Below are 62256 nucleotides of genomic sequence, written 5' to 3' on the forward strand. Positions count from 1 at the left end.
GAAGAGCACTGAGGCACAGGGTAAGAGTGGTTATGATTTAACTAGATGTATCTCTTCCATTTGTGGGATGAAGCAGACAGTAGAATCAGGGCATAAAGGTGAAGTACTCAGAATTTGCTGGGATGGAAACACGTTGGCTGGAATCTGCGTAAACCTTACTTTTGCCAGGATCTATAAAGACCTGGACTTAAGAAACCACATTGACTCATTTGGCTTGCCAGCTTATTTATAATTCTAGTATTTATAAATGAAAAGCCAGGCCTGGTTAATCAAAGTTTTAAATTAATCAGAGGTAAAACAAAGTTATCCAGAGTTTTAATTTTAGAATGAAATGAAAGCATTTTCCATTCCCCATTAATTCCTTTGTGTCCCACAACTGGTGGACCAATTTCTTTTCTGCCTGTGAGCATGAGCATCAGGAGTGGGAGCCCCTCTCCTGCTGGGGTGCTGTTAGAGAATTTTCTAATATCCCTCACAGTATTTTGTGTACTGGACTCCAATGCAGAGGCAGCAAAATGCATATAGGGTTTCAGAGTAGAAAGTGCAAACCTAAAAGCCAGCAGTGTTGGCTGCATGCTCAGGACACAGGACTTGGCCAGCGCAACCATATTCCTAAAACTGATGTCATCACCAGGATCCAACTCTAAAACACCCTGCTGGAGTGTGCTAATAGGACAACTACTCCATTTCCTATGTGCTGATGGAAAATTGCTGCTTGGCCAGTCCTATGACTGATTCCTTATTTTCACCCCTTTTTCAGTTTGTAAGTCTGTCAAAAAATACGCTGACACTGAATAGCAGTGCTTTATTGGTGAGCTGATGCATAGAAGTCACATCTGATGGTACTAAAGAAGTGTCAAAATTAAGCCTTAGAATTAATGCAGCAAAACATGTTTTCAATATTTCTTCCCTTGATTCCCCAAACACAGTCAGGGGAGTCATATATTGACTGATTAAACAATGAGCAGCATTCAGCATGAGGTAAGCAAGCTGCCAGCAGCTCCCTCAGCTGAGTAGGTTGCTCTCTATTGCTTCATCTGTTTTGCTAAATTACATTGCTCTGTGACTCTGTCAGCCATCTCATGCTCTCACCCCTCTCTATTCCGTTCCATTCCTTTTGACAATTATCTCCCCTCAATTATATATCATATAATATCATAGACATATATATAATATAAATACCTCACCAGCTTTGTTAAACTTAGCCACATACAATGCCTCTGAAATACTAAGGGTTTCTTCCTCTGAAATGGGAGTTCACAGATAGCAGTGTTTCTTTTGCTTCCCTTGAGAGCCAGGACAACAGTGTGCCAGAATAGAACCCAGTGGCCAATGTTGCAGTATGATGCCAATGACTGAAAAAGTCACCAGATAAGATATATAAAATTGAGGTTTTGATTTTAGGGTTGCTTGTTTTTGGATGACTGTTCAGACTGTTATGACCTTTCTCTTGCAGTCAGGTCAGTTTTCCCTGCTCCAGTGGAGATTCCACTCAGCGTGTTCTGAGTGCCAGTCCCATGAATGTCTGTAAGGTGTGTAATCCTCTGGCAGCAGCTGAGGCTGGTGACCTGATGGGCCGTGGTGGAGAGCCCCTTCTCACAGCTGCAGAGCAGGATGAGGCCTGGGATCTGGGCACCCAGATCTCACTCCTGACCCCTCACTCCTGTCAGCAAAGGCAGTACCCAAGTGACCAGAAACAGACCTTCTGGTGGTTGGTTGTTGGTTAAAAAGTTCAGCAGTTTTGTATGACAAAAGTCAGTGTTTTTCGCTCATCTAGGTCCAGCAGCATCCATAAAAGATGTGACATTTTCAGGATCAGTTTTGGAGCCTAACTCCAAATTCAGCTGAAATTCTGTACTTATTTTGGTGTCTTGCTTCATGGACTCTTCTCCGTGATCTGGAGAAAAGTCTTCACTCTGCCTTTCCATTTTGGAAAAACACAAAGAAATTGCCACAGATTGTAAGGGCTTGTGACAAAGCCCTACAGTTAGCTAGAAGGCTTTTTATTGATTGAGTAAACTAAATTAAATTACTTATGCTTCAGTGACTTCTAATAACAATTCAGCTCTTTCCCTTAACAGTTTCCTCATTAACATTACTTGTAAAATTGAGATGTTGCCTTTAGAGCTTACAACAAACCAATGCTTTTCAGCTCCCTGCAATGCACAGACAGCTTCTATGTCCAGATTTCCCTGTTAAGATTCAGTGGAAGCATGTAGGCTTTTTATAGGAAGATGTCCATATTTCATCCTTCTTGTTGGGTTCCCTGGGTAAAGAAGGAAAGAGCATTCAAGGGCTTACAGCAAGTCTCAAAGAAGTTTCTGGAGTCAGACATATTTCCTCCAAACTGCAGATCCTATTCTGGAGAGTTAGAAGTGAGTGGCAGTGATAACAGGAGGAGGAAGCAGGAAACAAGGAGCTCTGATCCTCTCCTTGGGATATATGTCACATTAGCAGTGGATGAGAAACAAGAAACAGTAATGACTTTGGGAGCTCAACCTGTGTCCAAGACTCTGTCTTACTGTCTAAAAGATTTGACCACTAATTCACTGATTCATATTCCTTGCTTGTTTTTCCTCTAAGTCTTAAGTATGCTTTTGAGTCTGGCCCTTAGATATAAGACATACTTAGTAATATAACAGCTATCTGAGGGGCTCAAAATGATAATTGTTTTGACCCATCCCACAGTGATGGTAGTAGTTATTCAGAAATCACTCCAATGAGTGGCTGCAGTAATTTGTACTTTTGATGTATGCCTGCTGAGCACAGCCCTTATCTTTGACCTTGGCATCAATGAAAGCATGGCAGATCCCACAGGTTTTAAGACATAGATTAGCTTGTTTGACCTCTATTTCCAACAATGGAGCATATTTTCTCTATGCTACAACATCAGTGGATGTTCTGCATTGTACTCTTCATCAGTTACAAGCAGCTCTTCTATGCATTTTACTTGGTTGTATTCTGTGGCGTTGGCTACGACATAAAAATTTGCAATTGGATCTTATTTAGTGCCTTTGATCTTATTTTACAATGAGGGGATGAACACAATCAGACCACAGTTTCTGCTACATTTGGTTTACACCATTTTTCTCTCAAAACCAGAATTTACTGCATTTACTTTAATGCATTTGTAATGAAGAAACACTAATCATCCCTCTAATATCAAATTTTATTTGTATAGTTTAAAATTACAGAGAAATCTTAAAGGTATTTTCCATATGTTTAGAGACTAAAACATCCCTCAGAAAACAAAATAAAAATAAATTGTATTTGTTATAGGTACTTTTCTTGGGGGACTTTTGATGCAAATTATCTCAGTCAGACCTTTCATAATCAGAAAAAAAACCCCAGAGCAATTTTACTCTTTGTAAAGAGGTGGTGTCTCTTATGTCATGAGTTATAACTGCTATAACTGATAAGGAGACCAGTTTTCTAGCTGAGGAAAATAAATAATGGTTAATGGCTATCCATTTCAGTTATTACACATTTGTTGGGTATTCTTGTCATATAGTTTTCTGTGTTTTCAGAAATTCAATCTTATGCATAGGGATTTGAACTGTTATTTTTCTAGCATTATTTGGTCAAAAAAAAAATAACACTGTGGATCTAGATTCATAATTTTCTGAAAAAAATAATATTCTCCCTCTCCAGCCCCATATACAACAGAGACTTTCATTAGAACACTTCCAATGGGATTCATGATGTTACACACATGCTTAATAGGCTGCCCTCAATTCCTTTACAGCACTTTTGAGGACGCCTATTTAATTTTTTCTGTGTATTGATCCCAAAACAATAACACATGAAGCAAACATTCAAGTTTGCAAAGACTCCAGGAGGAGGAAGCAAATTGGCAGGGTACTGCTGTGCTGTCAAAATGCCTTCTGTCTCACAGAGGGAGTATCCTCAGACTGTATCCTGGCCCACGTTTCACACAATTTGTCTTCTTTTTTCCTGCCAAGAGAAAATGTCAGGAAGTTCATCTGGTGTGATAAATGTGTCCTATTAAACTGATTGAGTGGGAGAGCTTGAATGATTGTAGGTTAATGAGTTTCAAAGAAGACCAGGAGCTTATCAACATAATGAATATGCAGATCTCTAGTGAAAGGGGAATTGGTTGGATAGGAAAAGGCATCACTATCAGCAAGATTTTAGATGCACCTACACTGAAAAGAGAACTATAGCAAAGTAACTAGAACAAAAATGTGTGTATGTAACACATAGGAATGTAAGCAACATTATTTCAGCACCAAACTATCACTCAGTTGATCATTTCTGTAACACGAATCCTGGTCAATAATGACACTTATTAAGAAGTTTAGGGTAGAATTTTATATATCAAGTTATATGCACTTTCACTGAATCCAAAATGTAATGACATTTAGACTCATTAAATCTCTACACAACTATAAAAGAAAAAAAAGAAACCCAAGAATATTGCCATCAGGTATGGTCTATTGCTGGCTTCTAAATTAACAAGATCAAGTGGAAGAAACCTTTAGGAAAAAAAGGGAAAAATTGTTAGTACCATCATCTGACAGACAGGCTTTGATGTTAATGGAGGGTTCTAACTTCTGATTCACTGAAGGAGAGTAGGACTGTACAACAGGCAAGCAGGACATGTGTTTAGATCCAGGAAGTTAAGACATAGGCAAAGAATAACATTTTCTTCAAAATTATTCGGAAAAATTTTGGAAAACTGGCCATATGGCAGACATTAATCATAACATCATTCAGTGTTTCATTCCTAGAAAAAAAGGGAGACCAAACAACAGGAGAGGCCAAAAAGCTTCTGCAATAATTGTAACTTCAATTTTCAAAGAAATATTAGAAAGAAACAACTTGAAAACATTGTCATCTAGAAGACACCAAACCGATAAGTAATAATCAATATGGGTTTGTTAAAAAGAAATCCTGATGAACCAGTTACATTTTTTGGCATGACAGGAAACCTGAAAAATGGGTGAAAGCAGATATTTTGAATTGAATAGGATTTTTGACCCTGTCCAACAGGATATTCACTTGACTTCCTCCAAAAGCACGCTCTGGATTAGCTTGTCACAAAAATGAATAAGTAATTGGAGGAAAATATTTTAATAGGTCAAAAGTTAAAGGATTTAAGTACTACAGGGGGACTCTATGGTTCCATATTCTCAAACATTCTTATTTATTTAGGAACCTAAACAAAATCCAATGTATTAAATGTGCTAGCCATGTGTGGTTGTGAGCTTACTGTAAGTGGAATGTTAGAATGAAGGACATTGATAAAAGAAATAAAAGCAAACAGCAACAATCGAAACAAAAGCAAAACCAAAACAAATGAACAAAAATATCAAGACAAACAATAGTGAAAAAACCCTCCAAAAAATACCTGTCCTAGACAGGAAATAGTGACAATAAAAATCAAGTTTACATAGCAGTCAATGGCATATCAAATCAGTGCAAATAAGAATTTAAATAATTATTGTTTGCAAAAAGATATTAAATTGTAATGAAATAATGTTACTGAAATACTGAAAGATCGAAATGGAATTGCTTAAAATGAATCACAGGAAGTTATTCTGCTCTTCTCAGCAATGATATGATCTCCCCAGGACTGCCATTTCCAATTTGGATGTTACACAATCAAAAAGGTGAGCCCTTAAGAATTATTACACAATAAATGTGGAAACATAAAAATGTGATTTGGTTTTTCATGAGAAATCTTTGGGAAAACATAATGGCAAGCTTAAAAAGCAGCTGAAAAAGAAAGTAGGGGAAAAGCTTTTTCCATGGTTACTGAGAATGAAACAAGTAGCATGGACTAGAATTGCAGCAGTGGAAGTGTACATCAGAAAGGCGGAAAAATATCTAATGGGAAAGACAGGTAAGTACCAGAGTAAATTGCTTAGCAGTAATGTACTGTATCTTCTTCTGTAGGCTTTAAGAACTTACCAGAGATCTGTCAGGGCTAGTTTAGATACAGCCAGTCTTGCCTCAAACTGGGGAGTAAAAATCAGATGGACTTCCTGATTCCCATCTCATTTCCTGTGATTCTGAGAAAAAATTTTTAAAAAAAGAGCCTATAGGTTTAAAACAGTAGTCCACATTGGATAATTTGTGTCAGTGTCATCAGAGAAAATGCTTGTTAAAATATGAGTGCTTTATTGATATCTTTTGCATATTTTAGAGTTCAGCATCAATTTCTTTGTCTACAGCATGTATTCCAAGCTGCTCAGTTCTGTCCTTTTAGCACAACCCAGTTTGTGGTCCTGAGAGTTTGATAACATATCTCATGCAGTACAGTATAGGGCTTGTACAGTGTCACTGATCAATCACACTGTCATCCCAAATGTTTTCAAAAAGACTATTATTTGAATTAAATATCCTTGAGGTCTAAAGCAATATTCTCTATTACTGTGAGTCCCACTTGAGCTTCTTCCTGTGCTGGACTACAGCCATCTGTGACTTCCTGGGTTTGACATCATATTTTGGGGCTTTTTTACTGGAAGTATACATAGGCTGAAATGAGCTGTAAATTCTGCTTGCCTAATGGATCTCTATTCTACAAAGAATTATGGTCACTCAGCTGGAAACATATTGTTTTGTTATCTCAATAGCATGCTGGCAGTTATTGCTTTTTGACTGTGAATTCTGTTTCTGTACCTCTAATGTGCTTGTCCTCATGGCAATTTCATTACAGAAACAAAGAGCTTCACATTGTTTTGCTTTTTAATTAGGAAGAATAGTGTTCCATATTTGTTCAAAACCTTTAGACTATTATTCATTGACATAATTTTACTCATATTTCATGCTGCAGAAAATGGCATAATCCAAGCCAATGAAATTTTCTCTCTCACATTTTATTCAAAATAATAATCCAGCCTTCATAGGTATAAAAGAAAACAGTGCTCAGGATTAATCGTCTAGCCACAGGAAATGCATAATGGATAATCACTTAGCAATCCCATATGCTTTGTTCCAACATTCTTAATGGATCCCATTGCCTAATGCAGCATCTTGTCTGTCAGGTTTCAGTACAGATACATTAGGGAGAAGCATAAGAAACAGTATATACCCAGTGATTCCTCTTAGTATGCTTTCTTCTCTTATTAATTTTATAAGTTATATTTCTATTCAGAAATATAATTTTCTAATAATTGATTGTCAAATACAGCTTTTATAAAGAAATAATATAGTTGTTACTAAGCAATGAGTGGGGGGAATGCCCCATGAAAGCTTTTACATTTTATATTACTCATTATTGGAATGGAGAGGAATATTGTCTGCATTAAAGTCAAATTTCTCAATGTAAGAAGAGAGAGAAAAAGTTTCCATTGTTTGTGGTTTTAATACGATTAGGGTGTTGCAATTGGAGCCTCAGGAATGAAGGAAGTGCTGCCATCTCCCAGCCAGGTGGATGCCTGTATTTAGTTTTTCAACTACAACCTTATACTTGCCACAAACTGTCTTGCAGGACCCTGATTTTGAGACAATCTAAAGGGAAAGGTTCTGACAGTACCCAGCAGTACTTTTCAGAGCAGCCAAGGTGGGCTAGAATGCTCAGGTTAGCTCAGGAGTACTTTCCAACAGGTGCTATGCAAAAGAGGAGTTTTCTGCTTACTGTCACCAGCCTGGGGAGTTCCTTGGCAAAAGCAGAAGAGGGATAAAACTTGGATATTTGGGATCCTTAGGAAACTTGCAACAGATGCAACAGTACAAGTCAGACATCAATGAACAGGAAGGAAGGAAATGCAGTAGCTACTGATGTCACTTGGTCATGTCTGTGAGAAAAGACAAACATTTCTGAAACACCCTCCAAGTTCCTTCCAGATACAGCCTGGAAGAGATACATCTATACTTTCACACTCAAGATTCAAATCTAACTAATGTTCAGATGCAAGGAAAACTACAAAGAGCTAAATCCAAATAATTTTCAGACCTGAGGCAACTATTAAGGTGTGCACATAGAAACACAGACCAGCCCTACACAATTTGGAAACCTCACACTCACACTTCTGAACAGACTTTATGAATCCCTTCTCTTAGAATAAAGGTGGGAAAACAGCTCAGGGCACAAGGAATGTTCTGGTGTTCTAGAAGCTGCCACATTAGATTAATGGTGCTAACACAGGAATGAACCTTAATAAATACTGTTGCTTACAGGGCAATCAGCAGTTCAGTGCACAGGTGCACTTTCTCACTGCTCAACTGGACACTGGACTTCCCAAGCAGAGAGTGATCAACAGCTATGGAGTGAATTTGGAACTAAAGAGGGCTGGGTAGCAGTGTGCTTAAATTGTTTTAAAAGTATCTGTGAGGTCCAGCAAATACCCAGTGAAAGATCCCAAAGCATTTTTAATAATTTCTCCTCAGTGTGACTTATCCATTGCACAATAAGGGGTTCTTCTACCCTAACAGGAAGTAAAATAAGGTCTACTTCTGCTTGCATCTTTAGAGTAAGTTCCTACATATTTAATGAATTTCTCTGTGGATCTTCTACCATTAAAATAAGCTACAACTGGCAATAACTTATTAAGGAAGGATTTAAGCTCATCACCTAAAAAACCAAGGTAAAATCAGCTACAGGAGAATGGTGTTTTAGATAAGTAAGTACTACTTAAGAAAACACAACCCTAATTTAAATTGAACATTAAAAATTCATTATAAGGTATGACTATTTTTCTTTTAATTGCCAGATGAATTCCAGGGGTGTTCTGCTGATAGTGTACTTGCCCATATCATAACAGCAGAATCATCTATTTTCTACCAAACTGCTGGTGACAGGAAAGTCACTTTTCTTCACTTTTTCCTCCATTTTGAAATAACATTCATGCTTCTGCACCTTATGAAGGTTTAATTATCAAAACTTTTTAATATCTTCAAGATATTTTGAAGATTATGTACTTGACATTTGGCAATTTGATATATTTAATAATCAGAATTACAAACTCCACTTGGGAGTATTGAATACTTAGACATCCAGCTCTACATCGAAAAATATCAATCAATAAATTCTCAAAAATATATAGCTAAAAAAATATAGATAGATGTATATCCCTCCAAGGCACATAATGTTACCTTTATGAGAGACAAAATCCATTTGAACCAGTACAAATGTTCCATATAACATGTTCTCATGTTTCTGGACTTTCTATTTATGTTCCTAACTAAGAATTTTGGAATTTAAAGGAAATACATCTTAATAAGTCAGTCCCTTTTGGCAGTCCCCTGTTTCATTCATTTTGATGAATATTTCATAAGTGTGAATTGCAAGACCTTGATGTAAGATGAAAAAGAAGTGTCAAATGTTTAATATTAAAATGCCTATTGAACAAGAAACACCTCTCTTTCCTATATGTCACAGCTGTTGGATTTATGTTACAGTATTTTTCCTACTTAGTCAAAATAACAATAATGAGAAAAATTATGCTCAGTTGAATGACAGCAGAATCATTCAGACCTATATGACCTCTCTCAAATAAACCCGGACTCATGAGCAGGGATTGTAACCTGGGATGTATCTGTTCACTGTGAGCTATGAGAATATATATTTCTTTCTATATATGGGAAATGAAAGTGCAGAAGAATGCTGAACCTTCTGCAGGATGACACAAAGAGCACTGACATTGTACTATACATTTAGCTTCTAAACTGAAAAGTAACTCACCTTGCCACCTAAAGCCAGCTGTCACAGGATCATTTCATTGCAGTGAGTTGGGATTGAAACTCCCAACTCTAATTGATTATTATATTTTTATGGGAAAGTATTATTAAATTTTGATAGGGAAGACATGATCATGGTGATTAAAAAAACCCTTTTCTATTTTAGTAAGAAGGCTTCCTCTAGGTCCAAGCATATAAAAACTCCAAAAAGTGGTGCATCATCTTTAATTCATCTTGAAGAAAGGGCAATGTAGTACCACCTAATTTGGATTGTACATATATTAAAATAAATTTATTTAAAAATATATTTTTAAAATCCTGTTTATTCTGTCTTTTAATGATAAAATAAATGGAAATGCCAAGAACTATTGACAGAAGTCAACTTGCCACAGCCTACTACATTATTTCCTAAAGATCATACCATGCTCACTTACACTAAGAATACTATCATTACTGAATCTAAGAAATAAATATGTATATAAGAAATGCACACACCTGGAGTGATACCTGGTTTTACATTTTATACTTTGCATCCTGAAGACTTAGCAAGAATTTTATGCTCCTGAAGCGAGGTGACCTTGGGAGGATTTTAGATAATTTTTACCATTTTAAAATTTATTACAAAGCTCACATATCTAGCGAGAAAGGGTTTGAAGTACATGGTATGTATGTAAACCAAAAGTTTTTTAAATGGAAAAAAATCTCCAACTTTTTAAAACTGATGACTCATTTTCATTAATCTCTTGATTCTATGAGATCTGACAAATATTTAGCTGTAGGATTTTGCAAGACACATCTGAGGAAGAATGCAATGGGTGAATATTGCTTTTACTTTGAAACATTGCAGTCATTCTTGTGTTTCCATTGCTGCTATACTGAGTGCAAGCTGCAGTCAAGCTAAATAAAGCCCAACAAACCAGCAGCATTTTAAACCATGAACATGCAAAGAAACAGATGAATGGAATGACTTCATTTGCTCAGCTCCATTTAGCTCAGACAGAATGACAGCCGGACTGGAGAAACTGCTAAAGAAACTTAATGCCATTCTAAAAATAGAAACCCCAGCTTGAAATGTAATGCCTGTGCCTCTTGGAGTCTAAAGGAAATGGAAATGTAGCTACAAGTATGTTTTGGAAAGACATCAATGTATTACAATGTTTTCTGGTATTAAAAAATTCTATAGTAACCATTTTGAAGGACCCTCTATTCATCTCTGCGGTAAGGAGCTTTATCTGTCAGAAAAAAGAAAAGGAAGTTAAATCCGTGTGTCGTCATATCATTGTGGGATTTGCACATGAGGAATTGCAAAGGGAACAAAGTGCTATTCTAGACTCAGAAAATATTTCTGTATCTTTATTTTAGTAATTTATTCCATACAATTCATTTTATGTAAAGTTTCATTTCTCCTGGAAACTGAAATCCTGCATGAGACATTTTTTTTTTCTGAGTGGTTATAATATTAAACAATTTATTTTTGTCAGATTCATGTAGTAAACAATTCCAGCCTCGTGGATCACACTCAGGACCTTGTGAATCACTATGGATTCTGCATGCGTGTCCATCTTCTCTCTTAGCCTCACACAGCCTAGGAGAATGCTCACTACATGTGTGTTGAAATCAATCTCACTCCTTCTCAGGACAAGAATTTCCAAACGACACAGTCATAATTTCCAGAAGTATGTATCTGGCAATTAAAGACCACAAATAAAGAGGTGGGAGAATCTAAGACATGTGGATTTACTATGCCTAGGAATGTCAAAGAAGGAATAAAGAAAAAGTATATGCCTTGTGTGCACCTGGTAACCCACAAGGAATTTTATATGCACAATAATGTTGATATTATGTGGACAAATTTCCTTTATTATCCCTCATTTTAACAGTCCTGCATACCACACAGAAATACAAAATAAATGGTTACCTGCCATTGTGTATAGAAGATGACAATGTTCTGGTGGATCACAGGAGATCTGAGATTTGACTCACCAAGTATGGAACAACCCAATCTAAATTTCCACCACTGGTACAAGAACTTGTATGTAAATTCGTACACAAAATTGTGTACCTCTAAGTTTAGATCAGATGCTTAATTATGAGCTGGAAAATGTTTATCAATTTGTGGATATCAAAAGGAAGGACAATGTAAAGTGAAAAGTAAAGAAAATGAGTGATATCACGTGATAATTCTAGTGGATGAAGGATTGCATGATGTTATCAGCCAAAAGCTCTCAATTCCTTATTCTAAACACTATTTTTGGTGCCTTTTGGAAAGCGAAGGCTCTCTTTAGGATAAATGAAATATTGATTTTAGGTTCTAGCTAGACTAGACTCCATTAAGATGCTTTTTTAAGTTACATTGTGTCTGAAAAGAGTGGAGTTTTATGAACACAAATCAGTTTTCTAATACACATAAGCGAGCTTTTCATAAGCACTCATAAATAATTCACACAACTTTCCTGTGCATCAGTAGAACTTGACTTGAAGCCTGCTTAAGCACTTCCAAAAAACCTTAGCCACATGTCTGGTATTGAATATATCAATAATGACTGTTATACTACAGACAGCCCATTTGTTTCTAAATACAGGAGCAAGAGAAACAGCATTGTGGGGGAATAAAAAGGTAATCAATGACTCACAAAGACTTTCTCTGTGTTGAAAGCAGATGATTCAAAAGTGTACTTGAATAAAAAAAGATGGTCTGACCAATGTGATGATGGTTTGGGATGCCTCTGGGTCTGTTAGCTGTGGCTATACTGCCAGATGCATCACTACCCAGCTTCCAAAAGGTGCCTTAACACAACTGACCTGGAGTGCAACAGGCCTGGTCAGTGCAAAACACAGATGGAAATGGGAGCCCAGCCCTTACAACTCAAAGGGGAACTGCAGCAAAGGTCAAGTTGTCCTGGCTCAGGCTCTGAGCAAAGGCAATGCTTCATCCCATTCAGAGTGAATATGAGCCCTGGAAATCAAATTAACAGAAAGAGCTTGTGCTTCCTTCCTTACCTCACTCCTGGAATGGTCCAAAGTTTTACTGCATCTCTGACAATTCTGTTCAATTACCTAACCCTGAGGGGGGTGGAGAGGATTACAGGAGGGCAGGTCAGCCAAAGAAGGCATACTGACATCCAGAGATGTCTGCTTGATCAGAGAAGGGTCAGGAACAGTTTCATTTTCCAACAATTACAGTTTGACATGACTTGTACCATACTGTTACAGTGTGTCCTGCTTTCAGCTGGGACATATTCTTCCTGGTAGCTGGTATAGTACTGTGTTTTGTATTTATCATGAGAATAATGTTGATAATGCATTAATGTTTTAGCTGTTGCTGAACAGTGCTGGCATAAAGTCAAGGACTTCTCAGTGTGTCGTGTTCTGCCAGTGAGGAGCTGCACAAAAAGCTGATATAGAGCATGACCACAGCACCTGATCCAAACTGGCCAAAGTGTTATTTCATACCATGGAACATCATGTTCAGTTTATTAACTGAGGAGAGTTGTCAGGAGGTACCAGTCACTGCTTGGGCATTGAGTGAAATAGGCATTGGCCAGTGGGCAGAGAGCTGTTGCGTTTTGCATGTGTTCTCTTTTTTTGGATTTTATTCCTCTCTCTCTTTTTGTTATCATCCTTATCATCACTATTATTATTGTTATTATTGTTGCTGTTGTCATTATAATTTTAATAAGTAAACTGTTCTTATCTCAACATGTGGGTTTTGCCTTTTTCTAATTCTCCTTCCTGTCCCACCGAGGTGGGGGACTGGGAGGGGCAGGGTGATCAAATGGCTGCATGGTACCCTAATTTCTGTCTGGGTTTAAAACATGACACAGTGCTGCTGTTTCCTTAGGAGTTTTATAATTCTTCAAAGATGCTGTATATATATGGGAAGTTAGTAAATTCCGCTCTGATGGATGTAAAATTAAGAGATGAAAGTTTGTTTTGTTTTGGTTTTTTTTTTTTTAAATAGACAAAGTTATTAACTGCTCTGATCAGATCCTCATACAAACCTTTAAAGCATTCCCCAAGAGACAGCTTTCACATGTGTGGATGTACACGAACTTTAAAGGGTGTTACAGCTACTTCTGATACAGAGCTCGACTCCTCTGAATAAAGACAAATATTATTGTCCAGACTGGCACTGTCCAGTTCTGATTCACTGTTCTGCGAATCCCTTCAGAACCACATAAGCACTGAGCATCATTAATCAAAAGTGCTTCAGGGGCTTGAAGAAAAAGATGTTTAAAAAAAAGTGAAAGCAATATTTTTTCCCAGTTCAGCTAGGTCTGAAGTCCCATCATCAGTCTTACTGAAGTCTAGTCAGAGAACAATTTTTGTGCATGCTCAGTATGGTGACACTGTTTCTCTGGGTTTCTGCATGCATTTCTGGTCTGGACAAGAAAATAAGCTGGTGAATAAATTATGACACCACAAGAGTTCAGTATTTCTACTTAAGAAGACATATGAAAAAGGAGTGTTTCTTGTCCTATTTTTTTAATATAATTTCACAGGTTTCACATGCATACCCAGCACTCTGCTTTGTTTTAGAAATAAACAATTTCAAGGCATTTCTTACTCCTCAGCAAGCTTTGCAGGTCAAAGGGGGGTGTGATGCTCTCCCTCTGCTTAGTGCTGGTGAGGCCACACCTGGGGTACTCTGGCCAGTGCTGGGCTCCCCAACACAAGGAGACAGGGGCATACTGACAGCCTCCAGCAAAGGTCCACAAAAACAATGAAGGGACTAGAGCAGCTTCTGTGAGGAAGGGCTCAGACTGCTGCATCCAGGCTGGAACTTGCCTCATGGAAGCTGGCCATCCATGAGATCTCCACATCCTAATTTTTTTCCTTTTGGGGGATTTATTAGTGACCGCATAGACAACTAACAAGCTAAAAAAAATATGGATGCTGCAATGAGTGAAAAATCTCTCTAAAATCATTGTCTCTGTTATCTCAGCATGCGTTTGCAGGTGACTATAGTTTTCCCTGTTGGTTGGGAGGTCACAATTTATAATTGTAGCAACTTGCTGCACATCAAATCTGTGAGCCAGAAGAAGGCAGCTTGATCCTCAACTGAATTCTTTCACAGTGGCATCTTAAGGCTTCTGTTCTGTGGTATTACTAGTCATGGAGGGACACAAGGAGTGTACAAATTGGAGGTCAACTGCAGTTAAATACGAAAACGGAATACAGGGAGGTTTTGTCCAGTAATCAATGTACTGTAAAACCTGTCTTTTGGGAAGACTTCTCTTTTTGCTCCAGTCTTACCAGTTCTTGGTGCAATGCTGTTTTTTGATGACTTTGGTAGTCTTTGGCCATGGTCTGAAGAGCATGTAGCCTCAGTGCCATGCTGGGCATTAAACCTGAGGCTTTGTACAGGGCATGGCATGGGGGCAAATTTCTCCATGCAGGCTTTGGGGGTATTTTTAAAGTCTCTAAGAAAGCAGGAGAAGAGAAAACTTTTCAGAGGCTTGCTACCAGGCATGAGATTTAGATTGGCATTATAGGCAGTGTGAGACGGAGTCATTGTAAATTGACTTCACTTTTCACTGCTACCTTGTGAGAAGGTAAAAAGTAGGAAAAGATATTCTGGGTGATACTTGGAGTGAAGTATGTGAAAACAGGTATGGAAGGACAAAAGCTTTTTCTAATAAGCCATTGGTGATGTTGATATCAGGGCAAAAGGGAGAAAAAGTGGTCTTTTAGTTGATAAAATATCTTCAGTTAATAACACTGTGGAAATAGAGTACCACACTTTAGAGAACAGCATAAAATAGAATGTGACAACAAAACCAGCCCTCAAGTTTCATGTTTGCTATCTTCTTAACATAAAAGGCCTTGCAAGAGTGTCTTCAGATTTTCAGATGCATTTTTTTATGGAGAATAGATACTTGGCCTGAGGCCTGAGCATTGGATCTGATTTTATTTTTGCAATTGTTAATAGGGGCTGATTTTATCTAAAGTAGTATCATTCCTGACACTGGTAAGAGGGGGTACAGTAGTTCCCTTGTTGGTAGGGTGTGCTTCCAGGCTCATGCCCAGCACGGCTGCGGGACCTCCATGGGGATCAGTTCCTTGCCACCTGTGGCTCAGTGAAAGAAATCCGGCGTCCCCGCTGATGGTGCTCACTCCACCCCGAGGGGGTTGGGATGTCCCGTTCGGGTCTCAGAGCTCGTCCCTCATCGCGTTCCATCCTCCTTAGCTTCTCCCGCAGGGTTTGGTGCCAGCTGCTGCAGGACCTCTGCGGGGATCGGCTCCTCGACGTCTGCGGTTCGCTGAACGAAACCCGGCGTCCTCGCTGACGGCGCTCGCTCCTCCCCGACGCTGCGTCATCGTGTTCAGAGCTTAGACCCACGATGTGTTCCATCCTCTTTAGCTTCTCCTGTGGTATTTGGTGCCAGGCGCTGTGGGACCACCCCGGGGTTTGGCTCCCTGTCCCCTGCAGTTCAAGGAAACAAATGTGGCGGTCCCACTGATGGTGTTCACTCCTCCCCAAAGAGGCACAGACATGCCCCAGGCCCTGCCAGTGTCCTTGTCCAGCAAATCTCTGCACCCTTAGAAAGCGCACAACTGGATGTCTGTCCCTGATGGAGGAGGCCAGGCACTGTGGCCCTTCAGTACTGCCCTGTAGAACCAAAAGCCTTGCTGTCACAGGTGTCACAATGACTCCCTGGTGACATCAGGGGCCTTTCAGGGACCACACCCAGAAGACACAAGCTCCAGCCTCAGGAACAAAAACTTGCCAGATAGCTCGTCTCACATGATGACCTGCTCTTGAGCAAACTCTGTTGCCATGTATTTCACATAAATTCACAGATTTTAGCTTTCACACCCAGTGCTATGTTCTGTTTTAGAAACATACCATTCAAGGCCTTTCTTACTCCTCAGCTGACTTTTGCAGGAGCAGTTTTGGTGTGAAGCAGTACCATTTCTGAAACTAGTGCTCTTTTTGGTAGGGTGTGCTACCAGGCCTTGGGCCTGGCAGGGCTGTGGGATCTGCAGCAGGATTGCCTCCTTGTTGTTTTCTTCCTGATACTAAAGGGTGTGATGCTTTTGCAGAGCTTTCTGTGTGATAAAAAGAGTTAAAGTTCTTGACCTTTGCCTACAAATTTATTGTTTTATAAAGAGTATTTTTTAAAAAATTACAAGAAAGAGTTGCACAGGCCTATTTTGTCAGTCAATGTTCTCAGCAAAGCAAATTCATCTCTTCTGTACAACAAGCCTTTAGAAAGAAAACTTCCTTCTCTTCCCTGAGTTTTTTGCAGCTCTGAACACCCTGACTGCCTGTATTACCCATCATTTTGAGTTGAAGTTCTCCTGCAGAGGATCTCTAGACGCAAGATAGTGCTATGGAGAAAAAAAGTAGCAAATGTAATGCCCATCAACAAGAAGAGTTGGAAGGATGATCAGGGAAACTACAGACCTACCAGCCTGACCTCTGTTCCAGGCAAGGTCGTGGAAGAGATCATCCTGAGTGCTGTCCCACAGCATGGGGAGGACAACTATGGGATAAAGCCCAGCCAATGTGATTTACAAAGGCAAGTCTTGCTTCACCAACCTGATCTCCTTCTGTGAAAATGGCCCACTTAGATGAAGGAAAGGTCTAGAAAACATGTCTTATGTGGAGTGGCTGAGGGAGCTGGGATTTTTAAGTGTTGAGCAGGCTCATGGGGGACCTCATTGCTCTCTACACTCCCTGAAAGGAAGTTGTGGTGAGGTGGGGGCTGGTTTCTTCTACTGTGTCTGCACTGAGAAGATGAGGGGAAAAGGCTTTCAACTGAGACAGAGGAGATTCCGATTAGATATTAGAAAAAAAATTTGCTGTTATGTTGCCCTGGAAGGTGGTGGAGTAACCAACCTCAGAGGTGTTTAGGAAGTATCTGGATCTTGCTCTGGTTGATATGGTTTAATGATTATGGGGTTACAATGGTGGTGCTCGGTTGACAGTTGGACTTGATGATATTAAAGCTCTCTTCCAACCTTGATGGTTCTATGATCCTAAGATTCTGTGAAAGAGCAGAACAGAATCAGACTGAAATCTAAGTAGTTTTGCCCATTTATGTCCTTTCCCTTTCTGCTACTAGCACTTGGGCAGGCTGTCCATTGAGAAAATTCAGTACACAAAAATTCCATTAAATTTCGTGCTCTCCTGAAATAACTTCCCCCAGCCCTTCCAAAATACCATGGAAACTTATGGGAACTCAAGTTCTTAAGTATACACAGATGGCTAGCCTGCAACCTTATTTAAATATCACCTTCAGTCCCAAACATTAGCATGTCAGTAATAACAAAGGTAACACAAGAAATGCAAACACATTAATAGGTAGCACACCATGAAGGACAAAGAAGAATTAGAAAAGTGAATGAAAATCCACATTAAAAGTAGCCAACTAGTAAACTGCCATCTGTTCATCCAAACTTCACTCAGAGAAGGAAGGTTTCCTGTTCAATGGAACAATAAATTATTCAGGACTTGAAAAGATGAGTGATTAGTTGTGTTTTTTCCCTCTGTCTTTTTTTATTGGATGAATCCTTATGCAGTTATTTACCATGAAAATGTCATTAGGGCAGCTACCACTGTGGTGGTCCACTATTTTTTGTTTGCAGCAATGTTGTATGAAATTTGGCAGGGTCAATATGTAGTAGAGACCAAAGATGCAGAGGTGGTTTTTTTGTCGTTGTTGTTGTTTTTTGGGGGTTTTTTTTAGTTCTGGTGCATTCCTTAAGTGCAGTTGAGAAAATCTCCTGTTACAGTCCATTTTGATTTTGGTTAGTTTTCCAAGAAGGAAATCAGAGTGAAACAGGTGAGTTTCATGCCAGACTCGGTGGAGTGGAACTATTACAAGATGATGATTCCAGTTGAAACATATTGTTGATTTAGATTTTGTTAAAGTTTGGCCCAGACTTGCTGAAAAATCAGTAAATATGACCTCATTTTTTGCTTTAGACTGAGCTGAAGCCCTGAAAAACTTGCTGAATTTTGTTTCTAAGACAAAAGTAGAATTACTTTTTTCTTCCATATCTGGTGGAAACCAAAAAGAATTATTAAACTACTTCTTCCCTCTTCTTCTTCTATGCTTTTTTTCCTTTATTCTGATGTCAAGACCTTCACAGACTTCAGCAATTTGGGTTCTATTGAGGTCACACTTTTAATACACTTTTTCACATGTAGTGGATCCTGCTAGCTAGTAGCACACAGTGCTCTTAAAAAACTTCTTCTATAGTTTAAAAAAGAAGACGAGGAGTTTCTAAAACCTTGATTTTCCAGTTTTGCTGTTTCCAAGTTTCTTGATGAAGAGAAGCCATTTGGCTGGAGCACAATTCTTACAAGGCTGGGGAAACTGGATTTGTTTAGCCTGAAGAAAAGGAGGCTGGAGAAGAACCTTATCAAAAAGTGGGGAGTTAATCTGTTTTGCCAAGTGACGGGACAAGAGGAAATGGCCTCAAGTTGTGCCAGGAGAGGTTTACATTGGATATTAGGAATAATTTCTAATACTGGATATTAGGAATAATTTCTTCACAGAAAGGCTCTTCAAGACTTGGAAAAGTCTGCCCAAGGAAGTGGTTGAGCCCATATGCCTGAAAGTATTTCAACAAGCTGTAGATGTGCCATTTAAGGGTGCATGTTTGGGATTTGGCAGTGCTAGGTTAATGGTTGGACTTGATGACCTTAGAGGTCCTTTCCAATTCTATGATTCTGAGAGAGAACAGTATTATAACCACATGCAATAGCAATATTGCTGATTAATTTGGACCAACAACTGAGTCCTTCACAGTATGACAGTACAGCACACTAGGGCTAAATATTTGTCTTCTACTCGTAAGTTTTCTAGAAATTTTTCTTTTATAATACATTGGGCTGTGTATCATTATTTGATAGACATAATGAACTATACTTGTGTTTTTATGCTCATTTTGCTGCAGTGAGAAAGAAAAGATTATAGTCCCCAGAGTTTTGCAATGGAATTGCAGTTGTGCTTATATTAAGGCAGTAGTTTAAATTAATGAGTTACCATCTATGTGTTTGTGTGGCTGTCACTGTTGGAAGAGCTGAATTAAACGTCCAGATAAGCCTAAAATATTTCATACACACCCTGAGGCAGCCCACAGCTTCAAGAGCCCCAAAAACTTTTAAGCACAGAGGATTTCAGTGGTGAGCTTAGTCTGACCTCCTGCCTTGGGCTTCTTCCTCAGCTGCCTTCTCCAGGAAAAGCTTTGCATAGTGCTGCTCCATGATAAAGATTTCCAGACAAAACAATAAAATGTTATAGATGAAGCAATAACATTCACTGTATTATGGTGTGTGTATTTGGCAGCTAGACTTATAAAGAGAAGAGAAATTATTCCTTTCATTGCATTCATTCTGTCTCTAATATGCCCTAACTAAAAGTTGTTTGAGTCAGAGGTGCCTGCCCTGCAGCCCTCACCCACTGACCTCTGCCACCATCCTTGATTTGGAGTGACTGCTGAACAACACAGGACTGAGAAAATGATGAGAGCTGGGAGTCTCCGCATTGTCTGGAAACAAACATGGTAACTGGATACAGGTGTATCTGGACTGAGGGGATGCAGGAGAACTTTAGAATAAAGCAATGTTACAATTTTCTGTTAACTGAAGCAGTGACCCAGCCTCCATCCTGATAAAGACCTGGTCCTTGCAGGGAGGAATGGGTGCAGAGATGTAAGTTCATTTAGGAAACAGATTCCAAATGGTAGGTATAGCATTAAGTGACCAGGTGCAGATTCCTGTCACATCTCTACTAAAACATTGCACTGAAAATATTTACAAACATATCCTTCTTTTATTCTGATTTCTGGAAGTGTAGCTCCTCTCTTCAGGATTGCTGTTAGTCTGGCAATTTTTTGTGAACCCTGCAACTACAGGAAAACAGTTCCCATGTTGTTCTCAGGGCTTGTCTCATCCCTGCTCTAGATGCTAATTCCTTATGTCCATGGGAGATCTTGTTCCTCTTGTTTCAGGTTGTGTTCCCATAAAACATGTTGCACTAAGCTGCACATAAAGCTTTGCACCTGTGAGTCCCAGTGCTGGCTGCCAGCTTGAGGCTGTGAAGCCTCCCGAATTTCAGCATGCCCAAGGGAAGCTCTCCTTGAGGAATCTCACTCTGAGCATCTAGGACAAAGCAACTACCTTGAATTAGAAGCTTAACATCACAGACCAGATCTTAGGAAGGTCTCATAAGGAAATCAGGAGCAGCAACAGCCACTGGCAAAAGTAAAAGCCACAGCAGTGCAAGCCAATTTGAAGTTGAAATAAGTAATCCCCTCCAGAGTTTACTGAACATGTTTTTACAGTGTCATTCACTTCAAAGTTAAATTATACTCTTCTGAAATCTTGACATTTATGGAATCAATACATACCAAGAGGTTGGGAAATAGCTGTGCAGATGATTCAGTATATTTTTCTCTCAAGTACTGGCTTAGCTCACTAAAACTAGAAGAGTTATTTCTCTCACAGCATTTAGAGCTTCTAAAATTGCTTGTGTTACAATTTGCTACAAATTTCAAATGGTAAAGGTTTTTTTGTGTCTAAATTCAGTTTACTATATGACACTAAAGGCCACAGAAGGCTTGTTGTGCTGCAGTATGGTAATGGCATTTTAACAAATGTCTTTCTTTAAGTGATGCAGCATAAATTGTCACTCAGCTTTAGATTAAGAGAGGTTATTTCAGAGACATGGGCACTTGTCATATACCACTGCCATGAAAAATTCTTGAATGAATTTGCTGATGACATTAGAAAACAGGTTGTTATTCTAGAAAGAATAAGCATTATTAAACACGCTGAAGGTGCACCTGAAAGTTCTTTGTTCACTGATATTTCATGGCAGCTCTTTCCCCCTACTTAGTTAACGTGCCATGGTTTCTTTCATAGATAATTTTATTCTATTTGGAATTTGGCCTTTGGATTAATTGAAACACAAAGGGTTAGAAATTATTTAATTTCTTCTTATGCCAATAGTTTCAATATTGGTATTTTAATTAGCAAATAAGCAAAACAGTCCTCAAACTTGTCAAGATTTGCAGCAATGCTCATAGGAGAGAATGTGGGTGAAAAAGCTGCTTCTTCAGATAGAAGTAGCTACGGAAGCATCAGGAGTTCTGTGTGCCTCATTTGCACTAGTGATCCTGGTGACCAACACCAGGAACTGAGCCTGAATTACAGATATGTCAGTCGAGACAAACACCAGAATTACCTTTTCCATCTTTTTCTGTTTGCAACAGACTTGTGGGAATGTTGGCACGTGCTTGTTCTCAGGTTAAACAGGGATTGGAAGGCAAGCAGTTCAGGAATTAGTCTAGTCTAGACTGAATTGAGGAGAAATTACATTTTCTTTTTTTTTTATTTTAATTAAAACATTATTAAAATTGTACCATTTTGGTTGTGGTTGCAGGAACAGGAACACACTCTTTCATTACAAGCTATTTTTGTATTACACTGAATGTATCAACTTTGTGGGATCTAATAGAAAAAAATTAATTTCCTGGATGAGATATTGATACATAGATACAACTTATCTACTTAGTTTTCAGTAAAGGTGGATAGGAAATAATTCTTCAACTACAGGATCAGAACTGCTTACATTTCTTTGGAATTTATTATCCAGTATGATCACGAGACATCTGAGCCAATTTTGTTTGGACGAGCACCTAATATTTCTGAAATAATTTCTGGTCAGGGTGTATATATATTGTAAAGGGATTAATGCTAACACTGTAACTCCGTTTTTTTCAGGCATTGTTCAATGAGGAAGGAACTTCCTGCTCTGTGAGACATCAAGGTTTTCAGTAGTCCTGGATGTAACATGCTTTTAGTCTAGAGGGGTTTTTGTACCGGTGAGATCCAGGTGTGCTGTGATGTCTGCACTGTGTTCAAGTCAGGAAGACTCCATGAGGGCTATTAGAAAGGTAACTGAGAGAGAAGACATCATTTTTTTCCCCCATAAAGACTCAATATACAACGATGGAAAGAATACATATATCAAGCAGAGTATGATACAGATAAACTATGGTTGTCCCAAAGTAGCTAAAATCAGCTTCTCAATATCACACTCATTTTGTCCACGAAGAATCCTAAAATAACCATTTTCTCCCCAGGATTTTCCCCAGGAATTTGCAGCAATCTAGAAGTAAACAAAACAGAAAAAAAAATCAATTTAAATTTTCAAATATTATTTTAAAATGCAGGGTGTAAAATGCAAAATTAATAATTTGTGTTAACTTCCTCTTGAAGGAACAGAGTCTCTCAGATTGGGTGCACTGAGAATTAGTATTTGTCTTTTTCTGATTTCAAATAATTTGTTCCTTTTTCAGTTTGATCAAAATTTAAGTTCCAAAATCAGGGTTAGTAAAAATGGAATAGTATTTCTACAAGACAGTTTAATACATTGAAGCAGAAATCATTACATGAATATTCATATATTTACTGCTGAAAGTGGTTATTGAAACAACAATGGTCAGAATTCCAACTAACCTGTCAGAGATGCACCAAAGATATACATAGATAGATAGATAGATAGATAGATAGATACATACATACATACATACATACATACATACATACATACATTCATACATAAAAGCTGAGTTTTAAAGGATGACGTTTTATTCAGGTAGCTGTTGATTGACATATTAAGAAACTTATTTTCTGATGAAGTCTCAGTAGTCTCAGTAGGTTTTGCCTTTGATACCAGTGAAACTACCTCCCACAAGCCCTGCCATCAGCTGTGTAAACACCAAAGTACCTTCAGATGAACGCAGGAATAATGGGATGAGCTGTTAGTCATAGTCCAAGTGATAAAATTTGACTTATTCTAAATGGCTTAAAGGAAATGTTCTTAGTTTGGTTGGTTTTAGTTTTGAGGGGCTTATTCTGATGGCTGGATAACAATTTCCAACACTGTTTAAACAGAAAATTTGTCTTTTCCAAATATTTTAACAATTACTATTGATTAATTTTACTGACTTTCATTTTCAGACATCAAAAAGAACAGACTCTTCATAGAAATTTTAATAACATTTGAAAAATTGAATAAGTTTTGAAACAGAAAAGGCAGTGTAGGAAAAACCACAGGTATAGGTGGGATGAAGCAGGCTTTAAAATTGAGGTAGGTGGTGCAATAGTTTGAGGGTCAGCATGATAAAAGTTGCCAGAGAGGGAATAGAAATACATAGGACACTTTAAGGTGAAGGAAAAAATCAATGCAGAGAGAGTAAAGAAGTAGATTTTAGATGATCTCTGTTGAGATATTTTTTCATCTGCTTCAAAACACTGTCCCAAGTATTCACTTACCCAATACTTCTGTTTCTGTCCATTTTTGTCAGGTAATGCTCCCCACCTTTTAGAAAAGAATGATATTTTGATGAAACAAGCAGTTAGAAAACACAAGCATTGGCTGTAATCATTATCAGTGTCAGAACAAATCCTGAGTAACAAACTCTGATGATTCAAGTGAGGTTACCTGCTGACTTGCTAACCACAAGTCAAATTGCCATTAGTTATTACAAAAAGTTAACACAAGTCTAGTTTTAGGTTTTCATTGCAAAAACCTGTTTTCATTGACAGAATCTCTCTTCTGGAGAGCTTGCCTGCTGAACTGAACTGTGCAGGAATATTGAAACTATTGTGAGCATATTTCTTCAAATCATCTGAAGATCCCTAGCCACATTTTTGTTAAAAGTCTCATCCAGCACCTTTACAGAAATAGCTGGTGAGTTGGGACTGAAAATATTCCCAGCTTTTCTCAGATTAAATTGGACTACTGACAGCCTAATCTGTTTCATTGAGGGGGGGAGGTGTTGGTGATTTTGTCATCTTTGAGGGCATGCTAACTTTTGTGGAAATATCTGTGAAAGAGAATGCAAGAAATGTTCCCCACCTGCCAAGTGATAGGATTTTCACAGAGGTATAGCTGTAGCTGAACTGCTTAGTATTCTGAGTTTTAGGTCTCACTTTATACACAGGGAGGAAGTTCCAACCCAATCGCCTGGATGTATTTCAGTGAGCAAGAATTGCACTGCACACCTTAGGTAGTTAAGTCCACATGGGTTTTCAGCTGCACCTTAAAGAGCTCTGTCTTGTTTTGAATTTCTACAAGAAATGCTTGTCTAGTTTCTATTCACAGCTCATCATGCTTGGGTGCCTATGAAAGGGCACAAATAAACAGAAAACCAAAGATGTGAACTTTTAGATGGTTTTCCCCAGTGTGAAGTTAATCCTAGGATATATCAAATGCCATTGACAGGGTGTTTACTGGTGTATATCCCATCAACACTGCCTGAGCTGTATTTGCAGTGCTCCAGCCATTTTCAAAGGCAACCAGCAAAAATATGATGAGAAATCCCACACTGTGAATGGGGAAAATGGGATTTTTCTGTCATCCTTTTGTTTGAGCAGCAACAGTGACATCAACTCTCCTTGGTTAACAGTGAACCATCATTTACATGGAATGCCTGTGCTTTCATCCAAAGGGAAAAAGGAAAGGAAGATAAATTGGTGACTAGCAGAGAGATGAAGTGTGGATTGAATTTGCAAACATAAATTGTAGCTACTGATGATTAAATTCAAGGAATCATAAAAACAATATTTGCCATGATGAGCCTGGAATGCAATTATTTGTCTTTTAAAGAGGCCTCATGATGCATTTTCTTTTCATTACCACATGAATGTTCAGGGATTTTCAATAATTGCCGTTTCTTTGCCAAATATTTCAGATACAATCTCTCATGATCATAATTTTTTTAAAAGTTGTAGGCTTTTGAATTTCATATCAGATTCAGATTTACTTCTTTACTCGTGGCTATTTTACTAAAAAAAATACAGCAGCTGTAATGTGAAAGTCCAATATTTACATTAGTCTCAAAGACAGAAAATTGCCTTGAATTGAAATTCATATACTCCTGCATTTCATACTACACATAATTTCTCCTGCTTGCTTGAATATGACAATATCCCACAGGGTCACATTCCTGTGATTAAATGTTTTTCTAACATTTGTTATTTTCTAAAAGAGTCAACTTCTAGTTTCATACATTGACAGGAATTAATCAATTCTTAGAAATGTTTCTAAATAAAAGAAGACTTATAAGCCATGATAGAAAAGGAAACTTTTTTTTATCCCTGACTATAACATTTCCATTAATTTAGTTTCCCAGCGTTTGTGTCATCATAGATACATAGGCACTTGAGATATGCATTTTATTTACAGTTTGGAAAGAAGACGCCTATGGGTATTCATCAAATACTCTAAATTAAAGTAAATTAAAATCTAGAGTGCAGCCAGCAGGTCAGAAGAAGCGATGGATTTCCTTTTTTTGGGACTGCAATTCTGTGTCCAGTGCCCATTCCTGAGCTTTCCCATACAGGAAAGTCATAAACAGGCTGGAAAGAGACCAGCAAGAATCCAGTGAGATGTTTGGAGCACAGGATGTATGAGGAGAGGCTGAGGGAGCTGGCTTTGTGCCGCCCTCAGGAGAGAAGGCTCAGGGCAGATATTTGTTGTCTTCTCTGCAAAGGGTGGGTAAAGAGAAGATAGAACAGACTCCCCTGATACGTTTTGGTGGTCCCCCCACTGCTCCCCTTCTACATCCCCTACTTGAACTTCAGTCTCCAGTGGAGGTAATGATGGCTGCATCCAGCTAACTCTAGACAGCATTCCTGATCATCTTCCCTGTAGAGCAGCAGCTCAGAGGAAAAAAAAAAAAAAAAGCATAATCCTGGAGGAGTTTCATGAAGTAACTGAACTCCCAGTGGAATTGGTTACCAAGTGGAATTGACAGAGACTTCTTGAAAGTGACACATTCTTGGACAGCATCCATTAGAGAGCAATATTGTATTTTCTGGAAGATGACCAAAACAATCTAATCACACTCTTTTGTTTGCTTTTGTGATTATTCCAGCTTGATATTTACTCCAAATGAATGCCATTTTAAAAGCAAAGAGATGCTGGATCTCATTGGACTTGTACAGACAGGGAATTTCTCCGAGTTATTTTTGCAAAGCTTTAGATCACTAATGTCCCTACCTTTGGTATTTTTTAGAAAACCTTTCTACCTTATGTCCTGGTTTCCATTAGAAAGAGGGTTTTTGTTTTTCTCTCAGTAGTTGTAACAGTACTGTGATTTGAATTTGGAATGAGGGTGATGTTGATAACACACTGATTTTTCAGGTTTTGCTAAGTAAGGACTTTTTTATCCTTTTGTCTCATGCTTTAACAGTGAAGAGGAATGCAAAATAAACTAGGAGGAATCCTAGCTGGGACAGGTGGCTGGAAGTGACCAAAAGCATATTCCACACCACAGAAATCATGCCCAGTATATAAACTGGGGGAAGTTACCAGAAACGTGTCCTTCCTGGGTTCAGGAAGGAGGTTCTGACTGGTGTCAGTCAGCAATTGCATCATCCAGCACTTCTTTTTCCCTTTTTGTTATCACTTGCCATTAGTATTGTATTTTACATTATTTTTGATTATTAAACTGGTCTTATCTCAATCTACAAGTTTGACTGTGATTTTATCCCCCATTCCACTGGGGTGTGTGGGGGGAGAGATGTTGTTGAGAGAGTGACTGCTTAGTTTCCAACTGTACTTAAATCATGACACTATTTCATATCCAAACTTCCTGTTTTTATTTAGAAGAAAAAGATGAGGTTTTAAGAAATCATCAAGAAGATCTGTTTATCAATTACTGAAAATTACTTTTGAAAGGGAGTTTTCTTCTCTCTGGCAAAAATATTCTGTGAGATATACTCCACTTAGCTTTTCCAAAAGAAACTATCATGATCTTCAATCAAAAATAACCTTGAAATTAAAAAAAGTAATTTCACAAAACTGCATTCAATCCCCTTCAGGAAAAAAAGTAAGCAATGTGTTTCCATTTACTCCAAGGAAACCTGCTCCAAGTGACTCTGTGAAAAGAATTTTGTTGCTATTTCAGATAAGTGGATGAGTTCTTGTGGTCTCATATAAAATGATTTTCATAATTTTGTGTCCAATTTTATATAGTGGAGGCACCTTAACTGTCCTTTTCAGTAAAAACTTTCCCTTGACATTAACTCTGTAGGAGCAAGCCCTGAATACACAACTCTGCCTGATAGGTAAAAAACTAGAATACAGAGACTGTTTCACCAGTATTACAGAAAACATGTTCATAACACACTGATTTTTTACTAAAAAAAATACATCAGCTGTAATTTTTTATTGGAAATTGGTTTTATTTTAACATTTCCCAGTTTGTTTTTCAATAAACTACCCCACTAAAATTTAGGTGGACTTCACGAGGAAAGCATAAAGAAAGCTATCAGGAAAAAATGTAAGGTGAAACTTAATCATCAAATAAAATAATAAAAAATGGGAAATATAACATAACACATGAAAAATGTTATCAGCAGTGGCTTCAAAACTATGGTGTTTTGGCAGGTCGCAGAAACTAGGTTCAAGGGTGCTTACACTCACTTTTGTAGGTAAAATGCTCTTAACAGCAAATACAGTGAAGATTTCTGAAGATTGTGCTAAATAATGTTATACAAAATGTCTCCTTAAGACTGAAGGTATGAACAGATAACATATATGGCCTTAAAAATAAAGAGGAATGGCAGGTTTTAGATCTCAAGCTAATTTCTGCAGATTAGCTGTTATTAGTGGAAGTCAATGCTTTGCGTTAACCAAGGATTTAAACTGCTTGCTGGACATAAATATATGCAGTCCAAAAACTCCTCATCTCAGTTTCTTCCTGGACTTGATTGTATAACTATCATAATGCTACCCGAGAAAGGAGTTGTAATTATTGTGGACCATGTCCTATTCTTAGAGCTGGTTCACAACAAAAATTTTTGAAGTACACTTCAAAAATTAGCAATTTTATCTACTCAATTAGATAAAAGTTTAATTCTTAATCTTGTATTAAAAATAAGAAGGTTAGGGTCACTAACTTATGTTCACCACAAGAAAAAGCTTCTTAGAAAGTGGCTGCTGGAATTTGAAATTGTAGTTTTGCGTAGACTTTTCAACATGAGGTGAGTCAAACTGAGCCAGTGAGCCAAGGGTTAAATCACTCCCACAGATGCCACAGATCCCACAGATCTACTGTAATGAATTGTATGAGAGATAGTCTCAGGGATTTAACTGCATGAAACATCAGACACTGTATCTTTTCCCCATGATCTCCTCATGTATTTCTCTTTGCTATAAAATGTCTGAGTGTTACTGTTTAATTTTTAACTTTAATACCTGATGTTGATTGTCTGACATTGAAAAAATAATTAATTTTCCCCATGAAAGAAGAAGGGAACTCAAGCCCAGGTTTCTTATTCAGGAACAAAACAGTTTGGGTTATGACTCTGGATGTTTAAGATGTTACTTGTTTGTAGTTATTTTGAGTGTCAGATCTAGTGAGGGCAACTAAGAGAAAAATATAGAGAAAAACAGTCTCCAAAGGCAAAACCCCAGATATCACTATCACTTGATAGTCAAGACGTTGGACTTTGGATAGGTGAATCATTTAATTATGTATCAAATCTCAGAATGTTGTTGCTCTGTCTGGCTGTCTCCTCAACATTAAACCACAAGCTCTTTGCCTCACATATCAATTTTATCTCCATTAGTATGGCTTTTTGTGTTAAACATTCAACCAATGTTTTTTCAGAGCATAGAAGTTTCAGTTTAGTAGCTGGCCAAGCCACTTAATCTACTGCATTATTCCATTTGAATCTTTCAGTGAATTGCTAATTAAAATAGAGGGGAAATATGTTTGCAGCTAATGTACATCTCAGTGTCCTCTTATTAAAGCCTTTTGTCATTCTGAGCTCCTTCCAAGCGTTGAAAATCTATCTTGTTCATGAAAGATTATCAAGGTTTTTAATAACATTTGTTTGCTTCCTCCAAGCCTTAAAGTGATAGTACCTAGATTTAATTGCAGCCAAAGGCATGGGCTTTTGAGACTGTGGATTTTTCAGTGTCATGGCTTCAGCAGCTGCAGCTTTTTAGTGAGGTATGGATCATATATTGTAGCTTGGCACTGATACTAAAGTGATTCAGAAATAAAAGTCTGAGAGATTTGTCTGAACAAGCTGCAAACATTCAGGATGGGTACTTTACTTCACTAACTTTGAAAAGATATTTGTTTGAACTAGAACCACAGCTAATCCATCCAATGTACTTCCTTGACTGAGCTGTACTTTCCTTACCAAACAGACTATAGCATTTTATACCAACAAATCTGCCCCAGGTTTTCTTTTCCTATAGACATTACATTTCTTTTCCTAGATGGAACTAAGAAAGCCAGAAGACTAGAAAGAAGAGAAAATAAAATATAAAAAACCCAGCCAACCAACCAACAAGAACAAAAAAAATTGCAGAGAACCTGGTAGAGAACAAATATGACAGGTCTGATCAGAAATCCTAGCTTAAATGTACAGATATCAAAGAAATCTACCATCGAGTTCATCTTTGATGTGAATTTAGTCTTTTTTTATTAAGAGACCTTGAGATAAAAATGACAGTTTTGTATGTCATTTTTCAGTCATCAATCTTCTTTAAATAGGAGAGTGCCAATGAAAAATGAAAATTACCAAACTCATAGTTTGTCCTCTTTAGTCCCACTGCCATTTGCAGTTTTGTTGTGCCTCTTTAACTGATTTTCATTCTGGTGTCATTAAGAGCTGTAATTTTGGAGGTATGGATCCATGAATGCATGTATGGACATACACACATACATATGCAAGATTCTGAAAATACTGTCTTACTATGAATATTATGCACCAGTCATTTTATTTTTAAGCAACTTTAAGGTGTCATTCCATGGGGGATTTCTGTAATCTAATCTAGAATTTTTCATTTTAGCTATTTAAGTGTGATGTTATCCCACAGATTTTATTATAGTCTAAAAGGAGAAATCAGATCCAACAAAGAAATTCAGCTCACCTTTAGATACTTGAGCAAGAGCAGATGAATATCCATAAGAGATAAAGGAAACATGCAGAGGCATAGGAATTTAACTTTACTACGTCAAAACTTAGCTGTTATGTATCCCAATCTCCATTACTCACTTTTTCTGCTTAAATCCCTGTGTCTAGAATAGACACAGAAACTGCCTGAGAGATCCTGCTCTCTTCAAGTATCAGTGGGTCAGTCCATCCTGCCTTCAGATTACTGAAAGCCCTATTTCTCTAGAGAGACTGACAAACACAAACACTCTGCTACCCACAACAGCCTCCACCTGGCTCTTCCACACTTTCCTTTCTTCCTTCCATGCTGTTCTGTCTTTTCATATTCTCTCCCTGAGCCTGAGGTCCCACAGTACCTCACAGTACTGCACTGGGAGATAGACTCCCAGTCTTGTCACAGCTGGTTTTATAAATAAACTTTTGATAGAAAATAACTTGCAATTTCCCCTTTGCAGAACAAGGGAAGCCAGTCTAAACATTTAAAATCCTTCTGGTCCAATGATCAATCGAGCAGTTTGTATGTACATTTCTGGTTTTATACAAATAACTCTTGCAAGCGTCACCAAAATGTTTTTGCATTTTATCACTCCATTGCCTTATATGTTGCACAATTCATGAGCAATTTAAGGCATTTTCAAAAATGTTTCTGAGATATTACAAATATCGCTTAATAGCGTCTGTTATTATTATGGCTGGCTTTTACAAGTATTGAACGTCTTTTATGGAAGGGATTATAAATAAAAATAAGCCTACCATAAACCTCAGCCCACAAAAAACTGCATATTTTATCCTATCTATCAGCATGTCTCTGCTCCTTTTTGTCTCCCTAGGAGCCATCTCAGCTAAGCAAAATGCAAATATTCATCAGTATTTTTATCTGAAGTACAACTATGATGAGATTCCCATGAGTTTTTTATTGAAGTCAAGGAGTCTACATTTTCTTTTGCTTACAAGCTATATATGAATGACAAAGAACTTATACCCACAACACATATTTTGCATTCCAATTCATTGAAACTCATTTAATATAATAAATTATATTAAAAAGTGGTGGCTTAATCCTGAAGACATTAAAATCTATACAATGAAGTGGTTTAAAGTTCATGATGCAGAATCACATTTTATGGCTGGATTTATCATTGCTAGAAGCACCTAGCTTAAGGCTCCAGCAGCCTCCAGCTTTTTAAGATCTAATTCAATTTTTACAGTTAAACAGGTCTGCAAGTATTTTATATGGCACAACCTTGGAGGTTTCAACATTTGTGCCTTAGACAATTTCAGGATTGGTAAATCTTTATACTGTTGGATCCATTGGATACTTCAGGAATATTCAAATTAAATAAATGAGTTAGTAAGAAAATACATTGCCACATATTAAAGTCTGAACAAGTCTAGGGTTTCATATATAATATTCATCTTCAGTTTTCTTCTTTTTCCTTCACTTAAGTTCTTTTTCAGTACATCAGATCACTTGTCTTTCCTCCTTCTCAGTGTTTACCAGTGACCATTCAACACAGTCCTGTGTCTCAGCCAAGGTGTTCAGATTTTGCTTACAGTGGTCCCTTACCTAAGGGTTGCTATATTTTCTTTTCACAGCCTGCCAGTTCCCATTTAAATCAGCATCCACTTCAGCAAGGAAATACAGAATCGTAGAATATCCTGACTAGCAAGGGACCCACAAGGATCATTGAGTCCAACTCCTGGCCCCGCACAGGACATCCCAAGAGTCACACCCAGTACCCGAGAGCATTGTCCAAATGCTTCTTGAACTCTGTCAGGCTGTGCTGTGACCACTGCGCTGGGGAGCTGTTCTAGTGCCCAACCACCCTCTGGGTGAAGAATCTCTTTTTAATATCCAACATAAACCTCCCTGGCACAACTTCAGGCCATTCCCTTGGATTCTGTCTCTGTTCACCCCAGAGAAGAGATCAGTGTCTGCTCCTTCTCCTCCCCTCACAAGGAGCTGTGACTGCAGTGAGGTCTCCCCTCAGTCTCCTCCAGGCTGAATGGACCAAGTGACCTCAGCTGCTCCTCATACAGCCTCTTCTCAAGGCCCTTCACCATCTTTGTTGCCCTCTAATAGTTTAATAACTTTCTTTTATTGCAGTGCCCAAAATTGCCCCCAGCACTTGAAGTGAGGCTGTGCCAGTTCAGTGCAGAGAGGGACAATCCCCTCCCTTGCCTGGCTGGCAATGCTGGGCCTGATAACCCCCAGGACTGGCCTTCCTGGCCAGGGCACTGCTCAGTCATATTCAACTTTCAATCAGGTCCTTTTCTGTGGCACTGCTTTCCATTATTTCATTTCCCAGTCTGTCTGTACATCCAGGGTTGCCCCATCTCAGGTGCAGAATCTGGCACTTTCCCCTGCTGAGCTTCATATGGTTGGTACACATGGTTGGCACTTTAGTTATCTCCTCCTCTCTCCCTCCTCAGCCATCACTTTGTCCCCTGGTGCTATTCTTGCATAATCACTCATCTGGGCAGGTTATTCTGCACAAAGGTGGAGCAGCTTGTCTTAGGGAAGAGTTCTCATCACCCTATGTTTGCACCAAGCGTACTTCACAGCCCTCCCAGCACCCGAACTCAGCCTCACAGCAGCTCATTCCAGAGCTAAAGTATTCAAATTGCACTGCACATTTTACTGTCTAATGTTATTGGTTTCTCATGGCTGTTACCTTAAATACAGATACAAAAAACAACACTTACCATCTGTCCTCTATAAATATATTTTCCTAATTTAGTGCCCCATTTTTCTACACTAAATTCCAGTTTCTCTTTTTCATTGCTGCACAATATTCTCTATAATCATATGATTGGGAGTTTTTCCTTTATTTGCCTGAGTCAATACTTTTTGCAGCAGTATCAAAGATGATCTGGCATAAGCCTGCTGCATGTCTTTGCTTCTATGTCACTGTCAAGCACACTCTTGTAATCTATAGGCAGCAGTTTCCACAACCATGAAGGGCATTCCCATTCCCTTCATGAAGATGTCTTCACTAAGATCACAAGCACAAAATTAACCTTATTTTGCAATTTTATGTTCTTGAAGTACTTGTTGAAAATACTCTCAGTAATTTTCCTAGCACACATGGAATCATTACTTATATGATATTCTAGACCACTGATAAAATATTTTCTTGAGATTCCACAGTCATTTTTAGGTGTATTCACTCATTGATTTAATAAAAGTTCATCCTTGTATACTCCTTCCATGGCAAATAATAAAGCCTTGTGGTCTGTTCAGTAATTCAATGCATTATTAGACATTTGTCTTCTTATTATAGTGTCCTGGTCTACATTTGAGAGGAGATCCACTAGTGTACTACACACATGCTTCTGAAGCAGTTTTCCAAATAAAATCAGCAGCATCTCAGCAGCAGTTGGTTTCTGTTCAGGGCACAGAAAGCCTAGACTGCTGTGCCAGTAAACTATACCATTTAAGTGGGAGGTCACTGTCAATTTTCATGTTTCTATTTGCATTCGCTTTGGCGGCATATTTGAAGAAAATGATATCAACTTTGTTCACAACTTGGAATATTTGTGAATACCCAACCAAGTATTTTTATATGGTATATGTATATTTTTTTAATATATGTATGTGTGTATGTGGGTTTTAATTATATATATATATATATATATATATGGGGCTAAATGGTTTATTCTATAAACATTATGTTTGATGGTTTTGAACAAATATAAGAGTAGATTAAGAGATGATGGGTCTACACCTCTTTTCAATACTCTCCAAAATTCATAGACAAGGGAAAAATGAAACATCAGTCCTATGTTGGGAGCTAGCAGATGGCTGTGACAGTCAAATCTTTGGTTTACAGACTGGTCATTGACATTTTATTACACTCATGACTGGCAGAGAAAAAGGGTAAAGGAATGTGCTTTACTCACCCAAGGAGTTTGACTGAATGAGTTTTCCATTTAGATCCTGCTTTCTGGGAGTGTCGATATATTCCCTCTTTGTAAAGGAAAAAATCTTCATACACTTTCATTATAGCTGAAAAACAGTAGGAAAAATCACAGTCAGCAAACATAACCTCTGTTATTCTTTGCTCCTTGCATTTTACCAGTGGAATTCTTGTAGTGAGTTGGATTGCATTAAGTGCACTTTGTAATTCCACTAAAAGCATCAATTTCTCAGAAGTATCCTGCTGTGAGTGAACCAATGGAAATACTTCAACAAAGTTCTCTCTACGGTCTCTTATCAAGTTTGTCAGTTTTCCTTGTCATGGAAACTCCCTCTCACTGACTTCTTCCAATGCACTGAGAGGAAACATTGCCTCGTGAAGGCTTACATAAATTTTGAAATCTAATTCAATAAAATTAATCTCCACAAGGTTCATATATAAACTACTCAGTTCAGACTAGCATCTGCATATTCAAGAAAAGTATTTAACAGAAAATGTATATCCTGTGAAATATAGTGGAGTGAAATGCCTTTTTCTGAAACTTAAAGTTCATCAAATACACAGTAATCTCCTTAAAGAAAACGAAATTGTATACATATAAATCGTGACTGCTAGTTAAAAGTGTGGGAAAAGTCACCCCTTTTTTCATAAAAAATGTAAGGTGAAGGAGCTGATGGACTGAACTTTTGTGCAAGAAAATGAAGATTACAAGTTGCATTTTATGCCTATTTATTATTTCTTAGGACCATAATTCGTTTATTAAGAAAATAGTTTGGGTTTCTTTCCACATATGTTCTGCCACCATTAGTAAAATTTGCTTTATGGTGGGCTACCAGATCCCGAGAAATGAAAGTATTTTTCAGGTCTACATTACCTTTAGATTCCAGTGAATTAGAAGCATTAATTATAAGCTTCATTCCATTTTATTTTTAGCTTATGATTTTAACTGCCGCACAGCTTAGAACATGAGAATTAGTGAAATCCAATTTCCTAAAGTCTTGCACCTTGGGAGTCCCATAAAGTACAAGTCTCACTGACCACTTTTTTATGTGGTTGGACCATTTATAACATATGTGCCTGGTATAGATCTGCAGTGTCCAGTAAGATGACACTGCCATATTTTCTGTCTGGCATACTTACAAATTTCTTTTTCCTACCTGAATATTTTCATAAACTTGAAGAAAATTAACTGTCTTTAAAAGAACCTTTATCATATTTGGCTGAAGATATGAAACAGTCAAAAATTTTAGGGGATGAGAGAGATTTCTCAAAACATGGTGAAGTGAGGCCAATTGCCTTGCCACAGACAAGCCTGATATTGTGCCCCCTCCCCATCACAGCTTGGTTGAAGCTCTGGCAATGAGACCCGCTGCTCCTGTGCAAAGGCTCTCCTTCCTCTCTGGGAAAGGGGAGTCCCATCTGATGCCAGGCCATCCCATTGTCAAAATCCTCCAACACTTTAGCTGTGACGCCATGGAGCCATGATGTCTTAATAGACTCAGCCCATCTGTTTCTTCCAATGTTGCTGCCTTCAACTGTAAGTACAAAGGAGAATACAACTTGTGCCCCAAATGAGACACATACTTGTCTGTGAAGAGATATCATACCTAAATTTTTTCCATTGAAACGAAGTAGAAATTTTTGAAGTGTATTTCCAGAATAACTTTAGTTTATGTGATAGAATTTTATCCATGATTGTATATTACATATACTTTGCACACCTGGGCACATGTGTACACACAGATTTTTATATGTGTGTAAATATATATACCCATGTGTATGTAATACCTTGTAATCAGGACCTAAACAATGGTATGGTCTGGATTTAGAGTGGTCTGAGTGCATGAAGTACAGGATGGACAAAGATGATGGTATTTCTAGATCTAGCACTGAGATATTTTTATTTATCCAATGGCTTTGTCCTGATGCAGACTGTGACTTGGACAGGACAAGGTGATCACAGTCTACCACCTAATTTTGTTCCTTCTCACATAGGAAAGACTTTGCATTTCCCAAAATGAACAGATTAATTATTAATGAATTAGAAAAGGCAGCGATTTTCATAAGATTTAGTATACTTCATGCATGGGCTACTTCAGTCATGCTGAGCTTGTCAGATCTATGCATATAGATGCAGCAGATTAAAAGATTGATTCCACTATGCATTCCCCTGCATAAAATGCTTAAATAGGATTTTTTGTCTCTTTTTAATCATACAAAGACATGAGAAATTAAAACTAGTTGCTACAAAAGGAAACAGAGTTTAGATTCTACATTAATATAGTCAAGCACTTTCTACAAATCATTTTCTCCATCTTTTTATAGATTTACATTCTTTAGCAAATATAAAAACTTTTCCCAAGATCATAACAGATGAAATCATAAGTTTTGTGGGGTCAAAACTGTGATGTATTGCCAGCAATGTGTGAGCCTGTATTTTAATCGAGACTGACTAATGTGTCAGAGAGGATAATTTTTCTCCATCAGCCTTTTAACTGTCAGAGTATTTCCTAAATTCCATGAAAAAAAAATGTATGGGCAATATTAGGATTGTCCATCCAAATGTTTTGAAATTATTGGTGAAATTTCACTATGTTTACTTGAAAATGAATTTCTTAAAATCTAGTATTTCATCTTTGAATCAAAAATTGCTAATTGTTCCGTTTCTGTACCACGTAAGACAATGATGTAGGTCAAAGAGAAATTGTCATTCAAACTTGAAAGCTGTATAACATAAAATCTTCAATTATATTCCTAAACCTACTGCTTACTGCTTCACAGTTGTTAAAAAACTTTTTTTTCTTGAATTGAATATGTCTAAAAATCCAAAACCATTCATCATCATGATCTTGAAGGGATCTTGAATATTTCCCAGCTATTAAACATTGCTTAGTACATTAGAAAAGACTGTCCCTGAGCATTTTGTATGTTCGTCAGAAATGACAAGTGAATGAATAATGGAAAACCCCTTCAGTATTTGAAGATCATTTGCAGAAAAATTATGATAAGGTTTTAAAATTAGACTTTTGCCCTGGTTGCATTTGTAATATAGGAAGTTAGAAGAGAGGATCAGTGACAAATTACAGGGTCATAACTGTGATTAATTTAAAACTCATATTAAAGCCAAAAGAAAAAAGAGCAAGTGATTTCAGTCAGTGATGCATAGTCTCGATTATATGCTGTTATGTAGATCTTGATTTTTCTACAAACAACATTACCTTAACCTGATACACAAAAGCCTTATATTTAAAAAAATTGAATTGTTGAGTAGCTAAATCCTAACAAATGGCTGAATATTGATTATTTCATGTGTACAATTTAGTACTAGCAGATTTAATCTAGAAGAATGTTTGAGGTTTGAAACTCTATCTTGAGGATCCTTTTTATCATTTTCTAAAACTGGCAGAAATTACTGTTTTTCCATCTAGGTCAAATGGAATGTGGGAAATAATATTTTCCTTGAGCAAACAAACAAAAAAGACTGATGATGTTGATCTTGTTAAGTCTGAACTTCAGATTAATTGCAGCTGCCCACATAAAGAGCTTTAAGAAGTAATTTCAACTACATGATGCATCAAAATGAGTTCCATCTCATAATCAAAACCATTTGAATAATAAATTGAAGATTATGATAATTCCTTATATAATTAAAGGCAGTAGAAATGCAGAAGTCACCTGAAGTAAAATTCTTTGGGTTTGCATCAGCCAGCCATCCAAGAGAGGTGGAGATCCTGCACTGTGACCATTCTCCATCATCCCAAGCCCCACATCCATCAATCTCTAGTTACACTGGCCTGGGCTGTGAGCAGGAACCTGCATTTTCAGCTGGTGCCAGCCCCATACATGGCCATAAATGGATAGTATCCAGGGTAAAAAAAAATAAGTTTGCAGTTCCCTACTCAATGCTGAGTCTCTGAGTGAAGTCTCTGTATTTCTGACCTCTAAGAGGTCAGGGATCTTCATTGCAAAGTTCAGCAGAAAAATTCAAAACTAGTGGGCGTCAGAAAGAGCATTTGAGCTCTGAAATGAGAAATTCTGGGGTATTTCAGTACTGAATGATTTGCTGGAAGGCCCATATAGTTCAGCATTATCTTCAGAGGAGAGCAGGTCTGGTGGGCTGGCCTTAGCTGTGGGGGAATCAACCCCAGCCCTATGGAACCAAGTCTGGCTAACCTTTAATTCCATAAATTGCTATTTCACCAATGATCAAAGAACTGTCATGAAAAAAGGCACACAGATTTCCTGCACACACATTATGCACAAATTTTCAACATATCCAGTTCAAGGTCATTTTACTCTTTACAGGCTCTGATGCAGCCATGCTGCGTTTAGGGCCACTATTTACCCACCAAATGTCCCTGGATGGACTACAGTGCATATGACTTGTTTCTCCACTGTGGCATATAATTTGCATTTTCTAATATTTTCATACAAGGTCATTGCTCAGTCTAACTATTTCAATAATGTTATCATCCTTTAAACTTACCATACCTTGCACTGGTCCTCTCTCCTTGATTTCTTTCATTATATCAGTTTCCTGACAGGAGATGAGAGCAGCAACAGAGAGAGCAAGGGAAGATAACATTTATTAAATAAAATTAAAACTCACACTAATTTATCATTACATATATAGTGTAAGTATACCTTTGTACTTTTATTTCTGCTGGAGAATATTTGGTTTACCAAATTAACAAAACCTTCAGAAACATGTTTGAGAAGACAAATGCACTGTTATGACAGCATACTTTCTTTTCTATCTCAAATTTCTATGGGACCACAAAGTATCAACTTTAAAGAGATGATGTACAACTGAGAAACTATAAAGAATTTCAACTCATAGGAAAATTCAAGGGGAACATAAAGGAAAATTCACAGCTCTAGTCTTGAAGTGAACATATTTTAATCAAACCTCAAAGGAGTGAAATTGTTGAGACAACAGATGAATTTTATTAACTTACTTGTGAGGACACCCTGTAGTGAGAGGCACACCGGTATAACCGATTGGATTTTTCAAAAGCATTGGGACATGGCCCATTTGTATGGTTTTTTCCATATTCACTTGACACATAACACTGATTTTCAGCTGATGGCCCCAGGTGTTTGTTCCAAAATGATGGATAACAAGCATATGATACAACCCTGTTCAGGTAGTTAAAAAAAAGAGTTGATAAGAAGCTCACTCAAAAATTTTTGCCATTTTACTTCAGGCTTTTAATTATTTTACAACTGTCATATTTCAATACTCTTCAGAAATGTAAATGCCATATTTTCAGCTGGATGGCATTTCCTTCAATTAATATATATGATATTTATGATTAAGTTTCCATTACAGTAGTCCTCTTCCCACACTTCTCCAAAGAGAGATAGGGTAAAAAATGTGTTTAGTAATTGTCACCTGGTACATTCATCTCATTAATGATGCATGAAAGCTCACACTGAAAAAGATCAATAAATTACCAATGTTGTCAATGGGCTTCATTTATCAAAAATGGCTTGTGAAATGGGATATGTGGAATACTGTTAGACATTTCTGAAACAATATACACATTTCTGCATTAATGCCATGCAGGCCTAGGAGAGGGTTTCTTTTACAGAGCATAATCCAATATTTTGCTGAAGCAGAATACCTTAAAATTGTCAGTCCAATAAAAAGCATTTGTATTTAAGTAGCTCATCGATTATACTGGAATTTCTGAATCTGAGGAATTAAAAACTATATTTCTACACAATATGGAGTAAACTGCTTGCCAGAGTATACTTAGCTGTCAGGAGTTTTACAAGATAAACCCATATATCCTTCAGCTGTTTTGAATAAAAATCGCATTTTACCATTAGCATTTGGTGATAGAAAATCTGAGAAATCTTTTTCTTTCTGTCCAAAGTAGAGCACATACAGTAGCACACTGGAGCTGAGTGGTAATCCAGATGAGATCTCTGAACTAAGAGTCACGTTTGAATCTTTTCACCAACCCCAGTTTCTGCAGCCTTGATTACGACAATTGAACAGCTTTCTGCTGAAGCACAATTTCATATGTGCTGAAGTACAATGTCGTATGGGCTGAAGCACCAGCACACCAGTAAACATTAAAAACACTTCAAGGAGAAGACCCTTCCATAAGAGTCATAGAAGAAAAACATAAATAGATGTGAATATGTTTATATGCACAAATATAGATACATATTTACAACAATAGTGTTAGAAACAAGCAGAGTCCATGGCCAAGTAGGAAAACTCTGTAGTGTGTTCATACATTCTTGACAGAATTCATTTGAAGTCATATCTATGTGTTCAATCTAATGAAATTTTTGTGGATTCATTGCATTTATGTATTTGAATTGTGAGATAAGAAAATAATTCTAAACATTAGAATATGTTATTTGCAAGCTGGCTAATAGCAATAACATCTTTCTCATACCCTACAGCTGCCAAGAGCCTGAAGTACAAATCAGATGAAGTCCTATTGTTGGAAGCACTATTTACATTCATGTCTAACTTTTGTACCACCTGAAAATGAAGTGTTTCTTCCTCATTCTTGATGAATATAACCTTTTTGTTTTTCTTATTAGTTAAAATAGATGCTTTCAAGAACACTTATTTCTCCCAAATTATGACTTGTAACTGAAACACTTAAAACTAATGATAATTAGTAATAGAATACATATTTATTCTTTAATTAATGGAGGAAGAAAAAGTGATATTAAAACAGTGTTTCAGCTCGAATTACAGCAGATTTCGCTGTTAATTGGGTGTTTAGTAATTCTGAAAAGTCAGGTCTCAGCACTTGCCTAGCGTCCTTGAGCTTTATGGAAATCTTTTTCGGACTTTACTGGGGATAGTTTAGGTCAGCACTTGATTTTTCTGAAAATCTGTCAAAAACCTGAGCTGAGCACACTCCAGAAATCAAAACAGCAGAAATTTTAAACAGCATTGAACGCCTGCTGTGATAATTTACAAGGCCCCACAGAAAATCAATGTGCTTTCTCCCTTTTGCAGGGTATGCAGATAACGACACAATGATTGCAATATAACAATTCCTAAAAATAAGTCACCTCGAAGTGTGTGGAAGCAAGCACTATTTGACAGGGCTCATTCAAAAGACACTTCTAACTTGTCTGCCATAAATTTCCAATATTTTTGCATTGCCACAGGTAAAAGTTTATGGATTATGGGGTTTATCTACAAAACTGATTAAATTATGAGTCCACTGAATCAAAACTTTTTAATTGTTGTTCTTGATATTATTTGCTCTTTGCTACTGTCAGAGACTTAACATTGGGTTAGATGGACCCAGAAGTGCTGTTCATCTGTTCTTTCAGTATCTGTTCTAAAGATATTTGGATATTTCCCTTAATGTGTTTATTTGCATCTGGAAATTTTAGAATGGGTTTTGACATATCATTTGAATTTGAGGAAAGAAAAGCAGAATGTAGAAATGTTTATAAAAATAGGTAAGCAGGGATACTTTCATGTGTGGTACTTTGATGACAAATCAATGGTCAGGAATAAAAATGGATAGCAAGCAAATGTCTGTCATAGCACAGTGATGTTGTACAAGCTGGAGCTAGCTCCATGGCAACAAAAAAAGCATAATAAATGACTAAGAAAATAATCTTGGATTGCTGAGATTTTTTGGAGATTTAGATAGATTTTTGGAATTTTTAGATTCCAAAAATTCATGATGGTTTTCACAACTGCCCTTCAGATTCTTTTCTGAGATGATCAGCTGCAAGAGGCTGGTGACTAACATGAGGCTGAGCAATAAGCAAGCACTTGGCGATGTGAAAGTGAAAAGACAGTTCACAGATGTGCTGCGTGAGCTGAGTTCTGTGGCTCTGTGTTTCCAGGCCCACATCAGGCAGAAAGCCTGCTCAGCACACCACTGTCACTCTGCTACTCAGTCAGGTCAAATATAATGTTATTGCATTCACACCAGAACAAGTTCCTGCGAGGGTACAGCTAGGTTGATAATGATAGTGCCTTGTAGAACATCACCCTGCCCTGCTTTTTTTTAAAAAATAAGCTAACTAACTCTTTTATACTTCAATTGGTTCTGTATAACAGGCCATGTCACTAACCACAGTGCTCAGGTCAAAATAATACTACGTTCTGGCACGGGAAGAATTTTATTATTATGGGGCTCATGGTAGTTGTGCCTGTACAGGGGTAATAGTCAGAGGAAATAGAAAACTAGGAGATTGTCCTGTCACTGCATTCTTTACAGTTTTTCCTCTAAAAATAAGATGGTCCAAAACTGTTCTGGAGATAATGCTCATAAAAATTATTCTCTCTTCTCTTATCTATACCAGCAATTCTCATGCTCCTGTTTTTAACAGGCAAGAAAACCGTTCAGAGAGAAAGTGTTGCAATTACTCTCATAAAAACATGAACTACTGAGTAAAATGAGACTGTTTGGCTAGTTAAAGAAAAATATTGCAGTTAAAAAGTGGTTAAAATTAAAATGTCAAGTTATAACTTTCATTTCTTCATTAATGAAACCTTTTCCCTTAGCCCCTGAGGTGCTAAAGGGCCTTTGCTAATCACTCAGCTGAAGGATCTCCTTCTTAAAACCTAAATGAAAGCCAGTTTAGTGTTGAAACCCTGAGGGAAAAAGATAGAGGAGCACTCAAAGTAAACTCTCCCCATAACAATACAAAGTCCTTGTCATATCAGAAATAGTTTGATATACTTGCAGAAAGCAGAATTGTCACTTGTATAGTGTGACAGGTCTTCTCCTGGATCCCCAGAGTGCCATGTCAGCTATGACACATCACATCCAACATTCTTCTGCTCTTGACATGCTTTGTTTGTTTGTTTGTGTTATAGATAAAATCAAAAGTTGACAGAGAGAATGCCTGAGATCCCTCAGTCTGTCATTTTCAGATATATCAGAGTAAGGGATGAGTTTGTACGAAAGCAAAACAGGAAATAGATTTTGGTATGGAACAGAAAGGATAAAAAAATCCTGGTAATGTGAGAAACAGCAGGATTTTATTATATGGTATCTAAAACGAAGTTATTGAACTTCTCCTGGAAGCCATTTCCAGGCATACAGGCTTCAAGGAGTGGACTGAAATCAGGATGTGTGGATTTACCATGACAGGTAATGATGATGTGATGAGACAGCCTGACCATGATGAAATGACTGGCTGCAGAGAGAATAAGGGAGCAGTACCTATCATTTACCTTGTCTTTAGTGAAATTTTCAGCATAGGTTGCTGTGGTGTTCCTCTAGTTTGTTGGACTAGGTAAATTGCTTACAAGGTCACTTGTGGACTGCCATGTTGAATGGTTGACAGATCAAAGTGACTGGTGTCTGTTTATTAATGGAATTCCCCAGGAGACAACACAAAAGCAACACTTTTGTATCTCTATTAACAATCTGGACAGCCAGATGTAAGGCACCTTAAGCAAGTTTTTGGAGAATGTAAAACTTTTAGGGAGTGATTAGTATGCATGGCTGCTGCTCAGAGCAGTGTTAATAGGCTGAAGAAATGAGCCTGACAGAAATATCCTGAATTTCAACAAAGACAGATGGCAAACCCTGCCTCTGAGCCAGAACTGCCCAGGTACTGTCAGGGCACTGCCAGTGTAGAAAGTCATTTAACAGAGAAGGACATGAGGTCCTGAGAAACAGCAAATTGAATGTAAGTGAGCAGTGAGTGCTCTTGGCAAATGTGGCTGGTCAATACTGGGGTGTGTTACCAAGAACATAACCAAGACATTGTGGAAAATTAATCTTCCCCTCAAATTACTACTCGGCAGATGGAGTTGTATTTTCACTTATGTGTTCCCTGGGAAAGACACTGACAAACTGAGCAAATCCATTGGAGGGCGCTGGGAACTGGAGCTGAGGCAGCTGTACTTGTTCAGTTTAGAGAAGAGAAAGCCAAAAGAGTGTATCATTCCTGTCTTGAACTACATAAGGAGAGGTATAGAGGAGACAGAACAAAACTCTTGGAGATGCACAGTGAAAAACTACAAGGAAGGTACTGGTCACAAGTTTTACCAAGGCAAATGCTGACATAAGAAAAAAGTGTTTGACTATTAGTCAAAAAAACTGACCTGCTACAAGAAAGGTTGTGGAACCACCATCCTTGAAGATACTCAAAATGTGTCCAGGGAAATGGCCTAAATAGCCTTATCTAATTTTAAAGTCATGCTTTGAACAGAATGTTGGATCAGGTCACCTCCAAAGTTTCAACCAAAATAATTTTGTGATTCCATAAATTATTATATCCCATTTTAAAGTTTCTAGCTTTTGGGGGGAATTTGATAGCTCTTAGCTCTGCTTAGTCTGATCTGAAAGAAGAAGGATCTAGGTACAATCCTTAATAGAGTGTTGCACCCTGGAATAACCTTGGAATGAGATGATTACAAGTTGATTTATTGAGAAAAGATGTTTGATTCTTTTGAATATTCACAGTGTTGTCTCATGCAACTGGCTGCTTACTCAAGGTTGTTTCAAATGAAGAGCCTGTATCCTAAGAAACACAGAAAGCACAATTACAGTATTGTCTTATTGCAAATTAAGCAAAAGTTTCAATTTAAAATAATCTAAACAGACAGATAAAATATTTACCCATGTGTTTTCAGATATCTCCAGGCACCATCAATGCTTCCACCATTACATCCATGTTGATTCCTGGTATCACAAGAGATCAAGTTCTGAGCAGAAAGGTTGTCTGTGATCTGACCCTTTGAATGAATTGCTATTCTGTCTGCTGCAACACCTGTTTGAAAATAATTTTTTTGTTATCAAAATCAAGTATTTACTTACAACTTTGCAGTTGTTTTTGTGAAAAAGGGACAGAAATGCCACCTCAATATTTTCTGTCTGTGCAGATATCTTCACTAAACAATACTGATTTAATCTGTCCAGATTTTTGTGAGAGAAGATTGTGAAACTGCAAAGCATCATGAGCAACTTTGCTGTTATATCACAAATTCCTAGATTTACTGGGTATTATAAAGTCCCAAATACCCAAATATTAGATGGGACATTTGCATAATTGTCTGTATCATATTTATAGATGCATATTCACATTTGCTTGTCTTCAACAGAAGAAACAAATACTTCCCAATACTTTTCTGCTGCTGAATCTCTAAATGTCTTTGCTTTCTTTTCAACCTTCCTTTATGTGAGGGGAAAGAAAAAAGAAAAAAAAAAGAGCAGTCCTATGAAGAAGACAATTCAAGACTGGAAGTATATTTTGGTTTTATTTCAAAGAATATTTGAGATGTACATATTGAAGTGTAAATGTGGGACTCTTTGTACCTCCTTCCCTTATTACACAAAATTATTCCTCAGACATAGATACCTAATCTGAATTCAATCAGATAATCATGATTCTTAGTACTTATATATTTATGAACTGATTTAAAGGCAGACTAGGTTAACTAAGTTGTGGGTGAAACTCAGGTGCTTCTACTTTCTTTATCAAATGACTCTTCATTAAGCCTCTTTACAAGTCATTAGCTATGATTGAATTTTATTTGTATTAATTTTAGCCCCATATTTTTCAATTTTGAAATAAAATTTTTAAAAAATCTCTTGAAATCTAAATCCTCATCAAAATCAGCACTAACTTTGGCGAACACTGAGGAAGACTTCAGAAAACAAAGTTGCTGACATCAGGCAGCAACTGTATTTTGTGCTTTTCCAAAGTCCCATGATATTGAGTTTATTTTCATAGGTATAAAAAGTTTTGGAGTACTTACAGAAATTATTCATGGTAAGAAAAAAATTATACAGCAGTGTTTGTCTGTTCTTTGAGCAACAACTAATCTTGAAAACTCTGACTGAAAACATTAGATGCACCTAAACAACCTGTGAAGGCATCTCACACTACATAGCTTAGAAAATAATTATGTGAATTAAAATTAAAATATTTGTTTGTGGAAAGGAAAAATTGGACACAACATCTGCAAATTCTTTCCCTCAGTGATCTCTGTTCATCTCTGCAGTTATCTGTCAAAAGAGCTGTTAAAAGTTCTCTTGGTTTTCTCTTTTTAAAACTGCAGAGAACAAGATATATCAGAAAAAGAGCACGTTCAGTCTGGTTTTTTCAGGGAGCTGGGATTAGCTGACCTTAAAGCTCCTTTCCTTTTCTTACTGCTGTGACTTAAAGAAGCAGTTGCATAAACCTGCACCTGTGAGTACCCTCTGGCCAAATGAAGTCACAAAGATTGATTGCATGCTTATGTTACACAGTTTTATGAAAAGCAAGGTGCTGCAGCTTAGATTGACTTTTAAAGATTTTGGGACAGTATAGAAAGAAAGTTGTAGCAATTTTAAATGTTCCTATTTGGTAATAAAAGGTGAAAAGCAAGTTGATACTATTTTGTTACAAACCACTCCAATTTTCATTACACATCTAACATCACTGATACTTTCAAAGGGAGCAAAAAGAAATATTACTTGCGGTTGAAAAAGCCCAGGATGCTCCACAGTTTCGTTGGTCCAAAGGATCATGAATCCAATCAGGCCACTCATAAATGGCTGAAAAGATTGCAGGAAACTTTTCTTCTGGAAGTGACTCTCCCTAAAACAAAAAGTAGAAGATCTGTAAATGCTTAATTTCATTTTTTTATCATAAATTTTATCGTAATTTTGTTTGTAAAATTCTTAATTGTTAGACTGAAGAAACCTAAAGCATTGGCCCCTGTGGTTTCCCAAGCAACTCCGTGGTGGTTTCCCCATGGCTGGGTGCTGCAGACCCCTGAGAGCAGGAGAGTTCAGGCATTCCATTAACTGAGTTGAAAAGCTGAGCTTCAAAACTGCCAGCCTGAATAACCTGACCAGCTCCTCTCTGATTTTTATCTCAAACAATAAATTCCTATGAAATTTGCGAAGTGTGACTGGGCTGGCATTTTTGGAAAGAAAAGCCCTCTGCTACAAACAGAGTTGAAGTTAAATACCTGTTACCCTGTTCTCCCAGACACCTGGGTGCAGGTAGGAAACTTTAGCCACTGTGGGAGAGGAATAAGTACAGTGTATCATTGATTTTTCTTTTACATAGAGGTTATTCAATCTGAAGCAATTATTCCTTTTCCAGAATAAAAATCAGTAATTTTTCTTCTGCTTTTCAGTCTGATAGTGAATTCATGAAAATTCATTATCTGTTCACTAAAGCAATTTGGCCAGCCACTTCTGGCACCTTCATCTCTCAGCCTAAATTTATGTCCCTCTCCAAAGTCCTCCAAGCTTTGAACAAATATTTGCATATACAAGAGCCATCTGGTACAACTGCTAATAATCTGCTCTGTGTTCAACATATCAAAATTATTGACCGATTTTATTTTACTGTTGAACTTCATGGAATGATGGATTATGCTGTGCAAGGAAATAGGAATGGCCATAGAGAATTGTAGTATTAGGCCATGCAATCAGTCTGTTTCAAAAAATTCTTGATAACCTCAGTTCCAGAAGGAAATACAATATACATACAATAATATACAAAATAAGATAATCTACTCCTGAGCAAAACACTCACTGATGCTTCTTTCTCATAAGCAACCTGAAATTGTGAAGCACAATGGCTTCTATCCTGTTTAAATTCTGGGCACCCTTGCTAAAACATTTTTCTAAATTGTTTATGTGATTTATAATCATAAAACATACCTTTTGCTAAGATTATTTAAACATTTGAAGACAGTTCTTTCAAACTATCTTAGGACTTTTTGGAGAACCAAATTTTAGCCCTTTGCCCGTATCAAGATCACTTTGTTGTGTACACTGTGAAACAGCAGCGCCTCCATCCAGCTTGTACACCTGGATTTGCCATGGAGAATCCCCAGCTGAGAAAGAGTGGGTGAGGAAAAGGAAGGCTGTACCTCAGGTCTATATCTGACATTAGGTTGGGATACAGCCTTAACAGGCAAATTGATACAGTCCATGTGTTTTCTTAGACTCAGTGGTACTAGGTTGAGCAGGTTAGATGCAGGCAGTGAGTCCTGAACCCATGGAGGAATAGTGCCAACTGTTAAGTCACTTCAATAATTTTGAAAGTCTCACCTCCACCCATACAAGGCCAAAATTTTTTTAAACCTTGCTAAAATATTAATCTCATTATTTTGCTTAATCAGTTTCAAAGACTGCTTTTTCATAGTTTTATATACATGGGACTTGCAAAATCAAGGAAGCAGCAACTAATTTAAATAATAACTTTACAAATTATCATTATGTTCATTATTAGTTAGCAAGCACTCAAGATTTATTTTGAAGATGAAACATACAGGGCAAATCCCAGACAGACAGAATTTCTTTTATACGATGAGACTAACAACCAGTAAAAAAGAAAAATTTGGCAAATATTTAGCACAATTGTGGGGGTAATGGCTGCTTATAATGCTCATTATGATGCCTCATTACAAATGAGGCCAATGAGAAAAGCAAAATTCTAAATAGATCTCCAGTTTTGACAATGTATTGTTTTCTGTATTCCTAACTTACTGTCAATGTATTTATTAGCCTCCTATTGTAAATCCCAGAGCAAATTCCTCATTAACCCTCACCCTTGTCATTTAGAAATACAGGACTGATCTGTAGCAAGAAACATTGGCCTTGTTTCTGAAAAAGTTTCTACCCTGATATTGAGAAGTGCTGCTGGTCTGTGGCAAATATCAAGTCTAGACAATTGTTTCTCAATGTATGCTCCATGGACCAGCATCAGACAGCACAAAGCAATCAGCAAAATGACTGGTGAACTATTTTTAAACCTTTATATGTACTCTCTGCAGTGAAGTTAGCAGCCTGGCTAAAGCAGGAAGGTAAGAGGACATAAAAGAGGACTCAAATTTCAACGACTTCTTCAGAAAAGATAGATGACCAATAAGAGGGAAAAGGGCAAAGATAACTGAATTTGCAGATGTGGAAATAGTTTCCCTGAGGAATAGCTTTTTTTTCTTTTTTTTTTTCTTTTTTTTTCTTTTTTTTTTCTTTTTCTTTTTGTTTTCCTTTTTTTTTTATATATGTATATAGCGAAAACATCCTGGACATCACTTGCTTTGTGAAGGCTAAATGGGCATGAATGACCTTCAGTTTGCAAGAGAACTACAACTCCTGAGGGCTTTTACTGTGAAACGCCATATACCAGTGGAACACAGGCTGTACTTTGTCTACTTTCCAATTGTTTTTCTGACCTTCTTGATATTTATTGAGAAAATGGTGCCTTATAACTGAATTATGTATTTCATCTTCTTGTAAGATGGCACTCAGGTGAGCACCTTGTTGCTGGGGGAGCAGACCTTACCATTGCAATGTACCTCTTGCCAGAACTTGTGCTGACAGAATACCACCAAAAGTGCATCACAGTGATTTTAAAGGCGTTGCAATTATTCTTGTGCTACATGGAACTTCAAGAATGATTGCACTGTCTCCTGCAGTGAAAATGCCTTCTCAGATGGAGGAGTTTCAGCTTTTTCAGGAGTCAAACAGGTTTAGTGGTGCATTTAGCTGTTGGTCTATACTCAGGTCCAGCCATACTGTGCAACAGAGGGTCCTCAGTTCAGGTTTGGTACTTGCTCCATATCATTGTCTTTTGGGTGTTCCAATGTACCATCATGACAAACTTCCCTTCCAGACAAAAGTATCACCTTGTTGAGCAGGTAAAATCTTCTGTTAAAAGCAGAACTTTTAAAAGCTCTACAAGCAACTACAGGGAAGTTTGTGATTTCCCTAAGAATATTGCAGAAGCTGACAAAGTCATATGGAGAGTATTATTTTATATTTTTAGCTTTTGTAAGTAGAAAGATTTCCTAGAATCCTGTGAAAGGTATGTGATTCCAGCAACATGTAAGGAAGTCTCATGATGATTAAATGCATGAATGTGGCAAGTTGGATTTCTGGAGAAAAATACATTGAATCTCTTTGGGTGTCTGGCAGTGCCAAAGGGGGTTGGGTTGTGGCTCACAGATTTCATAAAACAGCAGAGAGAGAAAATATAACTGAGAAATGTATCTGTGGAACAAAGGCTGTAAGAAGTGTAGCAGTTAAAATAGTTGCAGGAAGCTTAATAACAATGATTCAATAAGCTGAATGTAATGCAGGACTACTGAGTAAACAGCTACTACAAACTGAATAGAGGAAAGGAAGTACCCTGAAGAATTTCTTGAAACCTTCCCCTTTCCTCTTTTCCTAGGTGGGATTAGTGGTGCATCTACCTAGCTAGATACCTATCAATGGAGATGTCAGTCTCTGGGCTGGGTACATGAAATCCATTTTTTGCCTGTGCTATACAAGCTTCACACTGTATCCCTCAAGGCAAATGCCAAAAACAACAAATCAGTCCAACTCTTTTCAGCCTCAGTGAAGTTCACTGGTTACTTAAGGTAGACACCTACTAAATTTTGTTAAATTCTTTTATGCCACTGTCTTATTTTGACCTGCCATCTTCAAGTCAAATGATCCTTTTCTGGCTGCAAAGAGTAGTCCAGAAAATCCTACAAGGCAAAACTCCAAAGTTTAATTCCTGTCCGCTTCTTGCTCTGGCAACCCTTCAGAGTGTAATTTTGATTGAGTTGGCCAATCTGGGCCTGAACACAGTGCCTTACTCTGCTGCTGCAGGGAGCTGACATTGTGTGTAACCAAGAATGGTCTGAATCAAGCAAAAGGGTTAGGACTGCTCAAATTATTGCAGAGGCCATGCTCTCTTTCCCCAAAACCCATTCAAGAAGCAGCTAAGCACTCTGAATCTGTCACCACAAGGCCTTCTATCATGTGGAAATCCTTCTGCCACTGATCCCTAAAGATTTTTAGCTTTAAATATGTATGTATGTATGTGTGTGTGTATATATATATATGTGTATATATATATATATATATATATTTGCAGCTTTGTAGATTTTTAATATGCAGCTGTATAATTTTTCATGCTTTCTCACACTTCAGAACAGTAGATCATCCTTTCTCACACATTTATTCCACCTTCTTGAAATTCTGTTTAAATAAATAGTATTATTTCAAGAAAAGCACTTCTAGCAAGAACATCCTGTTTTGCACCAGCACACAGGAGATAGAACAAAATACAGAGCTGAATTGCTCTGGAGAAACCCTGAGAGTCAGGCCCAAGGGTGGTTACCAGAGCAACTGGTCTCCTATAGGATGTACTTGCTGGATATCTTAATTAATTAAACTTACAAAATTTGTGGAAATCCCATATCAGGTGTGCCCAAGACATTTTGTGCACCTGAAAACTTTCATTAAAGATGTGCTCTTTATATTATCAACTTTAATATTGTTTGGAAAGTTTTCTTTTGATTGTAGAAATATCACAACACATAAAAAAGCATCAGCAATTGACTTCTAATAGATAATGAAAAGGCATCACTTGCCTGAGCTATATTGAAGGCAAAGATAAACACCTTTTATACTTAACACTTTTGCAAACCTTGGATCTATCTGTTTATACATGCACTTCTAATTTCACTCTGGTGAGCTAGTTAGGTGGGGTTTTTTGGTCTGTGAACTCCATAAATTGTGTTCTCTCAGAAAGAAACTAACTAACTGATCCAAAGCATTGGAAAAATCACTCTGGATTCAATAACTTGTATTTTTCTTAAATTGCTTAACCAACGTACATAGCTTAAAGTATATTTGCTTTGATGCCAAACTAATTTCAACATAAATAAATGATAGGAAATTTAATTTAGCTGTCACAAAAATTGTCATGGCCAAGGGATTTAGAAAGCTGGTAGTAGAGAACAATTTCATTTTGCAATGATTCCCATAATTTTGCTGTTTATTTGTTCAAAACCTGAAAAAAGCTTTTACAGCTTCTGTCAGAGGTTGCTGTTTAGACTCAGCTGTTTGCCTTAATGAACTATGCTCAGATGTATTTTTCTGTGGTTACAGCTGTGTGTGCAATGATTAGCAAATGAAGAGAATTAATATGGAGCCCTCTTAAGGAAGTGAACTAAAATGATAAATTAATATTGCTGCAGAGCTTCACAGTGATTAGGATTTTCTTTTGTTCCTTCTTGTTTGATTTCTGTCAATAGGGCCAGACATTCTATGACTTATAGAACTGTTCCAGGAACATCATATTCAACATGGAAACATTGAGTGACAAAACCCTGAATCATACTCTTGTAATTGTCCACATTTATTTTTCTATGTGATAAAGTTATTTAACAATTAACAAGTGTACATGACACTTACAGGAGCTTCTCTCATATTCAGCAAAGAATGAGATGGAGGGAAGGTGCCCAGACGCTTTTTGAAACCTTCTTCCACTGTCATTCCCCAGAACTGACTGTAGTTGTCAGCTTTCCATCTTCCTCACGCATGAAAACCAAAAAGCAAGACCCAGGTTAGAGATAACACTCACATTAACACATTGCTCATTTAAGAGTACAACAGCAAAAGCATCCAGAAATAAATTTTTGAAACTGCATTTCAAAACCTTGCATTCAATATGTATGAGAAAATATTTGCTATGGGCTTTTCTGCTGCAGATAAGTGCAGGATGGAGCAACACAGCAGTATATGAATAGTGGTGATTTGGGGTCAGCATCACATTAGCCTGCAGGACACGAGTGTGCAATACTTCAGAGCAGTACTGGCCAACGAGACACTCATTGCTGTTCTCTTGAACTTATGCTCAAATCATGCTCCAACCCAGATTCCCACAGAGAACTAGCAGTCTCTTGTTGTGAGTTGCAGTGCATAAAGCCCAGCTGACACCTTCTGCCCTAGTTTTATACCAATAGCCACTGTGAGAGAAAGGGCTACCCATGATTCTCTAAGTATTCCCTGCTACTCTCAGGTGAACCCAACTCAGATTGCAATGTTGATGTGCAAACTATATGCACAACACAAAGAAAACCACCCTTGCAGCCATACACGTTTGGAACACACTGAAATTTACTGCTGGATAAGGGCTGAGTGACAGGGGAGAGAGTTTTCTCTTTGCCAGTTTCTTGCTTGCTTTTGTAAGAACAAGGAGTGGGATTCCTGCTGCCCAAAAAAGTCACATTGCTCTTGGTCTCCCTGTGGTCAATGAAAAGTGCAAGCACATGGAGAAGTCGAGTCATATCTCACCTGTCACCTTGTGATAAATCTTGAGGGTCATAACTGACAAGAGATAGGTTCAGGCTCCAGGGGCCTAACTTGGTTTTTATCTTAATTCAGTTGCTTTAAATGACTCCCATGAAGTACAAAATGTTTCAGCACTCCTGATAGCTTGAAATCTGGGCAGGCTTCATTGGTGAATTTGGCACCCCAGATCCTAGGGAGGCTGCCCATGTATCTCTTTCTGTAAAGAGCCAGCAGGCTCCCAAGGCACAGATCCAGTACTGAGGTCCCCAAATCTCTGTGCACTAACCACAGGAATGAGATTGTTAATAAGAAAAACACCAAGCCTCCCAAGTTCTGATAATTGATCCCCATTTCATTCATCTTCTCCACTTCCAGTGCTACATAGAGTCCTGTTACATGGAACAGTGCTCTCAAGGGAGCAGGAAAAAATTACTTTAAATATCTATCTATATATCTATATATCTATAAATATCTATAGTAATAAACACAGTGAAGAATAGGGGAAGATGATGCAAATCTTGTTTTGAGAGAAATTATTCTAAATTTGGACAATATTTTAGATAGATGTTTACAGCAGATGTTCTCTTACCAGCATGATATGTTCAGTATCTTTCCATTTAAAGCTTTATAATCTGCCAGTGATTTGGAAAGTTTCACAAATGCATACTTACTGTCAAATTGCTGTAATGTACTTGGAGAAAGAAGGGGTGGGGAAGACTGCATACCTTGTAATTTGCACATACACAGAATGAGCAATACTGTGATGCATAACAAAACTTTAAAATAAAAGGGTTCTCACCCAAAATCTCCAGAATTGATGTGCTGAATTAAGTCTTGGCGAACAAGGCATACATCTGTTGAACATTTCCAGAGACCATTGAAACATTTGCTGAAAGGACAAGAATGTTGTTAAACAAAAAAAAGAATTGTCAAAGGAAAAATATGCACTTTAACAGCAGAAGGCAGATGGAGGGGAAAAAGGTGTAAACAGTATAATTGTCACAGAGAATTTATGAAAACATGGCATCATTTCTTCCTACTTCACCATCTAATGAGTTGGAGCAAGGTGGGAAGGTTTACAGTTTGTGAGAAAGGTCATATCTGAAACATTTTGCTTCCATCTTTGTGAGACCAAACCAGGGAATGTAATGTTGTTGCTGAATTCCAAAAAAAAAGTTATGTTTTGAGGAAGTTTTACTCTGGAAACTCAGGGTTTTGTGGCCCCAGACACTGTGTTCCAAGGACCCTGAGCTAAAGTCAGCACAGAGGGAACTCCAGTCCTGTTTGGGTGGGGCTGGAGCCCTGGGATTCCCACTCCAGGGTAGGGCTGGTTTTTGGAGAGGCAAAGCCCAGGCAGCCTAGTGCCAGGGCTGACAGCAAAGCTCCCCTGCCTGCACTGTCTGCTTCTGTCCCAAGGCAGAGAAAGGGGTGCTCAAACAATTCACTCCTTCCCACATATATATATATATATATATATGTATATACATATATCCTTTCCTTACAGGTTAATATAAGTTCTCATAACTCATTAAAGAAAAATAAAAAACACCAAGGAGGAAGGATTCAATAAAATTTGATGATATTTGTTATATTTGTTTGATCTGCATTCAGGTCAATGCCCAGGTCTAGACTGAAACCGTTTCAATTTAGGTTTGACTGAGCCAGGAACAGAATTAGGCCCGTGAGGAAGAGATTTGAATAGTCTAATACTCATGTCTTGATTAGAAATTCCAGTTTCCCTCTTGCTGTTTTTCTAAATTGACTGTAATCTACCTCCACAAAACCTCAGTACTTAGCACTACTTTTGCAGCCATTTTTATTTGATTACATGTTTAATATGAATTTAAAGATGCTCTCTACCTTAATTCCTGTTTCATGACATATGCTAGATAAAATTCAATTTGCAGTTCTCTGAAACATTACCAGGAATTGCAGTTGTCTTTAATTATTGTTCCTTCTCCGTAATATCGGCCATCTTTATAACAACCTGCCAACACAACACATAGATGTGTGAAAATAAAATAATTCTTCAAGTGAATTACTGAAAACCCTTGCTACTATTGTATTAATTAGTTTTATGCAGTATGCTTGAATTATTTAGTTGAAGTCAGAATATATTTAGTTGAAGTCAGTTCCAGTTTCTTCCAAGTAATGAAGGCAGTTTCATGTATTTTATGTTTTTAGAAAATATCCTTCATAGCAAGTAAATTCAGCATCAGATTCAAAACATCCACTGAAGTATTACTATCTTACATATAAATAAAATATTCTTCAAATAAAGTTATTTTCCAATATTAAAAAGAAAATATTTCTAATAAAGATTATTTTCTAATTGACAATTAAAATAGAAATAGGTTTTTACAGGTATAGAATTTTAAATACTAGTGAATACTCCAAAGGTATTGTAATAAACTCTTTTTCCTTGCCAGATTAATTCCTCTGTGAAAAACAGACAGATCAATTACACTTCAAGGCAAATGTATGTTTCATGCACCCTCCAGAACCCACCATGAAGCATAAATTGAGGGATGAGTTCTCCAAAAAAACACATCCCTCTCATTTTTTTAATTTGGTAACACTTCACTGAGAAAAGGTTTTGTGTGTGTTTCAGTATCTCCCACATAAATTGCTTCATCAGTGCATTTGATTGTCAAAGCTTCAGTGGAAGAACGATCCGGAAGGCCTGCACGGGGTGTTGGACTGAGTCAGGAGCAAGCACCGTGCATTTATCACACGGGTCTGTGTTTCCAGCCTGTTCTGACAGCTGAGCCTACAGACACCATGCTTCTTCCCTTGCTGAGAGGTCTTGGACTTCCACTAAACTGCTTTGTCCCAGGTTTACTCCTCCCTCACCCCCTCCTCACTTGTATCCCCTTGGCTGTGGTCCTCTTCCTCCATCCCCCATTCCCCCAGGTTTAAAAGTCTCCTGCCATGAGGCATCACTCTCTTTTTCTTCACCTGGGGGGTCACCTGGATGATCAGGTGTCTGCTATCACAGAAATAAATTTAGGACTTTTGTCCCCATGTGGAGAAGAGCGCTTCTCGTCTTTTGCCTTTGTCCATGTAAGATGGTGTGGGCTGGGGTCCATGGCTAGCAGGATTGGACCTGAACAGTCTGTCAGACAGGGATTCTTACAGCTGGCGCCCACATCTCCCATGAGGGGTGATATGCCACGTATCAGCAGGTAATTCACGCTGGATTACGTCAGCTTTTGGGACTTCCAGCTTCCTCTGACTTCACCGCTTTTTGGACGACGCAGAGTCCAAGTCAGGAGAGTGAGATTGGCAGCCTATCCAGCCCAAGGCAAACCGATCTTTCCCTCCATTTGCAAGAAGCTCTAATATGGTGTTGACTTGCAAATTGGCGTGGTACCCTGCTTTTCCCCGGGAGGAGTATGAGGGAGGCCATGCCCCTCTCATGGCCAGGGCTGGAGTTTGGCTGCCCGGGCACACACACACACCCCACCCTCAGCGGCCTGCACTTCCTTCCTTGCCAGGACAGAAACGCACTCTGAGCCCTACATGATTACATAACAAAGTGCAGAAGGGAACTAGAGGTGATTATTAAGTGAGTAGTAACTATAAATGCCATTATTTCCCTGCTGTTAATTCAGCAGGCTATGGGAACTAGCACAGGTAAAATAAATCGTGCCGAGGCAGTCTGAGGCCCAAAGTGTCTGCTGTAATCCAACTTCAGCTAAGAGCTGAGGTACTTTTCACAGAGTACTCAAAGCAAATTACCAAAACACCATTGTTTGTCACAGTATGTAACTAAGTCAGCATCAGACAGTATCTGGAAGGAGGATCACGCAAGTTATTTCAAAAGTATCAAGAGAAGCATTGATGCAGCATTTGAGAGATGGAACAGCCCCTCATTGGAGCTCTGCTGGCAGGGCTCACTGCCTGTGCCCCAGACAAAATGCAAACCTGGACTAGTACAGAAGCAGCTTTACAATGATGTATGCTTAGGGAACTGAAAATTAACACTATGCAGTTTCTTTAGCCTAACCAAGTTAATATTTTGTGGGCCAGGAGTATTGCCTGAGGCATCAGTGAGACAACAGAGTTTTCTAAGCTAAAGGACACATGAGAATACAGTGAGGCTGTCTGGCTCTGAATGTATTAGGTTAGAATATTAATACATTAAGTAGGAAATTAATTAATTTGAAGATGCAACTTGATGACTTTGAGATTTTATGATGTGAAAATCATTACTGGAAAGAAGAAAATTTGAGAAATAGAGACTTCCCTCACAGTCCAACATTCATATACCGTTAATGGTTCTTATTTAATTTGTCCCCAGCATTGGTGTGAGTACTTCTGTCAGTGAAATATCTCTAGGTTTACTCCCTTGTAGATCAGATCACATCTGTCATGTAAAAGCAATCAGTAAACTCACTGGATGTCACTTTTACACCACCAACAGAGTGAGACCCAGTATGTGGGCTTTCACGGGGCTTTTTGTACCATCAGAATAACAGAAACAAAGAGATACAATAAATAATAAATAAAGTCCTGAGATAAAACTCAAAAAGTTCTTCTAACAACAGAAATTAAAATATGACTATAATAAAAAGACCCTGAACTTCTATTTGGTATTTAAGGCAGGAATGTGCAGTTTCCTCTGAAACTACACATGAAAGCCATGGAAACAAACTGAAGACTGGGTTTATGAAGGCAGAGTCAAAGCAATTCCACACAATTAAATCAATACTGACCCCCAGCATGGTGCACACACATGCAAGAAGTCACAGTGTTTCTGCTGTAGCCTCTCAGTGAATATGTGGGGATCCTGAAATAAACCACTGAGCAGTTTTATTGCTGTACATTCCAGCCCATGTAAAACACTTCACTTTATTGGTTTATTTAAAGAACTATGACTCAGGAGGCTCTGAGAGCAAAACCTCTGGCAACCAAAAGATCAAGACCTTCCAGGTAAAAAGTACTTTGGCACATGTGGTCTTCAAGTGCTTAAATAATTGTTAGCCTAAGACAGAATTGTAGTCTCATTTGCTAAAAGTCAGCTAGCATACTTATGTCATTTCTAATGATGCTTCCTAATTTTCTTAATCTTCAGGCATTTATTCCTACTTGTTTCTTCTTTTTTTCATTCCAATTCCTCAGATATTCCAGTTTTATGAAGATTCTTTAGAGATGGTTTTGTCTGTTACCTTTCTTCCCCTGCTTAATTTTGGCTTTATTATTCATCTTTTACCCTCTAAATTACTTACATAATGAATATCCAATAAAGAGATTCTTAAAAAAAATCAGACTTTCCATCTTTTTAAAGATGACATATTAAAAAATAGTATAAGATCATTTATAGGACAAGTAAAGGTACGTTAAATATAATTGTTACCCCTGGCAGGTATGTTAGGAGTTGCAAACAGCCAGCACAAATGCAAAAAATTGGATTAAGAAAGCAGTAAAAAGATTACCCCTCACCTATTCCCTTATCTTAACCTTATCTGTTACACTTCTACTTTTTAAAGGTGGACTTGTGGCAGTGACCATGTGGCAAACTGCTGCAGGTTTTGTAATGATTCAATTCCATGAGACAGTTTGCCACAGTAGACCCACCAGCTCCCAGATCTAGGCAGAAATACAATTACATGTTTAAGAAGAGCTTACAACAAAAACCTCATGTCAAAAATAATATACATCACTGCACCAAATAAAAATGAAAATAAATGTCTTTCTTTACATAGAGCCTTAGAAAATTCTTTTAAATAGTTAGAAACACTTTAGAAAATCAAATTTTGCAGCATTTCTGTCACTCCCACTGATCAGATTTTGGCTGCACACCTAAGAGCACAGCCTCCTGAAGAGCTTGTGTTCGAAGTGCTGAACTGCAAGCAGCAAAGTTATTGAAAAGAGACAGTTAATTTTTAAAAGTCACAGTAGTATTTTATTGATTTTAGGCCTTTGAAACTTTGGTGCATTCTCTACATCTTTGGCCAGATTTGGTGTACTGACAGTAAGAAGCTACACCAGATCTGGCCAAAGATGTAAAGAATACCAAATTTTCTCCACCAGCAGAGATTTGGCCTATCCACAAGCCAAGGGAGGACCAGATGTTTGAAAAAAATAAATTTCTTTTTCCAATCTTTAGTGCTAAAAATAATTAGACTCAGAGTAGTCGTGGAGGGACTTGCACTGCAAAGTAATGAGTAAGAAACTAAAATATGCCAGAAATCCTTGCTATAACACATCCCTTCATCTACTCTTTGTTCTAACCACATCCCTTCATTTAGTCCTGCACCTGAGCTGTTGTCAGAAAAAGTGTCCTACAGGAAAGCTGTGCTGAATCAAAAGCATTGCAGAACACCTCAGGGCAGTATCATTCAGGATAACCCTCAGTTTTGTTGATGATTTGTTTGTACTAATGGATACAAATATTTAGAGCTTGCTGTTTATCTCATGTTAATCTGTGGAACCCTCTTGAAATTTTTCAGTTTACACTAATTTTGACCCAATGAAGTGCTTTGACAAGTTTCAAATAAAACAGAGGTTCTGTCCAAGAGAAACACAATCAAATCAATGCTAATGTCCTAGAGACAAAGAAATAACATCAAGTAATTCTCACTCCAGTTTCATGCTCAGTGTCTTTGTCCACTATGACTTCAGTCAATTTTTCAGGATTTTACTTCTATGTGTATTTTCACTGCGATGCGCTAAAGCCAGCTGAGCATTTTCTCTCCACTTACCCCATGCTGGAGGTGGCCAGGGCTCCTCTGACCTGGTGGGCTCCACGGGGTGGTTGCAGACATCCCAGTAGTCAGTGCAGCAGTCTACAGGCCCGGGAGAGCCCGAGGTGCAGTACTGGTCACAGTAACATATAGCTCCTCTGGAGACAATGGTAAAGCTGCAGTCATCATCTCTTCCTGTGCAACAGCCTCGTATCCTGCAGGAGCTTCCCTGATACAGACTCCTTGCAATCCTGTTCCACTTAGCAGAACCACTGTCTTTTACTGAGTAAAGTCCTTGAGGGAAACTTCTTCTGGAATCAAGACGTTTTGTCGTTGAAACTTCACTGGCAATGCAATATAAGAGCAATATCTGAATTTTGTGCCACATTCTTGTGCCTCTAGAAGCCTTTTTTGAGACTTTTTGTCTTTCACTTTCTCAGCAAATGTTCATTTACTCTAGAAGTAGTACCTCCAGTCAGCAATCAGAAAGAAATCTGAACAGAAAGCTGCAGACTACAGTTTTCCAGGAAGACTCTGCATGTGTTAATTATTAGTCAGATATGTTGTAAACAGATTTATTTGTCCAAGATACAGAGGTACTGGAAACAGAGCCACAACTACGTATTCATCATTATGAAACTTCGGTGTGATCTCCTGCAAGTGAGAAAGTTTATAGCAAAGTTTCAACATATACAAAATATACATGATCCAGTATTTTACTTCTGTACTTCAGACTTCTAAAATCAAAACAATGTGAGGAATGAGTACATGATGTCAAATGTCAAATGTCTCTTTCTTTTTGTGTTCCCATAACCAGCATGTGCTCCACATGATTAGAAAACCTTTAACATCTCACCTAAATTTTCCTATCTGATAAGCAGGGTGACATCACTGCAGTAAACTTATCCTGTATCCCCCATTTCAATTTTATTTCCAGTGATCTATCTTAGCCTTATATGCTTCACTTTTTTCACTTGTTTTACTATAGGCAAACTCAGAAAAAAAATCAGGTGGTATTCAGTATAAAACATTACTCAAAGTTATTCTTTTAAGGTTTGCATTTCTGTAGTCAAAATTAACTTGGCAGTCATTCTAATTAATATAATAAATACCCACTAATAAGTGCTCATTCCTATTTAAGAAGTAAATGTCTGTATTTATATATTCACCAAAAAAAAGGCAAAAAACCAAAAAGCAGATATCAAGGATAAGTCTAACAGCCTTTGCTACATGATCTGTAATCTCCAGGTTTTTGAACAGAGGGCTTAAAGAAATATATTTGGTACTATTTCCAAGAAAAGTTTCAGAAAAAAGTACCGAAGAACTTTGAAGTTTCTACCAGAGATAGCACATAAGGCTTAACTGAAATAAAAAACCCCACACACAATTTCAGATCTGAACAAGACATTTTAATTCCCAAAGCTGAACAAGCATAGGTAAAAACCAGTCATCCTTCTGTCTCCATTTCTTAGTAAATGAGAGAAGTTGATGGTGAAGTTGATGGTGGGCTGTGTTCTAGGGAAGTAAGGGGGTTTTCCCGTTTGTGACTTCAGCTGGGCAGCTTGGGAAGGCACAGCATCGAAGGGCAGCTACTTTTGAAAGCACAGCCAGTGTGGATGCATTGCCATGAATGACAGAGGCATTAAGAGGCAGAATGTGTGTACATTTTTTGAAGACTGAAGTCCTCAATACAATTTCTTGCCAGCAGTGCTTTTATTGGACCTGCCTCCTACACTGTCCTTGTCACAACTAAGGAGCTGCAGATGAGGGAAAATTACCTCTGACCACACGATTTTATTTTTCTCTCTTGCAGGCAATCTTCTGTATGAAAGATATCAGAAAGGCCAAGGTCAGCAACAGGCAATCACTGTCCATCACATTAATGGTACATAAGTCTTAACCTTCAAATTTGCTCTGCTTTTTTTTTTTGTTTGTTTGGTTGGTTGGCTTTGTTTTGTTCATAGTAGAAAAATTTGCACAACCTTAATTCTGTCACTGACTGCAATGATGCAACAAAT

At 37.7% G+C, this 62256-nt stretch overlaps 1 protein-coding gene across 1 annotated transcript; it reads right to left on the minus strand.

The window, feature by feature from the left end:
• Nucleotides 1-21978: 21978 nt before the first annotated feature.
• Nucleotides 21979-60746, minus strand: TINAG (tubulointerstitial nephritis antigen). Its single transcript, XM_064710120.1, has 11 exons — nt 60257-60746; nt 55473-55536; nt 54349-54438; nt 52671-52785; nt 46932-47055; nt 45093-45243; nt 39471-39651; nt 39004-39049; nt 34496-34601; nt 23945-23990; nt 21979-22775 (listed from the first exon to the last, which is right to left on the minus strand). Exons 1-11 carry the CDS (start codon nt 60624-60626, stop codon nt 22659-22661), a joined length of 1410 nt encoding a protein of 469 aa, XP_064566190.1. The 5' UTR covers nt 60627-60746; the 3' UTR covers nt 21979-22658.
• Between the last annotated feature and the right edge of the window lie 1510 nt (nt 60747-62256).

Source organism: Zonotrichia leucophrys, chromosome 3, assembly GCF_028769735.1.
Source record: "Zonotrichia leucophrys gambelii isolate GWCS_2022_RI chromosome 3, RI_Zleu_2.0, whole genome shotgun sequence".
Taxonomy (NCBI): Eukaryota; Metazoa; Chordata; class Aves; order Passeriformes; family Passerellidae; genus Zonotrichia; species Zonotrichia leucophrys.

Coding starts and splice junctions, on each gene's coding strand:
- TINAG (XM_064710120.1), bottom strand. CDS start 60,626: ATGTGGCACAAAATTCAGATATTGCTCTTATATTGCATTGCCAGTGAA. Junction 34,602..39,003: donor GGAGAGAGGACCAGTGCAAG/GTATGGTAAGTT, acceptor ACTGTTTTTCAG/CTATAATGAAAGTGTATGAA. Junction 22,776..23,944: donor GACAGAAACAGAAGTATTGG/GTAAGTGAATAC, acceptor GTTTACTTCTAG/ATTGCTGCAAATTCCTGGGG.